Here is a 72,089-nt window from a genome sequence, read left to right as displayed (position 1 = left end):
TCTAGTTTGATTATTTCCATTTGTCTTAATTGTAAAGAGGAAGTAGATACTTCATCGATATATTGCACTAAAGACAAAGAGGGAATGACTAGGTGAGTCGGAAGAACCACTTCTCTCCCATAAACTAAATTAAAGGGAGAAGTGTCGATTGAAGCTTTCTTCGTGATTCTATCAGCGCATAAGGCATTTACCAGCGCTTTGTGCCAATTCCTTTGGTTTTGGTCGACTATTCTTTTGATAATTCTGATTAGGTTCTTGTTTGTTGATTCAGCCAATCCATTACCTTGCAGATAGTAGTTGGCAGAATATTTTAGTTTGAACCCTCTTTTAAGCGCAAACTCAGTCATAGTATTTCCAGAAAAATATGAAGCGTTATCAAACATTAATGTTGTTGGCAATCCAAACCTAGTGATGATAAATTGATCTATGAATTCAATAATATTTTCAGAATGAACTGTCTTGAGAGGAACTGCTTCTACCCATTTGGTAAAATAATCAGTTGCCGTAAGGATATACTTATGCTGCTTAGAAGAGTGAGGAACGATCTCACCTATTATGTCCAAGCCCCATTGACTGAATGGTTGGTCGATGATGACTGGTTGTAGCGACATGGACGGTTTCCTTTGTTTTCCTGCAGCAGTCTGGCAGACTTGGCATTTCCTTACGTGATTGTATGAGTATTTGAACAGCGTGGGCCAATAATATCCTGCACGCAAGATTTTATGTGCAGTCGCATCTCCGGCATAGTGTCCGCCCGCTGGTCCATCGTGGAGTTCCTGCAAAACCTTTTCGGCGTCAGTTTTCTCAAGACACCTAAGAAGTACAAAATCGTAATTCCTTTTAAACAAGACATCATTTATGAGCTGGTATTGTTTAGCTTTTAATCTCAGAGCTCTTTTCTTGGTATGATCCAGACGTGATGGAGCATACACGTTCTTAAGAAAATAAATGGTGTCAGCATATGATGATTCTGCATCGTTTAGGCTTACCTCGTACGCTTGTACCTCTTCAGATGAGTTCTCCGGGATTTGCGATGCTCCGGCTAACATCTTGCAGAAGCCTTGACCTCTTACGATGTTTGTTGGTTTGATCTCAAGATCATATTCTTGTAAAGCGGTAATCCAATTAGCTCTCTTTTCGCCCACGTCTTTCTGCACCAAAAGGTTTCTTACCGTCGGAAACGGTACTACAACTTTAGTGTGAGCTTTAAGCAAGAAAGGTCTGAAATATTTGATCACTTTGAAAACAGCATATGCTTGTTTCTCTACGTCTGAGTAATTAATTTCAGCACCTTGTAAGTTTGAGCTGAAGAATGCGATTGGAGCTTCCGCTTTCTCTTGATTTGTTTGGGTCAAAATCGCGGCATAGGATTTCTCTGAGGCAAAAGTGTATAAGGTAAAAGATTCTGAAAAATTTGGGGTGGCCAAAGATGGAGCATTAATGATAGCTTGTTTGATTAAGTTGAACGCTTCGTGCTCATCTAGACCCCATTTGAAACTTGAATTCTTTTTTATCATATTTTGTAAGGGAGAAATAATACGTGAAAAATCCGGGACAAATCTTTTGACAAAATTGATCTGTCCAAGGAAGGATTGCATGGCTTTCTTGTTATGGGGTATGGATATTTCGGAAATTTCCTTGATTCTGTCGGGTTCTATATGAATACCAGATTTCGACATTATGAATCCGAGCAATTTCCTTTCGCTTAACGCAAAGAAAGATTTCTTTGGGTTGAGCGAAATCCCATACCTCAAGCATCTTTGAAAGATTTGCTTCAAATCTTTGAGGTGGTTGTTTCGTTTTTTGGAGTACACTGTTATATCATCCAAGTAAATCACTACTGATTTATTGACTAACCCTTTAAACGCGATGTCCATGGCTCTTTGGAAGGTAGCTCCGGCATTGATCAGCCCAAATGGCATCTTCCGATATGCATAAGTGCCCCATTTGGTTCGGAACGTAGTCTTTAACTGATCATCGGGATGCACCAGTACTTGATTGTATCCTGAAAATCCATCCAGGAATGACATTAATTCTGAGCCTGCTACCGCCTGTAATATTTGCTCCATAGGTGGGAGGGGAAAGTTATCTTTCTGACAGGCTTTGTTGAGATTTCGGAAATCGATACAGATTCTAATGTCTCCGTTTTTCTTCCTAACGGGCACCATATTGGATACCCATTTAGAATGCCTTACGGGGAAAATTATTCTGGCTCTCAACAACTTATTAAGCTCAGTTTTTATCTGATTTTCGAGGTTAGGGTGTATTTTTCTGAGCTTCTGCTGGACAGGTTTCTCATTGTCAATCATAGGGATAACATGTTGAATGATAGAAGTGTTGTATGTTTTTAGCTCATCGTAATTCCAGGCAAAAACGTTTTTGTATTGTCTCAGAAGACGGATATATGCTGATTTCTCTTCAGGGGCTAGGCCGTGACCTAGGTTAACGTTTTGTGGCTTCTGATCGGTCCCTAGGTTTACTAATTCATAGTTCAGGGTAGAACTGCAAAGTTTAGCATTGGCGGACCTTTTAAACCGACTTTTCAAATCATATAAATCTTCTAGCTTGACCACTGATTTCGGTATAGCATTGTCGGAGCCATTTTGTTGTATTTGATGATCATGATGGTCTTCGTCGATTATCTGATTTGAGTAGGATCCTTCAGAAGTAAGGAAATTTACGATGTCAGGATCGTCGTTGAACACTCTCCAATTGGTGATATTGTCAGGGATGGATGGTTTAAAGATTAATTCTATTGAAAACCTATCAGGACTAAAATCTTCAGAAGGGATAAGTCTAGAGGCTACGTTAGCTAACAGGTCTGCGCTTGCGTTTTGAATTCTTGGAATTGACGAGATGTTGAATGCTACGAAATGTGCAGTGAGATCTTGAACTAATGATTGATAATGCTTTAAATGACTTGACAGGCAATGTATGGTGTTACGTACCTGTTTTACGACGATCTCTGAATCTCCAAAGACTTGAAGATACTTAACGTTTAATCCGATTGCTTTGTATAGGCCTTGAACCAAGGCTTCGTACTCCGTTGTGTTGTTCGTGCAATCGAACTCAAGTCTGCATGTGAGCATAGTCTTATTCCCGTCTGGGTTAATCAGAACGCATCCTGCTCCTGCCCCCTCATTGGATTTTGATCCGTCAAAATATAATTTCCAAAATAAAGATGTATTTACAGAATTATCTAAAAAACTAAAACATTTTGAGTCATCAGTTTGGGAGAAATTTTCAACTTGGGATAAAACTGAATTCTCTAGGTATGGTGAAATATGAGCATTGAAATTACCTAGGAAAGAATCTATTGCGTAATTGCCTACAATGCTGCTATTGTACGTTATGGCCTCATTTTCTCCTTCTAGTTCTGTCACTATGTATTTTTGGTGCAATTCTCGTTCAACCTTTATCTGATTTGGTTTACCATTGTATGGTAACCACATGTGCGACCAATCGGTTGAAAAATATCCGTGGAGCTTTTCCGACCAATCCCTGCTAAGAATCAAACCATAGAACTCAGGGATATCAGCTACTAGAATGTCGATAACCTGACACACTTTTGGGTTAGACGACAATCTTATGGTCACCTGATTGAGTTCACCAATCACTTCGACTTGGGATCGATCAAGTTGAACTATACGTACTGCGGATTTTTGAGGTTGCACATTCAATTTGGCACATATTGACCTGGGTAAAATATTTGTTGAAGCACCAGAATCGACCAAGCAATTGTGCACGTTTTTGTTGAAGATTTCATATGTGAGAAGAAAAGGAGGAGTATGGGATCTTGATCTTCCTCCAATCAAGGCGATGTCATTTGGATCAATTTTATTGATCGTGTTGGTTGGAGGCCTTCCCAGATTGTGGGAAGCTACAGCTGTAGGTAAAGATGTAGTAGGCACAACATGTAATTCTTTCATCATTATTTTCTGCTGGTGTTTCAATTTACTCAATTCATACAGAGTGATATTAGCCCTAGTCTTCTTCATGTCATCAATGATGTTATACTCCATTTCATCCGACACTATTAGTGTTCTTGATGGAGGTGTTTGATCAGATTGGACTGGGCTAATCTGGGTCGCTTTAGCAGTTGTCTTTTTTGTTGCGACCTTTTCTTTTGTTGCAGGGCTTGCGCCCTTTTGTTTTGGGGTAGTTAGGGGAGGATCAAGTTGATTTCTGCTTCTCGTGCTAACAGGAAATGCTTCTTGATCCTCTTCTTGTGGGAGGATGAAGTCCCACATTCCTTGTAGTTCTACGACCTCTTCCTCGTCGGTCTGCCCTTCAGTGGTATTCTCTTCTTCTTCGTCTTCTTCAGATTCAACGTTTGAGACAACACTAGGTGGTCTTACCTCCATGGGAGGATTTCTTTTAAAAGTCCTAAAGGGCTTTTTCGAAGAAGTCTCTGCTACTTGTTTCTTAATATCAATCATCTCATTTGACATGGCTTTCAGCACTTTTTGTAATCCTTCCAAATCGAAAGGATCTTTCGTTTGCTTCTTCTTGATGTCTTCTTTGAAATAGATCTTCTTAGATTTGCGTTCTTCTATAGCGGATCTCTTTTCTAGGGCTACCACACGTTTTTCCACTGCTAACGCTTCTGTCAAGTTGTCAACTAAGGTGGTCTTGTTTGCCCTATCTACGAAGATAGCCAAGTTTGGAGGTAAAGCCGTGATGTACCATTCACATCTTACTTCCTCGCTGGGTTGTGAGGCAGCGGGGATTTTGTTGAGGATCTTATTGAACCGTAAGTTAAAATCTTTAATGGGTTCTCTAGCCTCAGCCTTAAGATTAGATAGGTCATTGATCAATGTCGCCGTGGATCTGTCATCACCAAACTTGGTGAGGAACTGACTTTGAAAAATGTCCCAGCTTGTGATGGATCCGGAAGGTAACGAAAAGTACCATGACCCGGCTGTTCCTTGCATTGTATAAGGGAAAATCCGGACAACAGCGTCTTCGTTAGTGACTCCGTTAAGATTAACAGAAAGCATGAAATTATTGATATGTTCCTCGGCTAGCATTCCTGCTTCCGGATTGAATTTAGGCAGCCATTTCTCAGGATGGGCCGGTATAGGGCTCAGGGGTGGAGGCATTAAAACCGCCCCAGGATTGTTCCATGGAGACTGAGCCATCGTTGAGCTGCTAGTTAATGGAAGTGCAGAAGACGATCTCTGATGCTGAGAAGATGAAGATATTAAGATCTTTGATGTTTGAATAGGAAGGTTTGTATAAGATGGGTGAGTGAGTTGGAATGAAAGAGTGGGTGGTTGACTTCGCGGTGAGGGAGTTGATATGGACGAAGTGGATGAAGGAGTCTGACTGTCAGACTCTGGTGGTGTTTTCCTTGCTCTTTTCCTGGTGGGGAGAGGGAGTTCACTTGGTTGTATGCCAAATTTTTCACTCTTTGATCTGGTAAGGGGATGAGCAGGGTTGTACTGCGAAGTCACGCTGCTTTTAGATTTATCAGACTTCTGGTTAAAAATAGAGAATCCCTGGAGTTTACGAATCAAAGTTCGAATTTCAGGGGGATCAATGATAGATTGGTCTGATATGTTCGAATATGTAGCAGTGGTAGGTACTCGAGCGACTTCAAATTCCGGGTTTAACCGTGTTGGAGAAGTCGAGGGAGTTGATGAGGGTGTATTACTCTCAGAATGGTATTTTGATATTTCTTTAGGTGCCATTCATAGTTCGTGCCCTCCTTCTAGCGCCAAATATGTTGAGGGCCCTGAAATCGGGTCAACAACAAGGGGGATACCCACCCAGTCGGAAACCTGGTTGGCGGCTCCGTGCCCATTTGGTGTAGCGGGTCCGACTGGGGATAACGGGACCAGCTTCCTGTTCTAAGGGGGGTGTGTGTGTGTAGAGTTTGGTGATGTGTGTGTGTGTAAGATTTGATAATGAAAATATGGAATTATTTCTAAGCTAATCTAGTTCTAAACTCTGAGACTAAACTTTATACTACTTTAATCTATCAAGAACAACACATCTAATCTACGCTAACCCGGGATAGAACTTTTTCCATTATGCGATCTAGAAAGATTTCACACAATAACTGGTAATGAAGATTATTCAGCGATTATGAGAATATAAATCAATTAAGATGAACCATCCTGCAAAAAAAGTTAAACAAAACGGTTGTGAACAGCATATCGCATAATCAGTTATTCATGTATTAAGCATAAATCAATGACTCCACCGTACAGAAGTGCCAAATGGTAGTCCACTCATTCATACGTTAACATATAAACAACATCAGCTGTATATTACTCTAAGAATGCAAGCAGAAACTCGTCAATAGATAAAAGTACCATTTATGACTGACTTTATACTCACAGACCTGAAGCAATAATGATCTATTTCTACTTACTTCTAATGCCTACTAAGAGTACAGTAGTGCAACATCAGTAGCAGGTATTAAAATGCAAACATAAATCAATCTTGATCCGTCCATTCATCAAAAACCCCCTCCGAGGGTGCAGAAGTGCATGTTCTGAGGACAAGTTTTTTGACAAATTTCCGGACCCTTCTCCAATGCAACGAGAAGGGTTAAATACTACTAACCGGCTAATTTTAATTACACAAATTTAGGGAACGGCTTCAAATGACCGCCCTTTTACTAAAACAAATTTATTTCTAAAAACTGAATCTAATTTCTAACCATTTCCGTATCTGCTCCTTAGTGCTGTAAGCGATGAGCTGTTCGCCGTGAAAGAGTCGGCTGCTTGTCCTTTCCTTTTGTTCAAGCTTGAAAATTAGAAATAACAAGAGCTGGCACCTCTTCCTGACAAACTAGAATATATTTTTGAAAGTGTTCTTCTGGAGGAGTGTCTTCACGGCGTTTATACTTAGTACAACTCAGATTTCTTTCAAACTGATTGTGTTGTTGCTATTTCGGTTTCCGGCCGTGTGAATGACTCAATGAGCTGGGGATTTTGTTGCCTGAATGATTTTCTCAATTGAAACTTGTTTCCATTCTTTGTTCCAGGCTTTTCTGAGACGTCTTTCCCCTTAAGCGTTTTTCTTTTTGCTTTACCCAATTTGGGACTCAGGATCTTTCATAAACGCTTTGCTTTTGTGCGCGTTTGACTCTGAGTCCTAGATAGTCTATTTCCATCAGCATTTTTTGAGTGATACTCTGGGATCCGCGGTCCTGCTGTATGCGGTATCCATCTGCGACGTCATCTCCTCTCTGTTCTTCTAGTTCTGGCGCTTTTCTTTAGATGTTTCCTGCATATAGATTTATATCAGTTGCTGACTTATAGTTCACGTAAATGAAAAGAGACAGAAGAAAAGATTGACATGAAAGCAATTAAGTTCTAATGAATGCATAATCATGTCACCCATTATGACTTGACTCTTCGAAAAACGCAACATAATCATCTTTGGATACACAGGCGTACAATCATTAATTTCCCGTAAGGTGCGCGCCTAACTTGAGGTTCCCAGATCATGCCGAGGAATGCCTGCGACGATTGGCTTCTGCGATTTGCATCGCAGCATCGAAGATCGCAAGGTAAATAGGTGGCATCGCAGCGATTGATAGTCTCATTTGTCGCACACCATAGACCGCAGGTCGCAGCTTTGCATGGTCGCAGATCGCATATCGCAATATCGCAAGATCGCAAGGTTTTTCGCTTTGTCACTTTGTGTTGCTTATGCGACATTGCGATGTGCGACATCGCATATCGGCCGTCGGCTGCTCTTTAGGTTTTCCCCTTTCGAGCGCCTTTAATGCACGCGATGCGATGAGTTCTCGCGTCGCTCTTCTTTGGTGTGCTTATGCGCTTTGGGAAAGCTCTCCTTTTTCCTTTGCGACGTGATATAGCTCTTAGGGAGTCAATACAAAAGATTTTTTCAAACAAAAATATTTTTTTGGATTTTTTTTGGTTAAGGGTCCCCCTTTGCTTGATGTTATTACTAATATCAAACAAAGAGGGGGGTTGTTGGTGACCACAACACAATGATGCAGGAATGCGTTATACGCAGAGAGCCACAAAGCCAAATGGACAAGCGTAAAGCCAGAGAGCCAGAGGGTCAGACGTAGAGCCACAGGGAGCAGGGAAAATGCAGAGGCAGAAGAATGATTGCACAAAGAGGAACGGATGGAAGCCACAACGTCGGAGGATTCCTCACAAAAGCCAGAGAGCGCAATTGACAAGGGATTCGTGCAGAGGCCGAGAGATAACACAGAGAGGGAGAGTTATACTCAGTAGAAGCTCAGAGAAGCTCGAAAGGCTCAGAGATGCTTGAATGTTGAGTGTAAGCCCAGAGGAGGCAATCTGCGGAGTCGGGGTGACTCAGAAGCTTGGAATTTCTTGGAGGTCAAGCGAAACTAGAAGCTCCTAAGAGCCAAGAGCCAGAGCCAGAGCCAGAGTCGAGAGCCAGAGCCAGAGCCAAGAGAACAACAAAGAGATCAAATGATCCAGTTGTTGCTGGTGTCTGATGTGTGCTGAAGACAGAAGGAGGAGTTCCAAAGACAGTAAGAGAATTCTGAGGGAGTTGGTGCAAGCTAGAGCTCAAGATAGCTCAAAGCGCTGATTAAAGGAATCTAGTCCGGAGAAGCCTAGATTTGTCTGCAAAGTATGGACAGCCAGCCGGATAAAATGGTATTCTAAACCCATAGGTTCAGTTGTAAACCAATTGAGTTGAGTGTGGAGCTTGTAAAAAAATTTATGCCATAATCCCAGAGAGCCTAGTTGAGTTCACTGGAACTCACATAGATGTAGCCCAAGAGGTTTGGGTGAACTCCATATTAAACTTGTTGTCTTATGTGTTTGCTTAATTTCTGCATTGCATTTACTGTTGTTTGAGTTTTATTTCAGCATAAGCAAATAAACTTAAAGCACATAAACAGTTTAAAAACAAACACAAGCATACACTTATTTTCAAGCACTTTTTAATTCCGCAATTGGTTAATCATAAAGTCTTGGAAATATATAAGCTTTGGAGTGGGAGAGGTTCTTGTAAGCTTGACAAGAAGCCTTTAGTGCCCCATTTCAGATTAATTTCCCTGCTCATTGATCAGATGAGAGATACTTCCCATGAGTCCCAGACTGCATGGGTAGGATGCCTCGACAGGAAAACTAATCATCCTATTCACAGGAGAACGAATCATCCTGTCAGTGGATGCCACGGAGAACTAATCATCCTAGTGCACAAGAGAACTAATCATCCCGTTCCACAGTTGCCACGGAGAACAAATCATCCTGGCCCACAGGAGAACTAATCATCTTGTTCCATAGTCACCACGGAGAACAAATCATCTTGGCCCATAGGAGAACTAATCATCATGTTCCACAGTTGCCACGGGAGAACTAATCATCCCGACCCACAGAAGAACTAATCATCTTGTTCCACAGTTGCCACGGGAGAACTAATCATCCCAGCCCACAAAAGAATTAATCATCCTGTTCATAGCACACCACTGGGGGAGGGTGAGTCACCCTGTGGTCATATGTTGCTCCAGTAAGTACCCCAAGCCCCCAGAGCTCCCAGAGCTCAATGCATGCAACACGCAGGACCCTTATAAGAAGGTCTCTCAACGACTCCAAGTCATTCGGGAAAGTCACAGATTTGACCTTTCCCCGGGGCTTTGACAAAATGTCTGCGACTTGTACATCAGTCTCAATGCGATGGAGCATCCTCGCTCATCGACTTACCATATCACAGATAAGGCAGTATCTGATGTCTATATGCTAGAGTAATCATCGAATATGGGATTCCTCAATAATCGAATCCCCCCTCTAGTTGTCACAGAGAATCACAGTGGTATTCATCATGTGTACAAATAGCTCACTTAAGAGCTTCTGCAACCATGCAGCTTCACACAAGATCATACTCGTAGCTATGTATTCGGTCTTGGTGGTGCTTATAGCAACTGACTTCTGCTTCCTGCTCATCCATGATATCAAAGTAGAATCGAAAGAGAACCAACACTGAGAAGTGCTCTAGTGATCCTCCACACTGCCTACCCAGTCAACATTCGAATAATCATGCAGTTTCATATTTCCAACAGTGTATCTCAATCCATGAGAGATTGTGCCCCAAAGATATCTTAGAAGATTCTTGGCACCAATCCAGTGAGACTCAACCAAATATGAGCTCACCATGCTAACTGCAAAACATATGTCCGGACGGAAGTTCACCAAGAACATCAACGCGAATGAGTTTATGAAACTCAGAGGCATTTCCCAAATATGGTCCGACATCACTACCATATAACTTCTAAAAGTTAAGATCCTCGAGGTAGTCACGCGCTTGTAGTTTATCATTCCACATCCGGAATCCAACTCCCTCTTACTTCTGCAAATGAGAGGGTCTGCACCTGTCAGAAATAGGTCATCCTCATAAGGTGTCGTATGAGAGGTCTATCATCCACGACCTTCGAGTAATGGTTTGGATCGGTTTCATTCCTAGTGAATCTCAACTTCATCAGACAACTATCAATCCTCTCATACTACGCCCGGGGTGTTTTGCTTCAAGCCATAGAGGGCTTTCTTCCACCTGTATACATGAGATTCCCGATCATGAATCTCAAACTCCTCGGGTTGTTCCAAACCTGTGGACCTACTGCATGAGGGGAATGGTCCCCTTATAAGATTTTCCCTCAGTACATCTCAGACATGTACCTTCATGCTCTACTTGAATTCAGACATCCCTATCACCATTTGACTCACATCAAGTAGGGCCCCATAGGTAGACCTCCAGTGTTATAGATGTGATATGACAATTGACATGATCCCTAATGGACCATCCTGCAACTTGATACAAATTGCTAACCCTGAACCCATGAGAAAAGGCATCTTTGAAAATTATATTTTTTAACACGTACCTTTCCATCGATGAATGCCACCCTGAAACCTTTGACTTCCATTTCCGAGATGGACACCAGGTTCTTGCGATTAGGTACATAAAAGAGATTTTGTAAATGAATCGAGTTACCCTTATTCAATTGAGAGTTAACATTCCCTACACCCTTTCTGGGATAGGTGGCATCGGCTCCAAGTATAATGCCACGATTGTGTCCATCTTTACCAAATTAGAGAGTGCACCCATCTATCCGATGAAGTGCCTTGAAGCACTACAATCTATAAGCCAGATTCCCAAAGAATCTAAAGGAGAGGGCCAATACAAGATAACGCTTCTTTATCTTATCAGAAACAACATTTGATTCTTCATACCTGGGGTTCCTTGCTTTCTATGAAGAGTCGGCCATTTCCTTGATGACCTGCATTACCTATCATTCCTTTGATAGTTGAAGATGTCCCTAGAATGATTGTTATCATCATCAAGTGATGTGTCCCTACCATTTGGATGCTCCTTCGCATAATGGCCGAACTAGTTATCTGCCTTTCCTTCCACCCTGAGATCCGGTCTTCCAATGAAGTGATCTTTAGGTAGGCCATATTCCACTGCGCCATTCCGATAATATTCTTTGCTTTGACTTCACCCTTGGTGAATTTGAAGAGGGATGAGGAATCCATTGATCGTTTTGTCCTTTCCCAACTGTCTTCGGTGATTGCTCTTTCACTCTTGTTTGGGCATTGTTTTCACCTCAGCTCTGATACCATGTTAATTTTAGGTATGTTCTATGCTTAGAGCAATTTATTTCAATTTTCACAGTTAGCTTCATATTTTTTCCAGTTTAGCAATCACATCAGCATTAAAGTAAACTGCAGATAGAACATAAACATAAATCGCAGAAGACAAGCCAAGACAAGAGGACACAAGATGTGGCGCTAGCCAGGGACAAACCCCAATGTGGGGAACCCTTGATCAATTCTTCTTATATGTTCCTCAATAGTTCAGCACAGAGAGAGAGAGAGAGAGTACATTTACAACAGAAGTCAACACTTTGAATTATCTAGATAAGAGCATAGATCATCTCTAAGAAGATGATACATGAGATCAGTTGAAGATATGCTGCTTCAACTAATTCTCCAAGGTGACTCCTTCACCTATCGTTGTACTGCATTTCGTCATCATGCTGCACCTCACCGCCCTGCACCACGCTGCACCCATCATCACTATGTTGTATCTCATCACGCTTCATTAATCATGATTGTACCCATCATTGTACTGCATTATGTGCCATTGCTGCACCATGTTGCCATCCTGACTTATGTGTTGGTTGCACCTTGCTTGCTTGTTGTCCCTAGCATGCTTGTTGTTGCATGCTAATTGTCCCTTGCATGCTAGCTGTAACATTGCATGCTTGGTGTATTTGCTGCTAAGTACCATACAATTGTCCCAATGTTAGTTATTTGTCCCTTGCATGCTGCTCTCCTTCAAAGATAGATGCTCTGGCTGTTTCAGCAGTTCTGGCAGTTCTGGTTGTTCCCGGTAGTTCTGGCAGTTCCAGTTGTTCTCGGCAGTTCCGGTTGTTTCTGGCTTTTCCGGCAGTCCCGACATTTCCGGCTTTTCTTGCAGTTCCAACTTTTTTGGCATTTCCATCTTTTCCGGCAGTTCTGGAAGTTCCGACTTTTCCAGTTTTTCTGGCAATTCCAACTGTTTTGGCTTTTCCGGCAATTCCGGCTTTCCGGCTTCTGGATCAGGGCAATGTTATTCCTTAGGATCTCTCTTCCTACTAAAACCCAAAGACAAGAAGAGAGAAGAAGAGATCCCAAGTGTGTTGAAATGACTTAAAGGCCACCTCTATTTATACTAAAACGTTGAGCACATGTGGGGTTTATTTGGTTGCTAACCGATCTTGACAAATTGTCTTATAACGCAAATAAATTCATAACTCCATGAATACTTATCGGAATCGGATGATCTTTAGATCAATCCTACATCCTCTCGATGAAAGGGATCCAAGAAAAATATCAATTGCCATAAATAAGATGACCCTCATGGAGTTTGGCCCTAGTTGCCAATTTTAACAATATCAATTATAAACACTCTAGAACATTCCTTAGGTTAGAATTTTATTTTATTTTTGGGGTAAACAGTGGTCTCAACTTATAGGTTTAAATAATACTATAATCCTCAATATAGCTTTGAGGGAATATTTTATTTTATTTTTGGGGTAAACAGTGGTCTCAACTTATAGGTCCTTATAATACTATAATCCTCAATACATTTTTGAGGGAATATTCTAATAATTCATTATGTTAGGGGATGAGCTCAATACATATCCAACAATAATTAGAAAAACAACAGTTCTGTCAAAATGATAAATTGGCAAAGAAATTCAAGCTTTTTCTTATAATCTGGTACAAAAGTTAGCAATCCTTGAAGAATTCTAGTATTAAGCCCATCAAGTTTTTCTCACTAAATTTTTTGTTCTTTTATCATTTTTTTCCTGGGAAAATAGAGTTCGTAATTTCTATTAAAAAGATATAATAGAGATTACATGCTGTTGATGCCAAGGCATATGCAGTAGTGTGGCTTTACCACTGTTCAAAAATTTACATAAAGAAAGTCACAGAGGATACGATGGGTCTGTATCCGACAAAATTGTACCAGTATCTCACTATAAAAACCATAAATAGTGCAGAGTTGAGGTATATATCCCTCATACAGAGTAATATCTATATATCACCTATCAGAACTGTGCTGTTATATACAAAAATTTGCCATGAAGATCAAAAAGTTTCAGTTGGGGAGGATGTCCCCTTGTTGCAGGCCATCAATATATGGACGATGGTAGTATCTGTGCATCCCCTCTGGACTGAATTCTTCAATCAACCAGTCGCCTAAAGGACGATCCGCCGCTTCTTTCAAGAGTCGGTCAGCAGTTGCATTTCTTTCCCTGTAGATATGAGAAACAGTGATCCGGTCAAAATGTGTTTTTAAAAAAACAATTTCTTCCAAGATGTGTTTCAATGAATATGTATGACAGATAGATTTATTATTTGCCCAGTCAATCACAATCTTTGAGTCTCCAAAGATTTGTATTTGTCGACAGTTTTTGGATAGAGCAAAAAAAAGGAGATGTCTCAGAGTGATAAGCTCAGCATGATTATTGGTACCCGGACCGAGTCCCAATCTTAGGTGGAAATAATGTGTTTCTGTAAGATGCAAAATTATACCCCCTCCACAACCATGAGCCGGAGCTGCCCCGTCGAAATATGCCCAAGGCATATCCCTGTTAATGATTTCGGGCATGACATTCCTTGGTGGGTTGATTTTGTTTTCAAAAGGAATTTCTGAGTATGCCGCGCAAATGGATGGCGGGAGTAGCTGCCAATTTATCCTGCCATCCTCAAAGATAATGTTATTGCGGGTGTTCCAAATAAACCAGGACACCACAAGCGGTAGATTCCTGGCCTTTTCCGTAGCCACCGCAGTCCACCAATGTTCCCAGGCAGTGGGTATATCTGCAGCGTGCCATGCCGTGGTAATGTTGAGAGCCTGTTTGACCTGCTGCCATATCTCCAAAGTGACTGCACAGGTGAGGAATAGATGGGGCGATGATTCCTCCTCCTTTCTGCAGAGAACGCACCAGGTAGGTCCAGCAAAGGCCCGTTTTTTAAGAATAGCGCCTGTAGGAAGCTTGTCTGCTAATATGTTCCACATTAGAAGTCTGGCCCTTGGCTGTGCTTGCAGATGCCATATATCTTTCCACCAGTTTTTATGTATATCAGGTTTCTTGGCCTCGATGATTTTTAAGTAGCCGAGCTTAGGTGCATATATGCCAGATTTTGCCGGTGCCCATATTAGTTCATCTTCATTATCATGAAGCTTGATGTGAGTTTCAGAAAGTGCCTGTATGTATCTTTGCCAATGTTCAGTCCATTCTTCTGTTAGGTGCCACTGTTGATCCGTGACCCATGCCTGTGTGAATATGGTTGTTCGAAGAGGGTCACCAATCTGAGCCAGATATTTAATGCCTCCATTATTAAGATGTCGAATTAGACCTTCCGGCAGGAGGTGTGCATTACCTGAACCAGGCCAAGGATCTAGGCCTATACGAACCTGTGCCCCATTGCCTATTCTCCATAAAAGATTATCTCGGATGAGAGGCATGGCTTTTAGTGTGGCCCTCCAGATCGCGGATATGCCTTGGTTATTCCAGGTGGGTCTGCGAAGCCATTCGATGATGTTGGAAGGCCAAATATATTTTTGGTGTATTACTTCTGCCCATAGACTGTCCATTTTAAGGAGAGACCAGCCCTGTTTCGCTGTTAAGGCTTGTGCGAATTCAGATAGGGATTTTAGCCCCCACCCACCCCATCTCTTAGGCATGGAAACGAGAGACCATCGTGTCCAAGCAAAAATCTTTCCCTTTTTATTGCCATTCCATAGGAACCTGTTGCAGATTTGTTGAATTTTTTGTAGGATGCCTTTAGGGATCCATGTGAGGGACATCCAGTAGACTGGGGTGGCCTCAAGAACTGATTTGATCAACAGTAATCTACCAGCTTTTGATAGTAGTCGATGCTGCCAACAGATGATTCTCCTTTCAATTTTAGTAATTAGCCAGGTCCAGTGTTCAGATTTGTATCCATCCGGCCTTAATCTGAATCCAAGATATTTGATTCCTTCCAGTAAGTTGTTTTCCAAGAAAGGGAAGTATTGGATTGCCAGCTGAGTTTCCTGTTGAGTGCATCTCATCATTGATCTTGTGGATTTGTCCCTGTTGATTTCCATGCCCGTGGCCTTACAGAAAAGTAGCAGAATATCATTTAATGCAATAATGTCTCGGACACTACCATTGAGGAAAATAAGAATATCGTCAACAAACAGTAGATGGGTAAGAGAGAACTGGTCAGTGATTTTGAGACCACTGAGATCACCATTCCTTTTTGCATCCTCGATGAGCCTACTCAGGCCCTCCATAACAATAAGAAATAATAGAGGGGAGAGTGGGCAGCCTTGCCTGATTCCCCTGTTGATGTAAAAACGGGCCGAGGCTGCACCATTTATAAGAATGGCAAAGGAGACAGAAGAAACACAGCCCATAATCCAGTTAATGAACAGAAGGGGGAAACCCAGATGAGTGAGAATCATCTTAAGATAGAGCCAGTTAACCTTATCAAAAGCCTTTGCAAGATCGATCTTAAGTGACACACCTTTGAGGTTTTTAACCTTAATGGAGTGTAAGGCTTCCTGGGCGGTGCCTATGGCCTCTTGAATGTGGCGATTTTGGAGGAAGGCAAATTGTTCAGCAGATATGTGCGAGGATAGGATAGGTTTAATGCGATTGGCTATGATTTTTGCTATGATTTTGTAGAGGCAATTACAGAGGGAGATGGGGCGAAAGTCATTGAAGGATGTGGGGTCATCGGATTTGGGAATCAGGGCGATGAAGGTCTGGTTCATAGGAGGGTGGATGTGCCCCGAGATCCTGCTCTCTTCCACAACTTCCAAAAGGTCACCACCCAGCAGATCATAAAAAGCCAGGTAGAACTCCACTGGCCAACCATCCGGCCCCGGGCTCTTGTCTTTCTTAAACCATTTGAGTGTACTTTCCAGCTCTTGTATAGTGACCGGATTATTGAGCTCTTCAATATCTTCCTGTTCAACAAACCGAGGGAACTTTTCTGCTAGTCTGATGATGTCCGGTAGATTTACAACATTCGGCGCCGTGAATAGATGCTTGAAATGTGTTACTCCCAAGCTAGCAAGCTGCTGGTGTGTGGTAGCCCATCCATCTGGTTCCCTTGGTAGTCGCCAAATGGTATTTGATGCCTTTCTGCCATTGGCGAGGTTGTGAAAGTATTTTGTATTGCTATCCCCAGCTTTGAGCCAAATGGCTCTGCTCTTGAGTCTCCATAGCTCCTCCTTTTCCTTTAAGATCTTTGCTTTTTGTTCTAAGAGTTGGTTTAGCTGTGCTTTGGAAGTATCTGATTGATAGCCAGTGCCTCTCTCATCGATCAATAGAGCAATCTGAGCTTCAGTATCCTTCAGAGTCTGTTCGTCTCTGTTCCTCTTTGTTCTCGCCCAGGTCTCAGTCATTGTTTTGAGCATCTTAAGTCTATCACAAAAGTCCATAGCTTTCCTCTGTTCCCTCAGTGGGGGCTGTGATGACCAGAAATCCGTGACCATCTTGATGTAATCCGGCTCTTGGAGAAAGCCAGCAAAGAACTTAAAGGGAGAACGCGGCTTAGATTTGTTGTCACTGATCTGAAGAAGTATCGGGTGGTGATCCGATAGCCCCCCAGAGCTGACCCATTGTCTGTATAAGGGGATCTGCTGTATCAGATCTTCGTGCATCATATATCTGTCCAGCCGCCGCCCCAGTGCGGCCTCTCCTGTGCGCTGATTGTGCCAAGTAGGAAGCTTCTTGTTCATGGGGATATCCACGAGGTGGTGTGCACCTAAGAGCATATGCATTTGATCCGTGATAGGATCACACTGAGCATGGTGACCCCAGGATTCTCCAACCCCCAATGAGAAATTGAAGTCGCCCCCAATCACTGTATTCTGAGTAATATGATTGCCATTTAGGAAGTCTTGCCAAAATGGAAGTCTATTCTGATTGGGCCCATAGATATTGATAAATCTGATAGGAATGCCCAGATCACCCATGATAATATCCATGCCTAAGAACCCTCGTCCCCCCCAGACAGAGAGTGTCCTGCTTTTCCTCGGGTTTATTCCAATGAGCAGTCCGCCAGATCGACCACACGCATCCAAACCATGGAAAACCCATCCAGGAAGCATAGCTTGTAGGCATCTCACCGCCACCTCGGAAGTACACAGAGTTTCTTGTAGAAGAATGATATCACATCTAGCTTCATGTAGGAGTCTTTTCAGAGCCAGGCGTTTTTTGGGGTTGGCTAGTCCCCTGCAGTTGTAGGAGAGCCAGATCATGGGGCACCGCAGGTCATGGGCTCAATTGCTCTAAGTGCCCGTTCAATAGTAGACTGTCGCCCCATGGCAACATCCGCAACAGCATGTAGCTTTGCTGAAGAAATTTGAGAAGGTCGGCCTCGCTTTTGTTTACGGTGCCGACCAGGGGATGATCCCAGGCCTAGAGTTCGAGACCTTGCACGGGGTCTCAGATGATAATGGTGGGAGCCGGATCCTACCGGAGAGGATGGTGAGTCAGGACAATCCAATAACTGGTTATGAGAGGGAGGAGTGGTAGAAAAAGTGGGAGGGGGTGGAGCAATGGTGCAAAGGATGGAGGGGAGGGAGACAAACTCAGAGTGGGATGCATGCAAAGTGGATGTTACAAAAGATTGCATAACATTAGAGAAAGAATGTGAAGAAATGGGGGTGGAATCATTACCCGAATGAGTAGGTGCAGCCACCGCCGGTTTTGGAGCAGCCTCAGCAGTCTTTGAGCGAGTACGCGGCGGTCCTGGTGTAGCCGATGCTTTCCGTCTTGCGTTTTTTTTTGCGCTGTCCCCAACCTTCTTTGATGGAGTCTCCTGTGGAGCTTGCTCGCCATCCGTTTGTATATTATCTCCTGCATTTTGTTCCACAGTGGTCTGCTGACGAGGTCCTTTGGTGTCCTCAGTTGTCCCCCCCACAATCAGTGGACAATCCTTGTAAAGATGGCCAATTTTATGGCACCTACGACATCGGAATGGAACGCCTTCATAATCAAGTGGCTGCTTGCGCGAGACATGATTGTGGTGCAGAGTGATTTTTTCCTCTAATCCTGGCCTGGTGTCCAAGTGGACTAGAATTCGAGCCATTGACCTGGTGCCCGATTTCTCATATGATCTGTCGTGCTCCAGATAAGTACCAAGAGTGTCCCCGATTCTTTTAAAAGTGTACTGGTTCCAAAATTGCCATGGTAGACCAGGAAGGCGCACCCAGATGGGTCCAGCTCCCATTTGTTCTCGTTCCGGGTCGAAAAGAGGATCCCACCTCTTGAGCATGACTGGTGCGAGCTCAATGTGCCAGTATTGGGTGAGGACCCACTGTGTGTATTCGGGCCGGAGGAAATGTAGAGCGAACCAGCCCCTCGTGAGGACCATAACATCCGGAAGTTCTTTAAAAAATGATCCCCAAATTTCCTCTACCCAGAGCTTGAGTCTCTCCGCAGTGTATGTTCGGCCACGGACTCTCCCAACCAGAACCTTTCGTGCAGCATCCATCACGTCCGGTAGCGGTGCTTCAGGCCCGAAGATTATGTTGAAATCCGAGTCAATAGCCCGGAGGCATCTGCCTTTGGTCACCTTCTCGGATCGTTTTCCAAAGGGGAACTCCTTAAGCAGTTTACGGCATGGGTCGGAGGAGCTATGTTGAGCTGAAGCCGCGGAACGAACCGGTAGTGGCGGAGTAGTGAAACAACCCGAACGTATCGGAGTACGGGGGGTCGAGGTGCTGGTTCCGGGGAGCAGGGATACGGAGGGGCGGATGGAGGGCTGATGGGCCTGCGGCATAAATGAAACAGAGGGTGAATGGGAGCTAGATGGGGGCGGAGGCGGAGGGGGCGGAGGTAGTGCAGGGCGGAACTGGTACTGGAGAGGAGCGTCGAGAAAGGGCGAGCTCTGGAAGCATGAACCCAATAGCTGTGCCGTCGCTGGGGAGAGAGGCGGGCAGTCGAGAGGCGAAGAGTCCGCAGGAGGGAAGGCAGGAGATTTGTTTTTCCCTGTGTTCGCCAGGTGCGGCTGCTGTGACGAAGCACCTGTCTCGAAAGCCAGAGCAACACTCCGCGGGATCATTTGTGGTCTCTTTGTGTGAGCCCATATGTCCTGGTGAGGCGTGGGGTCCGCCTCATAGTCAACCAATTCTTCGTTTTCCATGATAACTGTCGGTGAGAAAGCCTGAACGGGATTCGAAATGGGGACCGGTCTGCGGAAAGTAAGGAGGGGTCAGAGCGGCAGGTAGAACCCAGGAGGGGACCGCAGAGTAAAACAAATACGCCGGTGACCCCGATGCCCCTGTCGCGGTTCAAGCCGTGAAAGCGCCCGTGATCTGTTGACCCAAACAGTAAGCCGCCATGGATGGGAGTTCAGTCGCAAACCCTAGGTTAGGGTTCCACCATTTTCGATCGCCGGAGCAACTATCAAGTCTTCTTTTATCATGAGAACTTTAAATGGACAAATCTAAACATTTTAATTTTTTTACTCTTTATAACAACTATCATTAGAATCAGGTTATGAAATTGTTGATGAAATTGCATTTTTAAATGTATAAATAAATTCAATACCCTGAAAACCCCTGTTACACCTGAAATATACAATCTCAAATGCAATTCCAACAAATATTTTAAACTTTTGGCGTAACTTTAAACAAAACTCGTCAGAAGAATATTTGTAAAAAGATTAAAAAAGAAACATGTTTAGAGTCTAGACCACTGCCTTTTAAATCATAAACAAATCTTGGCAATTATTTTTAATTTCAAATCCATTTTTCTCAATCTTTTATGCTAATACATCGACAGATAGAGTTACAATTTGGGTTAGGTATTAAGCTTCTCTGTGTTGGCGTCAAAATCAAATAAAAATATACTTCTCCATCCTCAATTTGTAGAGAGGAAAAAGAAAATCCAAAAAGACCTTTGTTCAACAAATTGGACAAAAATCTACCATGTAATATACATTGATCTATTCGGCATGTCATTTATCACATATAAATAAGTTATATTCCACTTCAAGTTTAAACTAACGGATTTTTACTATTCACCCTCTCTTTTGATTTTGGATTGGATTTACATGTGAGACATGGTTTAGAACATGACACATCCCACAACACACAGTTCTCATAGGCCGTTAGTACAGACCCCAAGCCATAATGAACACCTCAACCTCATTAGCACAGAGTTACGATTGAGCAATGAGCCCATGCTGCTAAGAAATCAAAATAAAATCAGATTCTCAAATCTACCCATGGCTGACAGAACAGGCCGCATTATTCCTCTTGTTCCTCAGCACCTGCATCATCCATCTCTTCGTCATTTACCTCATCTGCTTCAGCATTTTCTTCTTCTTCCTCAGGCTTTTCTGGTGGAGGTGGCAAAGTATTCCTCACTGTTTCAAGAAGTTCATCAACAACTGAGCTTGGCATTCTCTCTTCACAGTCTTCTACTATCTGATTCATAAAGAATTAGAATCGAATTACGAAATCATAATATCCGACTACCCCAAAATTCAAATATCTTAAAACCTGATCACTAAATTGATATAACAGACGATGGATAAGAACACCACCAGATGGACTTCAACAGCTGTTGAAGGCCTGAGATTCAGAACTTGAAGCCTTTCTGCTTTCGTAAGTGAAAACTTTTCAACTTTCAGCAAAAAGTCTTGCACACTCTCCAGAGTTTGGTTGCATGCTGCAGATTGTACCAGGTAGTCAAAAACCTGTATTAAAAGGAAAAACACAATAATGGTGGTTATCTTTCATTATATACCTTAACAACCCAAGGAACGTAAAAACATTAGAATGAATTTATATAAATAACTGCCGAGTTCAAGATTACAAAAAATTAATTACCTTGCATTCGGAGTGAGTTGCAGAGCCAAATGAGCCGAGGGGATTTTGGGTAGCTCCCCTGGACCTTAATAGCTCAATCAATTCAAAATTTGATAATAGCCCTGAATTAGCATCCTTTCTGACATAAGTAAATAGAAAGCAAATTAGGTACACGTCGTGCATTCTGGCAAATAAAATATAATATGATGGCTTAGCATGTACTCTTTGAAGGGATGACAAATGCATCCATTTAAGTAAAATAAATAACGATGTTCTGCGCGAATGTGCGTATTTGTTTTTCAAATGCATCCATTTAAGTAAAATAAATAACGATGTTCTGCGCGAATGTGCGTATTTGGTTTTTTTAATAGATTTATTTTAAATCTGTTTCTACTAAGAGCCAAGAGGATCAAATCTTTTTTCACTTTAAAAGAGGTTTGTGCCTCAAGGGATTTATCCCTCTCGGCGCTTGGTAGATATGGATTTAAGATGGATCTAGGCTGGTTGGGATCCCATTGGTGTTCTTTTAAATAGACTTTATTCCACATGAACACCATGGGTTTTCATAAACCTGGAGCTCAAAAACGATCTGTAACTTATTATTTTTAGTTAAACCACCCAGGGTAAATTGACTTACCTCAATTTTATTTTCCTTATTAATTTATTTTTTTCATTTGATTTATTTTATTTATCTTTATGTAATTTGAATTTTATTTTTCCACTTTATTTTATTTTTATTTTTATGTAATTTGACAGAGTAAAGATGTTTACAGGACAGGACATTACAACATCTTTTCCACACCCACTTTGCAATTCATAAAAAAAATTAAGGCAACTTTTCTTGTTGAAACTAATTTACTTAGGTAGTCATTTGAACAGAAAATCTTACATTTTCATAACGTACGGAGATGCAATCCTTAATAGACTGCAAAAGGAATTATGATGAACAGAAATTACAATATCAGAAGGCGGGGAGTTGATGGCATCCCCAGTATGAATGAAATCTCCAGCTGTTATTCTCCTTTCCCACCTGAATGAGAACAACTAAATGTTAAAAGCAAAGTGATATATTTTAATTCACAAGTCACATCCTAACAACTGCATTTGCATGTCCAATCTTTCTACCTTTCAGGCCATCTTCCTTTTATATTCTGCACATCTAACACACCTTACTTCAAAATTTAAATATAGTTACGCATTTAACGTTTTCTACTTGAACATGGACAATGAGCTCTCCAATGTGAATATATGACATGAAAACTTCTGAGAGACCCACACTCATAGCTGGAACCATGCACCTGGGCTACTTGTATGTTTATTTGACATACTGCCACAAACCCGGAAAAGATGTACCTGCTCTTGCTACCTAGATAAGATAACAAGAGAGCTTCAGAGCAGTTAAGTCCCTGCCAACGTTGGCATGGGAAGCAGTAAAGAAATCAATGTCTCCACTAAAATTTGTATACATCATGAAAGTAAGTTTCGAATGTGAAGTAGATAGGTGTTGTATCAATCAGTTTGGGATCTGGTTGATGTTCTTGGAGAGGTTTGTGGAATTGAGCATGAATATTGGTACCTTTGTATAGAAAAATGTGTAACTAGGTTCGGTCTTTATAAGTATGAAATGTATTCTTGTAAATTATCAAATGAAAAGAAATTATTATTGGGGCATGGGTTTCATGTTCAAGTTCTTTTATTTTATAGGTCAAGCACCCATTGAGTGCTTCTAGGGTTTGTCTTAGGTCTAAGAGTCATTGTCATATATTGAAGACCCCAATGGGCACATTGTATCTTGTAAAGAAAAATTATTTTTGTCTTTAAAGTGTCGAAATTCCCTCCAAGATCAAGTTGGCCTAGACGTTGTCAAGTCGGCCTAAATGAAGAGCCACGTCTACCCTTGAAGAGGCCTATATAAAGAAAGGAATTCGTCCTCCAAAGAATCACTCATTCTATGCGAAGAAGAGGATGAAGAAGAGGTCGAAGGAAGTCTAAGTGTTTGGGCTAGTTCTCTCTCCCACGTGCAAAACAAAGCTAGGGTTTCTACGCAAGAGTCATCTCTAGCTCGATCTTGAAGGAGGAGAAGAAAGAAGTCAAGCGAAGGTCACTTAGGGTATATCTCTAGCCCTAAGTCTCAAGAAAAGGCAAGCGAAGGGAAGAAGAGGCTCTAAGAAGAAGATCGAAATCTTCTAGTGAGGTAGCAGCAGTGGTTGGGCAGTGAAAATTTCGGATCTGTAGTAGGAGATCGAAGTTCTTGTAGTAGGAGGCCGAGTTGATCTTAATCTTGGAGGGTATTTGTCTGAGTCACTAGGTCATGGTATTCGTCTATTGAAGGATCTATAAGAAGAGAAAAGATTTAAGGGTTTTCCCCTTTTGGCCCTAGCTTGCAGCCTTTATACTGTATCATTGTTCTTATTGTTTTTGTAGTTGTTTGATGTATCTAACATTATAATAACAAGGAACAAAGCTAATAAAGAAAGAGGAAACACAAATAGTTACCAAGTTAAAGAGAATTAACATATTCATTGCCTTTTTGAATTCTCGACATGGTTCCAGAGCTAAGGTTGGCAAAGGGCATCATGAAGGTCTCCTCTGTAATGAAGAAGTTCATCAAGAAGTGTTCCAAGATAGCAAGCCATCTCAAGGAAGGTATCAAGAAAGCATGGAATCTCTTATTTTCTTCAAAGAAGGTATCAATGAAGGAAAAGGATGAAGGTCTCTCCTTGGCTCTCTTCGGCACATTCCAAGATAAATACATTTGGGTAATTGATAGTGGTGCATCAAGACACATGACTAGCCATTCCAAACAATTGAAGACCTTATCAAAAGGAAAATCCACCTATTCAGTGGAACTTGGAGATAACAAGAGCTATCCCGTAAAGGGTATTGGATCGACATCCATAAAGCTGGAGAATGGAAGCAACATCCACCTCAACAACATTCTATTTGTTCCAAGTTTGCATAAGAACTTACTTTCCATTTCAAGCTTAGAAGATAAGGGTGATAGAGTAGCTTTCATTGATGGAAGGGTTGTTGTATGGAGTAAAGACTCAAGTATAGAACAAGCTAAAGTCATTGGCATTCGAGAAGGAAGACTCTACAGACTAATATCTCATGTGGCCCAAGCCCTAGTTCACATTGAAATTAGCCCGTGTGAACTCTGGCATAAAAGATTTGGTCATCTACATTTCAAGATCCTTCCAACTCTAAGCTCCATAGTAGATGGAATACCTGAATTGAAGGAAGATCATGAAGGAGTATGTAAGGGATGTGCATTGGGTAAGAACACCAAGAGACCATTTGGAAGCAGTGCTTCACGGTCAAAAGAAATCTTGGATCTCATTCACTTCGATGTATGTGGCCCTATGACTCCTAAATCACTTGGAGGTCATCTATATTATGTCACATTTATAGATGATCATTCAAGAAAAACCCAGGTTTACTTAATGAAAACCAAGGACGAAGTATTCACAAAATTTCAAGAATTCAAAGCTGAAGTGGAGAACCTTACAGAAAGAAGAATCAAGATACTAAGATTTGATAATGGAGGAGAATATACATCCAAAGATATTATAGCATTCTGTAAGGAGTATGGGATTAAGAGGAAGTTGATAGTCCCATTTAATCCCGAGCAAAATGAACTTGCAGAAAGGAAGAATAGATCCATTGAAGAAAGTGTAAAAGCAATGTTACATGATCAAGATCTACCTAAGTTTTTGTGGGGAGAAGCCACGAAGACAACTATTTATATTCAAAATAAAAGCCCCCACAAGTTCCTAGACAACAAAACTCCGAAGGAAGTGTTCACTGGAAATAAACCATATGTAGATCATCTCTGGATCTTTGGGTGTCCTGTATATATCCATATACCAAAGGACAAAAGAAAGAAGTTGGATCCATCAGGCATGAAGGGAACATTTGTTGGGTATAGCAACTCATCAAAAGCCTATAGGATCTACATAAAAGAAGGACATCACATAGAAGTCAGTCGTGATGTCATATTTGATGAAATCATAGCATTCAAGAAATCAAAGGAACTTTCCATAGACTTTGATGATGAAGAAATTCTAGTATTTGAGGAAGAAGTTGACAAGGGAGAAGAAGAATCACACCATGAAGAAGAAGGTCCTAGTGAGCCTGTTCAACCTGTGGTCATCCCTGAAACAAGGAAAAGACCTAATTGGTTGAAATCTACACTACTTGATGCAGAAGGTCATGGGGCAACAAAAGGATCATTTAGAGAAAGCAAGAAACCCAAGAGATATTTTGGGTATGTTGCATACATGACAAAACTAATAGAAGCAGAACCGTCCACTTTTGAAGAGGTTGTAAATAATCAGGAATGGAAAGATGCCATGAATGAAAAGTATCAATCTATAATGAAAAATGGAGTCTAGGAGATCGTACCTAGGCCTGAAGACAAATCTGTGGTTACTTCCAAGTGGATCTACAAGATCAAACATGCGGAAGATGGAAGTATAGATAAGTATAAAGCAAGATTTGTAGCTAGGGGCTTCTCTCAACTAGAAGGCATCGACTATGAAGAGACATTTGCTCCAACAACAAGATATACAACGATTCGACCATTAGTCTCTCTAGAAGCATCAATGGGATGGAACATCCACCAAATGGATGTCAAGACTGCTTTTCTAAATGGCACAATAGATGAAGAAGTCTATATAGAGCAACCCTTGGGATTCGAAGTTAAAGATAGGAAGGCATATGTTTGTAGATTGAAGAAAGCATTATATGGCCTCAAGCAAGCACCAAGGGCATGGTATGCTAGAATGGATGCATACCTGCAAAGAATAGGCTTCACAAAAAGTTTTGTTGATCTGAACCTTTATATTAAGGTTGTAGATGGAGAACCTATAATCATTCTTCTGTATGTAGATGATCTTCTCTTAACAGGTGTAGAAGGTCGAATTGAAGAATGTAAGAAGCAACTAGCAGCAGAATTTGACATGAAGGATCTTGGGCTGATGCATTACTATTTGGGACTAGAAGTCTGGCAAGGACTTGATGAAGTTTATTTGGGTCAAGGAAAGTACGTGATCAAGATGTTGAAGAGGTTTGACATGATGGATTGCAAACCTATGACCACTCCGATGATCACAAACTTGAAGAGACTAAGGAGTTCTGAATCAAGCCCTATGGATCCTTCCAAGTATAGGAAACTTATTGGCTCATTGATGTACTTGGTGAATACTCGACCAGACATATGCTTTGCAGTAAATGTTCTCAGTCAATTCCAAGTGGAGCCGAAGCATGATCATTGGGTAGAAGCAAAACATATTCTGAGATATCTGCGAGGAACCATCCACTACTATTTGAAGTATGATAGAAGGAATGATGTCCAACTGATTGGATATACAGATTCCGACTAGGGAGGCAATGAGCAAGATGGAAGGAGCACTACAGGAGGATGTTTCAGTTTGGGATCCTCCATGGTCTCATGGATGAGCAGAAAGCAAGACACAGTTGCTTTGAGTAGTGTTGAGGTTGAATATGTTGCAACCTGTGAAGTAAGCAGAGAAGTAGTATGGTTGAGGAAGCTGCTATTCGACTTGTTTGAAGGACCAATGAACCCTACAGTGATACTTTGTGATAACACCAGTTGTATACGTTTTTCTGAAGATCCAGTGTTTCATGGAAAGACAAAACATATAAACAACTAGTATCACTATATTCAAGAGCTAGTGCAAAATGGTGTGCTGAGCGACAGTACATCTCCATTGATGAGTAGGTAGCTGACATATTGACAAATTCACTTCCAAACAAGAAGCTTGTGTACTTGAGAGACAAGCTTGGTTTGTATGATGTATCCTCCCTGAGTGAGAGGGAGAAATAGACACTACATTCTTGTCTTCACTTGGGAAGAAAGAATGGAGGATTGGGTAACCATCTGGCATTCGATATTCTTTGAGAATGTGGTAGGGTATTCAAGACAAGAGTAGTCGTAGACTGATATTCTTTGAGGACTAGCTATCCAAGATAAGAATAGTCCAAAGGAAGGTCATACTCGATGAACACCCAGGTGGAATATGTACCTTGAGAGACAATGATGATGGTGTCTATAAATCATTGGTCTCGCCAGCATTGTGCTCTGATCTTGTGGAGAGATAGAGTTGTTAGTCAAGGCCTTGCTATGTGACAATGTAGGTTAAATATGATGCCAAACAGATGGGTTACCAATCTGACTCTTTTTATGAGATCTATTCAAATTGAGAATGACCATGCACCTCTTATGAATACCTCCCTAGTTAAGAGGTAGTGTTGAAAAATGTGTAACTAGGTTCAGTCTTCATAAGTATGAAAGGTATTATTGTAAATTATAAAATGAAAAGAAATTATTATTGGAGCATGGGTTTCATGCTCAAGTTCTCTTATTTTATAGGTCAAGCACCCATTGAGTGCTTCTAGGGTTTGTCCTAGATTTAAGAGTCATTGTCATATATTGAAGACCCCAATGGGCACATTGTATCTTGTAAAGAATTTTTTTTTTGTTTTTAAAGTGTCAAAATGCCCTCCAACACCAAGTTGGCCTAGAAGCTGTCAAGTCGGCCTAAATGAAGACCCACATCTACCCTTGAAGAGGCCTATATAAAGAGAGGAACTCGTCCTCCAAAGAATCACTCACTCATCACTCATTCTATGCAAATAAGAGGACAAAGAAGAGGTCGAAGGAAGTCGAAGTGTTTGGGCTAGTTCTCTCTCCCACGTGCAAGACGAATCTAGGCTCTCTACGCAAGAGTCATCTCTGGTTCGATCTTGGAAGGAGGAGAAGAAAGAAGTCAAGCAAAGGTCACTTAGGGTATATCTCTAGCCCCAAGTCTCAAGGAAAGGAAAGCGAAGGGAAGAAGAGGCTCTAAGAAGAAGATCGAAGTCTTCTAGTGGGGTAGCAGCAGTTGTCGAGCAGTCAGAATTTCGGATTTGCAGTAGGAGGTCGAAGTTCTTGTAGTAGGAGGCTGAGTTGATCTTGATCTTGTAGGGTATTTGTTAAAATTTGCAACTAGGGCCAAACTCCATGTGGGTCATCTTATTTATGGCAACTAATATTTTTCTTCGATTCCTCTCTTCGAGAGGTGTAGGATTGATCTAAAGATCATCCAATTCCGACATGCATTTATGGAGATATGAATTTATTTATATTATTTGACAATTTGTCAAGGTTGGCCAGCAACCAAATTACCCCCAGCTCAACCTCAACATTGCATTTAAATAGAGGAGACCTCAAGTCATTTGACACACACATCTCTTATGATCTCTCTCCACTCGTTTGGGTTTGGTGGAAAGAGAGGTCTTGAAGGAGACATAGCCGCAGTCACAAAGGAGCCCTAGCTGCAATCATGAAGGGAGACCTAACCGTAGTCTTGAAGGAGCTCTAGCCATAGTTGAAAAGGAAGCCCTAGTCGCAATCAAAGGTAGCCCTAATCGCAGTCAAAAGAAGGCTTAGCCATAGCAAGAGAGGCCTAAGACGCAGTCAAGGGAGGCCTAAAGACGCAGTCAAGAGAAGCCAGATCCACATCAATTGAGGAGCCCTAATACGCAGCCAAGAAGAGACTCTAATCCGCAACAAAAGCAAGATCTAGCCACAGTCATCTAAGGTCATCTAGCCACAATCAAGAGAGATTTAGATGCTATCAAGAAGAGGCCTTTCCACAAAAAGGAGGCCCTAATCCGTAGCTAGAGGGAGGCCCTAATCCATAGTTCAAGAAGAGGCCTAATACACAGCTAAGGAGAGACCCTAAGCCGCAGTAAAAGAAGACTCTTATACACAGGTAGAACAAGCCCTAATCCACAACTAAGAGAAGTCATAAGTCAGAGTAAAAGAAGCCCTAGAAGCAGCGTGGATGCTATAGGTACAACGTGGGAAAGAGAGGTTGTTTGTGTGACTGTTTAGGCTGTTTGGGTGACTATTTGGGTGCCGCAGTTGTATTAGAGAGATAGGTCTATGTGTTGGGCTTGAAACTGCCCCAAAGGAGTAGCGTGGAGGTTAGCATCCCATTGGAGGACAGCCGCAATCATAGGAGCAATTATGGCCAGTTTGATGGGCTGTTCGGTACTGTGGTTAGTGCCCTAACTAGTCCCAGAATTGCAACATTGTCGCAAGTTAAAGTGTTGACCTTCTTACAGTCAAAATATTGTTGCGTTAAGGGTGGTTGGACACTAGTTTGGAGACATTTTCTATATGCTAGGCCGCAGGCCATAGCACCATATGGCATAGTGAGGGCTGCTAAGGGCAGTCAAGGATGTGCCACAGTTTCATGGAAGGACTTATTCAAGTACCCTAATCAGAACAGTTATCTACTGCTGAATGAAATCAAATTTATGAGTTGTGTTTGCGTTGATTGTATTTACAGTTGCAAGCCAAAGTTGCCTAGGTTTGATCAAGCTACCTAGAGGTAGAATTCTGCCATGTGTGACCAGCAGTGACTTCTCCGGTCAAGGCCTCACTGATGTTGTCATAAAATATCAGATTTGTATATTTGTATTATCTCTCTCTCTCTCTGCTGAACTATTGAAGAATATAAGAAGAATTGATCAAGGGTTTACCCACATTCGGGTTTGTCCCTAGCTGGTGGCACATCTTGTGTCCTATTGTCTTGGCTTGTCTTTCACTGTTTATGCTTATGTTTTATCTGCATTTTACTATCATGTTGATGTGATTACTAATCTGGATATTGATATTGGGCTAATAAGAAAATTGAATTAAATTGCTCTAAGCATAGAACATACCAAAAATTAACATGGTAGCGAAGCTGAGGTGAAGACAAAGCCCAAGCAAGAGTGAAAGACCAATCGCCGAAGAAAGTTGGAAAGGACAAAAGGCTCAATGGGTTCCTCATCCCACTTCCCGGCTGAAGACAAGCTCTGTGAAAAGTCTAACTATCACGGATGGAAGGTGTCCCTTGATCTGACATTAGAAGAAACAAGAATGGTGGAGCAAGAAATGCCTTCTAATAGAGGCAACCCCTCTGCTTTCTCCGCTCATGCCAAAAGGAGAAATAATGTAGGGTCTAAAGGTCACTTCAATGGAAAGCTTGGATCTAAGGGTGGAAGGAAGGGCAGGTGCTTTGTTTGCAATAAGTTTGGCCACTATGCGAGGGAGTGTCCAAATAGAAGGGACATATCACATGATGATGATCACAATCATTCCAGGTGAAACCTCAACAACAATGATCGAAGGAATGATAGGTACAATGACAAATGAAAAGGGTATGTAGGTCATCAAGGAAATGGTTGACCCTCCAAGAAAGCAAGGAACTCTAGGTATGAAGAATCAAATGTTGTTTCTGATAAGCAAAAAGAGTATTATCTTATATTGGCCCTCTCCACTACCTATCCTCCGGACACTTTGGGAAATTGACTTATTGATAGTGGTGCTTCAAGGCACTTCATCGGATACAAGGAAACTCTTTGTAATCTGATAGAGAAGGAAACAAACTTGGAGATTATTCTTGGAGACGATGCCACCTATCCCGTAAAGGGTGTAGGAAATGTTACCATTAAATTAAATCAGGGTAACATGATTCATTTACAAGAAGTTTTATATGTACCTGATCTCAAGAAAAACCTGGTGTCCATTTCGGCAATGGAAGGCAAAGGTTACAAGGTGGCATTCATCGATGGAAAGGTACGTGTTTGGAAAAGAAATTTTAAAGATGCTTTTACTCTTGGGTTCAGGGTTGGCACTTTGTATTAAGTTGCAGGAAGTCCATTGGGGACCATGTCTTGCGACACATCTCTTCAATCTGAACTATGGCACCGGAGGTTTGCCCATCTTCATTGTAAGGCCCTACCTGATGTGAGACAGATGGTGACAGGGATGCCTGAATTCAAAGAAGAGCATGAAGGTATATGTCCAGGATGTACCGAGGGAAAACTTACAAGGGGACCATTCCCCTCCAGTTATAGCAAGACCATAGATGTGGAACAACCCGAGGGGTTTGAGGTTCATCCGGGATTCTCATGTATACAGGTTGAAGAAAGATCTTGGTTTGAAGCAAGTACCCCGAGCTTGGTGTAAGAGGAATGACAACTATTTGATGAAGCTGAGATTCACTAGGAGTGAAGCTGATCGAAACCTTTGCTTTAAGGTTGTGGATGATAGATCTCTCATACTGATGCTTTATATGGATGACCTCTTTCTGATAGATGCAAGCCCTCTCATTCACAAACATAAGAGGGAGTTGGATTCCGAATTTGAAATGAAGGACCCAAGACTGATGCACTACTTCCTAGGGTTGGAACTTGGAGGTCTGGCAAAAGCCAGGACAAATTTTCCTATCTCAAGGAAAATATGTTGTGAAAATATCAGGAAGACTTGGGATGGTGGACTGCAAGCCTGTGACTACCCTGATGGAGCTTAACTTTAAGAAGTTATCAGGTAGTGTTGCCGGACCTGAATTGGGTAATGCTTCTGAGTATCATCAACTCATAGGAGCATTGATGTTCTTGGTGAACTCTCGTCCAAATATATGTTTTGCAGTTAATATGTTGAGGAAATATATGGTTGAGCCTCATCACACACATTGGATTGGTGCCAAGAATCTTCTAAGATATCATTGGGGCACAATCACTCATGGACTGAGATACACTGTCGGAGATGTGAGGCTACTTGGTTATTCTGATGCTGATTGGGCAGGCAATGTGGTGGATCGCAAGAGCACTTCTGGGCGTTGTTTCTCTTTGGGTTTTGCTTCGATATCCTGGATGAGCAGGAAGCAGAAGTCGGTTGCTTTGAGCATCGCTGAGGCTGAATACATCGCTGTGAGTATGGCCTCCTGTGAAGCCATCTGGTTGAGAAAGATCTTCAGTGAGTTATTTGGACATGTGTTGGGTACCACCGTGATCCTCTATGACAACTAGAGTGGGATTCGATTGTGGAGAATCCCGTATTTCATGATTGCTCCAAGTACATAGACATTAGGTACCACTTTATCCGGGATATGGTACAACGAGGAGCAATAAGGCTCCATCACATTGGGACTGATGTGCAGGTCGCCGATATTCTGACGAAGCCCCTGGGAAAGGTCAAATTCTTGACTTTTCGAGAACAACTAGGAGTTGTGGAGAGACCCTCTCCTGAGGGTCCTGTATGATATGGATATTGAGCTCTAGGAGCTCCGGGGGGCATGGGATACTTCTTGGAGCGATGAGCAACCATAGGGTGAGTGGTTCAACCTTCCCCTAATGGTTTGCTATGTAGGCAGGATGAGTGGTTCATCCTTCTCCTACTGAGACACAATCATAGGGTGAGTGGTTCAGCCTTCCCCTAGTGATTTGTTGTGTACAAGGTGAGTGGTTCAGCCTTCCCCTAGGATACCCCATGGCGACATGTAGGCAGGATGAGTGGTTCATCCTTCTCCTGCTGAGACATCCTACCCATGCAGTCTGGGACTCATGGGAAGTACCTCTCATCTGGCCAATGAGTAGGGAAATGAGGATAGGGACCATAGTACTACCGATGGACGCATCGTGTACTACCGTACTCCCTATGCTAGGATGACCTATATTGATTTGGGATCAATGGAACTAACTTCAGGTCAGTAAGAGTGGTATGAGACACTCTCTTTATTTGGAACTGATTTCGGATCAATAAGAGTGGTATGAGACACTCTTTTTATTTGAAACTGATTTCGGATCAGTGAGAGTGGTATGAGACACTCTCTTATTTGGAACTGATTTCGGATCAATAAGAGTGGTATGAGACACTCTCTTTCATCTCGGACTAACTTCGGGTCAACAGAGAATGGTCTGATACATTCTCGATCACTTCTTCTTCATAGTTCAGTAGAGTAGAACAAAGCAGTGTAGGGCACTGCATTGATGGCAAAGATAGTACAGACTGGTAGATGGATTAGCAGATGGAGTTCTCCCTAGTTGAGAGGGAGTGTTAAAATTGGCAACTAGAGCCAAACTCCATGTGGGTCATCTTATTTATGGCAGGTGATATTTTTCTTGGATTCCTCTCTTCGATAGGTGTAGGATTGATCTAAATATCATCCATTTCCGACATGTATTTATGGAGATATGAATTTATTTATATTATTTGACAATTTGTCAAAGTCATCCAGCAACCAAATTACCCCCTGCTCAACCTCAACGTTGCATTTAAATAGAGGAGACCTCAAGTCATTTGACACACACATCTCTTATGATCTCTCTCCATTCGTTTGGGTTTGGTGGAAAGAGAGGTCGTGAAGGAGACATAGCTGCAATGACAAAGGAGCCTTAGCTGCAGTCATGAAGGGAGACCTAGCCGCAGTCTTGAAGGAGCTCTAGCCATAGTCGAAAAATAAGCCCTAGCTGCAATCAAAGGCAGCGCTAACCGCAGTCAAGAGAAGGCTTAGCCACAGCAAGAGAGAGGCCTAAGACGCAGTCAAGGTAGGCCTTAAGACACAGTCAAGGGAGGCCTAAAGATGCAGTCAAGAGAGGCCAGATCCACAACGATTGAGGTGCCCTAATATGCAGCCAAGAAGAGACTCTAATCTGCAGCAAAAGAAAGATCTAGCCACAGTCATCTAAGGTCATCTAGCCGCAGTCAAGAGAGATTTAGACGCTGTCAAGAAAAGGCCTTTCCACAACAAAGGAGGCCCTAATCCACAGTTCAAGAAGAGGCCTAATACGCAGCTAAGGAAAGACCCTACGCCTCAGTAAAAGAAGACTCTTATACACAGCTAGAAGGAGCCCTAATCCACAGCTAAGAGAAGTCATAAGTCAGAGCAAAAGAAGCCCTAGAAGCAGCGTGGATGCTATAGGTACAACGTGGGAAAGAGAGGTTGTTTGGGTGCCACAGCTGTGTTAGAGAGATAGGTCTATGTGTTGGGCTTGAAACTGCCCCAAAGGAGTAGCGTAGAGGGAAGCATCCCATTGGAGGACAGCCACAGACATAGGAGCAATTCTGGGCCAGTTTGATGGGCTGTTAGGAACTGTGGTTAGTGCCCTAACTAGTCCCAGAATTGCAGCATTGCAGCAAGTCAAAGTGTTGACCTTCTTATAGTCTAAATGTTGCTACGTTAAGGGTGGTTGGACACTAGTTTGGAGACGGTTGCTATGTGCTAGGCCGCAGGCCATAGCACCATAGTGAGGGCTGCTAAGGGCAGTCAAGGATGTGCCACAGTTTCATGGAAGGACTTATTCAAGTACCCTAATCAGAACAGCTATCTACTGCTGAATGAAATCAGATTTATGAGCAGTGTTTGGGTTGATTGTATTTACAGTTGCAAGCCAAAGTTGCCTAGGTTTGATCAAGCTACCTAGAGGTAGAATTCTGCCATGTGTGACCAGCAGTGACTTCTCCAGTCAAGGCCTCACTGATGTTGTCATAAAATATCAGATTTTTATATTTGTACTATCTCTCTCTCTGCTGAACTATTGAAGAATATACAAAGAATTGATCAAGGGTTTCCCCACATTGGGGTTTGTCCCTGGCTGGTGCCACATCTTGTGTCCTCTTGTCTTGGCTTGTCTTCTACTGTTTATGTTTATGTTCTATCTAGATTTTATTATCATGTTGATGTAATTGCTAATCTGGATATTGATATTGGGCTAATAAGAAAATTGAAGTAAATTGCTCTAAGCATAGAACATACCAAAAATTAATAGTATTTGTCTGAGCTAGGTCATGGTATTCATCAATTGAAGGATCTATAAGAAGAGAAGAGATTTAAGGGTTTTCCCCTCAAGAGGAGGGGTTTTGGCCCTAGATTGCAGCCTATATACTGTGTCACTGTTCTTATTGTTTTGGTAGCTGTTTGATGTATCTAACATTATAATAACAAGGAACAAAGCTAATGAAGAAAGAGGAAACACAAACAGTTATAAAGTTAAAGAGAATTAACATATTCATTGCCCTATTGAATTCTCAACACTTCAGAAGGTTCCATATATGAGTAACACCGGGCATAGGTTTGTGGGAGTAGAGGCTGGAGCTGTATTCTACAAGCCATCAGAAAGGGTAAAACTAAACGACATGTTTGTTGGAAGAAAGATTCAGTTAAGAGGGAAGAGAGAGGATAATAAAAATGCATAAATTCATTAATACAAATAATCAAAACTATGAAAGGAAAAAAAAACATATCACTAAAGAAAGAAGTCAACATTTTGTAAATTTCCCCAGCCCTAGGTGACTGCTGTCCTAATATTTTGTTCATTAAATAACTCAGAAATTAATTTTTGAATATTGCAACAACCACACAATAGCTGGACACAATAGGTAGCAGAAGTGTAAATCAATTATACATATACACAGATTTTTCCTTCAAATCATTCTATCATTCAACTAATCAAAGCTTACAAGGCAGCATCTGCAACTGTACAGTTGATAAATTCACCCCTAACCCAAAGTGTACAGCCTGCTGAAGATAGTAAAACTGAGAATACACAAAAACAACTGTTGTAAGGCCCTATTGTGCTGTTGTGCAGATCTGCTGGCTGTACAATACCACACATATCTGTGCAGTTGTGTGGATCTATTGTATAGCTGTACCATATATACTATTGTACGGTACTCTTCCTCCCAACTGATCTCTCTTTTTTATGTCACTGTCCCTATCCAACAAAACTTATGTCTGAACTTTCTATCTCGACCTATCATTATACTTTTAACTGAAACCTGAATCTCTTAGTGAGATGTACAATTGAGATTGATCCCAATCTAAGTCATTAATGCATGAAAATTGAAACACTTTATTAGACTTAAGAGCTAAATATATAAGATTTCTCACTTTTTCCTAAAGTGAATTTTAAATAGAGTTCTTGAAATATCTTGAACTACTGCCAGCACATTGACACTGAGCCTATGTGGAAGTTCCTGCCTGAGCTATAGTTTTCAACATTTCCTCTTAGCAAAGAAGGAATTTTGCAACAATCCAAGTTGATCTCTAAATGCTTCAAACTTTCTTTTTGCTAAGGGCTTGGTCAGAATATCAACTACATGTAGATCTGTGGGAATATACTAGAGCTCCACTGCTTCCTTCTTAATCTTGTCTCATATGAAGTAAAATCTGATGTCTATGTGCTTGAACCTCTTGTGAAATATTGGATGCTCGGACAGTTTGATGCAAGTCTGATTATCACAGTAAATGGTGTGGGATCCAATTCCTAATCTAACAACCCTACAAGTAACTTGCGATGTCATATGTCCCCACAACTAGCAATATTGGCCACCATGTATTCTGCCTCTGCCAAGCTAATCACAGAACTCTACTTCATGTTGAACCAAGATATGATAGCTGAACCCAAGCTAAAGTAGCACCCTAACAACTAGCAATACTGGCTACTATGTACTCTGCCTCTGCAGAGCTAATAGCCACAGAAGTCTACTTCATGTTGAACCAAGATATGATAGCTGAACCCAAGCTAAAGTAACACCCTAAGGTGCTATTCCTATCTGTGGCATTGTCTGCCCAATCTGAGTCTCTATTCTCCTGCAACTTCACTTCACCATCTCCAAGATATCTCAGACCAAACTCCATTGTCTGCTTCAAGTACCTAAGAGCACATGTTTTGCTGCTACCTGTTACCCATTATTTTGTTTTGTAAGCACAAGGGGTCATAAAGATGGGACTGTTATCCACAACCTTGTAGGGTAGTCCTAAAATGCCTACCTGCATATCTTGCATCCGGTCTGTCAGAGCATTGAGAAGAATCTAACCAAAAAGAAACAAAGAAACACAAAGCCTATGCCAAATCGGTGAGAAGAAGCTGCTCCTGAAGGTCCTTTTAGCCTGTCTGGAAGGAAGAAACCACAGAAGTTCATGTCTTCTGCAGTGCTAGGCAGTGTGAAGGATAAAGCTTCATTTCCAGTCACTGATCAGAGAGTTAGAAACATTAATATCGCTGAAATGTGTTCCATCATGGCTTGTTGAAATGAAATGTTTCAAGGCATGCACCTAGCAGCCGATGTTGCTGACATGGTTCTGATCGCATTTTACTCTGAATGCACTTGCAAAGAATATATTAAAATTACTCCAGGCTTCAGGCATAGTATGCCTTTCATCACAGTAAACACATCAGTTTTTCACCCAAGCTGAGATGCCCCATAATGATAAATCTATAGGAGACGTGTTCTTAAACACCTGGATATCAGAAATCGGTGGCAGCCTTTTGTGCAGCAGCTGCCATCCTATTTCGAAATTATGAATAGGAGGGTCAAGTTGGATAGAATTAAAAGAACAATGCTTGGATCCATACTTAAAAGATAAATTATTTTTGTATTATTTGTCAATGAGTTTCTTGCTCATTGAAAATAGGTTAAGCACATTTTGAAGTGTTTCTAGAGAGTCAAAGTCAAAATGTAATTATGAAAAGACCCTTTGAGGGCATGTTACATCATGTAAGTCATCATACAAGGTCAAGGAAATAACTCCAAGCATGGTCAAAACCTCTCCTAGCACCAATGAAGTCTACAAGCAGCAAAAATGATGAATAAATGTTGAAATATAATGCAACTACAAGTCAGCTTTAGGGACAGTCATGTCGGCTTCAAGGAGGAGGGACAGACCTCTATAAATAGAGGCTGTCCACTCCTCATTTGGACACACACTCACATCTCTGAAATCCGCAAGGAAGAAGAAGGCTTAAAGGACAAAGAAAAGCCTGAAAAGGTGAGAAAAGGGGCTGCTTTCTAGGGTTTCTGCAGCCACACATGCGAAGGAGTAAGGGACAGACTGCAGCCAGATCAGCAGCAAAAGTGCAGTGACATATCATTTATGGTTTGGGCTAGAAACTAGGCTAATAAAGGTCTCCTACTCCAGCATTGAAGGCAGCCTCACAAGCGAAGGAAGAAGAGGACTATTTCTAGGGCTAGAAACAGTCACACGTGTGAGGAGCAGGAAGGGCTTGACAGCAGTTTAGGGCAGCAGCATAAGAAGCCTAATTCAGATGTGCAGTTAGGTCTACAAGGTATCCCAAGGTCAGCAAAGAAGAGGAGCCCTAATATTCTAGGGTTTCCTAACCTAGAGGACAAAGTGCTGGAAGAAATGCCGAAAGATGTGCCGGAAGTGACAGTGCAGAAAGAGGAAGGATTTGACTCATGCTTGGAGGAGATCTTAGTCAAGGGTCTAGGGTTTGGCAGTTGTTCAAATAAGAAGCTTCAATAAGAGAAAACTTACAAAGGGTTTCCCTCTCAAGAGTGGAGAGGGTTTGTCCCTGGCAGAGAGCCAAATTTTGTGTTCTTGTTATTTTGTTTTGGTAGCAGTTTGATGAAGCACACACATATGCACTAATAAGAACAAGAAGAAGTATAAGCTAACTAAGAAAAAGTAAAAAGACTTCACAAATTGTTATCAAGTCTCGGAGAATCACAACACTACTTTGCCCTAGATTCTCTAACATTCACGTTGTCTAAAGACAGTGAATCCAAACTCTGTTGATGGTATTTGAGCTTTACCTTTGAGCTTTAAAGAATAGTTTATGTTAATGGAAATCATCAATCCCTTGGAGGTTTTCCTCAATATGAAAAAAGATGCTTGGCCTTGTACACATGGGAGGTCCTTGGATCCCGATCTTGCTCTATCCACCATCTCCAACGTAGACCAAACCTAGTCCAGCCAATTATATATTTATTTCCAGTGCTGCCATCATATGGAAGCACCAAGAGGCAAGCAGATCAAACAGCAAATCTGTGAAACCCTAGGAGGCCACTAGAGCTCAGTCAACTAGACCTTTGCAGTAACATCGCCTCAAATCATAAGACATTGGACACTGCACCAACAATGAGGGAACTTCCTCCAACTCTTGGCTACAAGCCTTAGCATCCAAATAACGAGACAAATCCCATCCCTCTTCGTGCTCTTCCAAATCATCCAATTGATCATCTATCAAGAGTTTCTTCCCTTTGACCTCAGACGTTATGAGAAAGAGCATCAGAGGATGTTACCCACCCACAAGAAAGACATCCCCTCCCCCTACTCCCCCTCACACACAAACGTTTGATGGTTCTTGGCCTTCAGTTCTCCACATTTTTTGCATGTTCTCCATCATCACTTTGTTTTACTACTTCATGATGTTAGGTCTTAAACTTTAGATCTTCCTCAACATAGGTAAATTTGCTTTTATTATGATTTTCAAGGAGCTACTTTTGCACTTCCATCTTGTATTTTCACTAATGTACTTCGCATTCCCATTGACCTATTTGTGGTCTTTTGTCAAACATTAATAAAATGATCTTACTTTGTCTTATCTTACCTTATGAGATGCTAGGGTTTATGCCAATGTGTAAACCCTTGAGAAGAACATGATGCTAAAAGAAATGATGGTTAGTCATGTAGAGCTAACACCTTCAATGATATTGCAACCTTGTTCTTGTGTGATGCATGGAGGCTAGGGCAAGATCATGGAGAGCCTAGCTGGACGAGTCTTGAGATTGGAGTGATGCCTTGCTTGGAATAAAACTTGTTTATTGTATCCTTGATGTTTCATGGAGGTATTGGTAGTTGTGTCAATGCAAGAGTTGAAGACCTAAGGTTTGGGAACTCAAACCCTAGGATGGACATCGTGACATGGAAGCTAGTACTAGAGTTGTCTTGCCATGCACTTGTTTAATACAACATGACTATGGTTTGTTAACCCCAGTGTTACCAGACTCGTCAAGCACTCGCGAGTCCAAGTTGGCTAGGTTGGCAAGCGATCAGATTCGAATTTGGGCGAGTCAAACTAGTTTCAACCAAGTTTGACTCATGGTCAACGCAATTTTGACTCACAACTCTACGATAACACGGGATTCCAACCTCAACTCGCGATTCATGCAATTTTTAGGTTAATAGGGTTTGCGCAATGGTTTTTTTTATCATTTCACTTGTTGTTGTGCCTGAAGTCTGGAGTCTAAGCAAATCGAGGAGGGAGTCTAGGGTTTAGGAGCCATGGATACATGAAGTTGTGATTATTATTAGTGGTATCTAACGTTCTCAAAAGTTGTGGATCTAGAGACACCATTACAATTGAAGAAGCCCCCCATCGCAACTAGCGATGCTTCCACTTTTGGTGGCACAATTCCACTTTGATACAGGTTCAATTCCGTTTCATTTATCTCAAAACGATGTTGATCTCCGAGCATCATGCCGAGTTCTTTCCTATTGTAGTCGCAACAACACCACCCAAAATTTTGGCCTAACACCAAATTTTTGGGTCCCCCCCCCCCATGATTTTAAAGATTCCAGTTAGGTTTGTACCTTTGAATTAGTAAAACCTTTCAATGTCTTAGCTGCCACCGAATCTTATGGGGGCTTATGCTCTCACGATGTATGTTGCATTTATCCACCTGGAATCATGTTGGTTTATGTTCTTCTGACTGCCCTAGGTTTTGAAGACTTTTCGTGACGTGCATGTTATACCTCGATTCACGCTCTCTAAGATGCAACTTTAACTTGATTCCTTGACATAGTAGCTGCATGATCATCATTAGGATTGTATTGCATAACAATGTCGCCTTCAATTATTGAGCCAATTCATATGCTTAAGAGTTATTAGGTTTAAGGAAGATGTTTGATAGCATATTCAATAAAGTCATTAAAAACATCCATATCACATGTAGTTGCAAAGTCATCCAAAAGCACCTCTTACAGTTTTACAACATCCCATTTTGCTATCTCGTGCTCACAATCCATTCTACATTTAAAGTTTTAGCATCTAAGATTGTGGGATTCTAAACATTCCTTAGAATGCATACAAAACTCAATGTTAAGGTGTTTCTCATGTCTGGGGACAACCAGAATCCAGATTGATATTTTGATAAATAGAGAGGGAGCTATTGTGATTTCAAATCTGAACCCCAAAACCCTAGTCAGATTTAACCATTCCTAATGGAATGCTCCACCAGTTCTTTATATCTATCACTAGTTTGGTAGAGAAAGCTTCTAGATGGTCATTCTTATAGAGTACGCAAGCTAGAAAGGTGACACATGTGGCATTAAATACTAAATCGAGCCCTATCCATGTACATCCTTTCACTCTTAATGAGGAATGGCAATCTTGAGGGAGCCTTTAGCCATGCAAGAGATGAAATTTGATTATTCTCATTCTCTATGTCATCTAGAACATCATGCAAAGGTTGGAAACACGTTTTTACTGAAAATGAACATCCAAAGGTTGTAGTAGTCTTCCCTAGGTGACACGACCTCCACAATATTGTATCTTGTTAACATTAAACAAGAGTAATTATGCTGAGAATCACTAACTTCAATAATTTTATGGTGGAAAACTACTTTTGAATGGGTTAGTTGTCATCTACATCGGAGTTGGACCAAGAATATAATGCCCTTTTGATTGGTGAACGTTGTGCCATTATTACAATGTTGCTTGTCAAATTATTTCGTTCGAAATAGGCTATTGCATGCCCAAGTCTCATCGCTACCATTATTTGCTAAGAATATACTAGTCGTTCTGTTGAATATAACTTTTGTGAAGCACCATAATCTCTGGTGTCATGTGCACGAAACAGTGTATATTTATATGTTTAAATGGTTTTGTCTGAAGGCATGCAATGTAGAATCGCTTCAGATATTTGTATATTACAAGGACATTGCAAAAAACGTTGCTTCATTCTAAATTCAATCATTTTGGCACATGTAATGGACAGGAAGAGTGTAATAGACGATCAACAAGGATCCAGTTCTTCATGGCATCAAGCTCATAACTGGTCACAGGACATAAGTGCCCTTTATCAAATTGACAGCTTTCAGCATTAGGGTATATGGTCAAAGTGGAATGAGCAATATTAAGTCATAGTACGCCAATTCATGGAATGGATAGAGCTTTTTGCACACCTTTCCCATTGCAAATCTCCATTCAAAGTGGCACTTGAAGTTATTGTAATTGAGGAAAGTGATTAGCAATTAGACTAGGCACTCTTCCTTTCAAGTCGCAATTTGCACATGATACTGTAGATCAAATTTGCAACTAAAATTGTTGTCTCAAATTGCAACCTGCAACTAGACTCTCTATGGTGCATGTGATAGATACGGGTGTGCGATTCCAAGTTGCGACTTCTCCCCATAGACTATCATTACCTTTAACTTAGGCACTTCATCGATTTATTTGCCCTCATCATGCCTCATATGTATATTCCTGCTTATTTTCTTTCTGCCCAATCTTACCTTATGGCATTTCACTTGGTTGAATCCTTGTGCAAGTACTTGAATTCCTTCTCTGCTCTAAGGAGTTGACTCCTAAACATGGTCAAAGGGAGTTTTCAAATGAGGGGAAACTCCTATGGCGGGATGGCCAAGCACTTTTGAAAGGGCAAGGAGGATCCTAATTACTCGACTTGGGAAAATAATCTCCTATGAAGAAACAACAATTGCAATCAACTGTGGTGACATATGATAGATAGTTGAGAGCTTGGCATACTTGTAGCAATCTTCTTGAAGTGCAGAAATCATCGACTATATATGAGGAAATGCGAAAAGCAAGGCATACTCCAAATTGGAATTCCCACAGGTCATTGGTTGCATTTCCAACTCCCATTGCAACTAGGAGCCAAGCTTGCAACTGTCACTAGTAGCTCCTCACATCTTCAGTGAAACTACCTCTTCAAAATTGTGACTTGCGCTTGTGATGAACCATTGATCGTATATTGCATTACTAATATCCACCCAAAGATGTGACTTTCCTTATAGACTGGGCTTGCGACTTAGTCTAGGTCGCAAATCGCACATTCAACCCTTAGCACTGAAACTGCTACTTGTAACGTGCTCTCAGAAGTGAAAATGTGACCTGCACTAAAGTTGCAAGTTGCAACTTAGCCTAGGTCGCAAATCACACTTATGCCTTTAGCCACATTGCCACTCAAGGATGCGATTTATCCTGCATTTTGAAACTACGACCTGCCCAAAATTCTCAATACATCTTGGGTTTTTCAGATGATTTAGTAGTGTGTTTTCCTCACGCTACTTGAAACATTTTTTGTGTCTAATATGTAAATGTCTTGTTAAATTTTAGGTATGTTCTATGATTAGAGCAAATTTACTTCAATTTTCCATATTAGCTCAATATCAATTCCAGATTAGCAATCACATTTAGCATGATAGTAAAATGCAGATAGAACATAAACATAAATCGCAGAAGACAAGCCAAGACAAGAGGACACAAGATGTGGCGCCAGCCAGGGACAAACCCCAACGTGGGGAACCCTTGGTCAATTCTTCTTATATTCTTCAATAGTTCAGCAGAGAGAGAGATAATACATATACATCAAAAGTCAACACTTTGACTTGACAAGATCAGACATCAGAGATCTTCACCATGAAGATGACATAATAGATCTAATGACAAGGACTGCAGATCTGAACTCAGGTGAAGGCACACTTATCAGATTTCATCCTTCAACCAATTCTCCAAGGTGATTCCATCACCATGTTGCATTCATCATCCCTATGTTGCACCCATGATCACTATGTTGCACTTCATTACACTATGCCGCACCCATCATACTACATCCATCATGTTGCATCCATCATCACTATGCTGCACTTCATTACACTATGCTGCACTCATCACTGCACTTCATCACTATGTTGCACTGATCACTGTGCTGCACTCATCACTGTGTTGCACTTCATCACTGTGTTGCACTCTGTGTTGCACTTCATCACTATGCTGCACTCATCACTGTGTTGCACTTCATCACTATCTTGTACTCATCACTGTGTTGCACTCATCACACTTCTTTTATCATGTTGCCACAAATGCCACGCTGACCTTCCAGTCCTTGAAATATTAATAAGGCTTCTTCTGATCTGCGGATAGTAGCCTTCCCATTTCACTGTGACTAGGGCAGATTGTGACAGCAAATCAGGTCACCTTCTAGTCTGTGATTAGGGCCTCTTCTAGGCCTCCTTATAGTTGCGTATAGGGCTACTAAAGTGCCTTCACAACTTCATCTAAATCTCCCTTTGAGACCTACAGCTGATAGTCTTCTAGGACAGCGGAATAGTGTCATTACTGGACCTGTGTTAAGGGCTTTAGAACAGCGGCATAATACATTTGTTTGGACAGCGGCTAGGGCTTGTTAAGGCCTCTCCTTGCTGCATACAAAACCTTAATGACTGTGACCTAGGACAACCTATTAGGACTAATACTTTGCTACTCCTTTAGGGTTGAGATTAGGATGTTAAATCCTCTCCTAGGACTGCGTAGGAGAACCTCCTTTATGGCAACATAGGTGCTTCTCTTCAATGAGATAATCCTCCTCCACGATAGTGTCCATAGGGCCGGCTTCATTAACTGTAATATAGGGTAGCGTAGGCACTCCTAGAAGACTTTTTCTCCTCCTTGTCTAGGGCTTCTCCCTGACTGTAATTAGGGCATCATTAGGCCAGCGTATATCCTAGAGCACTCCCTCTAGGTCTCTCCTTCATCAAAACCCAAAACAGAATGAAGAGAGATCACAAGAGTGTGTGTTAAAATGACTTGAAGGCCACCTCTATTTATATTAAAACGTTGAGGACAAGTGGGGGCAATTTGGTTGTTGCTAGTCGACGTTGACAAATTGTCACGTAACACAAATAAATTCATATCTCCATGAATACATGTAGGAATCAGATGATCTTTAGATCAATCCTACACCTCTCAACGAGAGAAATCCAAGAAAAATATCAACTGCCATAAATAAGTAGACCCACATGGAGTTTGGCCCTAGCTGCCAATTTTAACATGCCCAAGTGCAGAGTTCCACGTATTGTTTAAGATAATGCATCATGGACTCTAATATGTTATGTTGATGAAGTGTCCATTGATGCCAGCACACAAAATTGTTGACATCAATGTGGTTCATTTAAAGGCTAGCAACCATGTTGAAGTGGATACATATGTCAACTACTGTTAGGTCCCTACAATACTAGTGATTACCCCATTACTATTGTAGTTGTATCTCTTATTAATATTGTTTTGCCCCTATTGTCCCCATATTGTTATTACTGTGCCCCATAGAATCCCTCTATTGTTATTTTTGTGCCTTTATATTATTATTGTTAGGTCGGCTAGGTTATATTGTGACTCCTTAGACTCCTATATATAGAAATGAGATTTTGTCATTTGAATAATCAAGGAATCATTCATTTGTGTAATGTAAAGGAGGTTTCCCCCTCAAAGAGGCTGAATTCTAAGGCGTTGATCTATCTTTTCTATCTTTTTATGAGCTGGTTTCATAACATTTGGTATCAGAGCTTTGGATTATAGGGTTTCGCTGCTCCAAATAGGTCATCGTGGAATTTTCGCTATAACTTTTTTTCTGCGACGTTTCAGAAGTGAAAAAAAAAACCATTTGAGATGAAATCGGACTGAACCTCGGGTCCGAATTTCAGAGATTTTTGCGCTATATTTGCGGAGATATGATCTGAATAAGTTGGTCTTTTTGCAAACTCCTGAATTACATTCCAAACAGGTGACCTGGGGAAAATCGTCATAACTTTCTCTCTGAGCATCGGATTGAAATTTCGTAAGAAGGTACAGAAAGAGGACGGAGTGTAATTTCTTGTATAAAATTTTCAGAGCCAAAGGTCGAAACAGGGACACGTGTCATGTTGTACAAGTTCGCTCTACTGAACTAGTCTATATTCTGGTCATTGTGAGAGATTTGGTATAACTCTTCCTTGGAGAATCCAATTTGGATCAGACTGGTGGCATTGGAAAGAGGACACAGAGGGCTACTGCAGATCACAATTTCAGAATTGGATGATCTAAAATTACAGAGATACATCAGAGGCAATATCGAGCTCCTACAAAGTGAAAAAAGGTGTGTAGATTTTTTTAAATTTTGTTTAAGCTTGGTTTGAAAAATTATTTTGAAGGAATTCAAAGGGCATAGTAGAGCATTATTATCGGTAACTGATGCCCCGAGGAAAGAAAATGCAAACACCTAGTAAACAACCTGAAAGCTCTAGCATGACTCATGAAGAAGAAGAAGAAATGCTACATGATATATCAAAATTACAAGACCAAGTGCAACAAATGTCACTCTCACAAAAGCTAACAGAAACTAAGATAAATGGCGTGGAATCTAAGATAAAGGGCGTGGAAACTAAGATGAATGGCGTGGAAGCTAAGATGGACGATTTGAAGAAAGATTTGAAGACAGACATGGCAGATTTAAAGACAGACATGGTAGATTTGAAGACAGATTTGACAAATTTTCTACAAGAAATACTTACTAATGGTGAAAGGGTAGTAAAGGAAACTCATGATGCGAACAAAAGAAATGTTAATCATGATTTCATAGACTCTAATGTTGGATCGAAGACGCACCATATTCCAAAAATCGATATGAAGAAGTTTGATGGCAAGGATCCCACAACATGGATATTACAGATGGAGCAATTTTTCGATCTCAATAATGTGCAAAACACACAAAAGGTACGTATTGCAACTTTATATTTGGAACCAAATCAGTTTGTATGGTATCAATGGCTTTGCTCTCGTAAACAAATTATCACTTGGGCAATTTTTACAGAAGAATTGACAACACATTATGAGGATACAAAAAGCAACACTTTTTTTAGCCAATTGATAAGTCTCAAACAAAAGGGTTCAATAATGGAGCACATTGAGGAGTTCCAAAAATTGAACATAAGGGTAAAAAATATTCCAGAGGAGCATAGGATTGATGTGTTCATAGGGACTTTAAAGGATAATATCCAACATGATGTTCGCCTTTGGGAACCTGATTCATTAGAGAAGGCATTCAGGTTAGCAAGAAAAATGGAAAGCAAAATTATGGCAACTAGGAAGCATACCACTCACAACTATAAAGATGGAAGTGTTGTTGCCCCTAGTCTTCCACAACCTATAAGGTTGACACCACAACAATTGGAAGAAAAAAGAGCAAAAGGGCTTTGTTACAGTTGTGATAGCAAATACACTAAAGGTCATAAGTGTGCTGAGAAGAAATTATTCTACATAGATTGTGAAGAGGAAGAAGAAAAGGAGCAAGAAAGGTCAAAAGAAGAGGATATACTCCAGGAACAAAGCCTAGATAAAGAAGAAATGAATTCGACCATATCTTGTAATGCATTGGCGGGAATTACCACTCCTCAAACCATCAAGATAGAAGGACAAATCAAGAAGAAAAAGGTAATAGTGTTGATTGATTCAGGAAGTACCCACAATTTTATTCATTGTAAGGTAGCAAAAGAATTGAATTGCTTCCTATATCCAGCACCAGAGTGTCAAGTGATGGTTGCAAATGGAGGAACAATAAATTGCTCTGGAAAGTGCCATAATATCAAGCTATCCATGGGAGAATATGTATTGACTAGCCCAATGCTTTCCATTCCAATGGGAGGTGTTGATGTTGTACTAGGAGTCCAATGGCTACAATCCTTGGGTACAATAGCTTTTAATTTTCAAGAACTTTTCATGAAATTTTCTGCGGAAGGAAAGGAAGTTGAATTAAGGGGTATTGCAGGGAAACCGGGAAAGATAATCAGCTCTAACGGTATGACAAAGCTTCTAAAAAAGGAACAAAGAGGTGTAATTGCACAATTATGTTCACTAGATGTTTCCACATTGAAATCATCTATTTCTCCAGATCTCCAAAAAGCCTTGGACAATCATTCCAAGGTATTTGAGACTCCCAAAGGTCTCCCACCTATTCGTGATCATGATCATGCTATTCATCTGATTCCAGGAAGTGTTCCTCCAAACATCAGGCCGTACAGATATCCCTATGCCCAAAAGAGTGAAATTGAACGTATGGTTGCAGAAATGCTAGAGGCTGGTATAATTCAACCTAGTCAAAGTTCTTTCTCTGCTCCAGTAGTATTGGTGCACAAGAAGGATGGATCATGGCGCATGTGTCCGGATTATAGGGAGCTCAACAAGCTCACTATTAAAGATAAGTTTCCCATTCCTGTCATTGATGAATTACTGGATGAATTGCATGGATCAATTTACTTCACCAAGTTGGATCTTCGTTCAGGATATCATCAAATCAGAATGAAGACTGAAGACATTCTGAAAACAGCATTTAGAACTCATGAGGGTCATTATGAATTTTTGGTCATGCCTTTTGGCCTTACCAATGCACCTTCTACATTTCAAGGTTTGATGAATTACATTTTCAAACCCTTCCTTAGAAAATTTGTGTTAGTATTTTTTGATGATATACTAATCTACAGCAAGTCTTGGAAGGATCATGTTGAACATGTTGACAGGGTGCTACAACTATTGGAGGAGAAACAATTATATGCAAAAAGATCCAAATGTTTCTTTGGAGTACAAGAGGTGGAATATCTGGGTCATATTGTATCTCATGAAGGAGTTAAGGTAGACCCTAGCAAAATTAAAGCCATTAAGGAATGGAAAATCCCCACATCCATAAAGCATCTGCGAGGATTTCTTGGGTTGACAGGGTATTATCGCAAGTTTGTTAAGAATTATGGGAGAATAGCAGCACCTCTAACAACATTATTGAAGAAAGATGCATTTTCATGGACTCCAGAAGCAACAAAGGCCTTCGAACATCTTAAAGAGGCAATGTGCCAAGCACTGGTCTTAGCTACACCGGACTTCACAAAAACCTTTATTGTGGAATGTGATGCTTCAGGAAATGGAATTGGTGTTGTTTTAATGCAAGATGAAAGACCCATTGCTTTTGAAAGTCGTCCAATCAAGGGAAAGTTTTTACACAAAGCTATTTATGAGAAGGAAATGTTGGCAATACTACATGCACTTAAGAAATGGCGACCCTACCTAATGGGAAGACACTTCAAGGTAAAAACGGATCATGATAGCCTTAAATACTTTTTAGAACAAAGATTATCCTCTGAAGAGCAACAAAAGTGGGTCACAAAGATGTTGGGTTATGACTTTGAAATCATCTACAAAAAAGGGAAGCAAAATGTGGTGGCAGATGCACTCTCAAGAAAGGATGAGGATGTGGAAGCATTGTTGTGCGCCATTTCTATTATCCAACCAGATTGGATAAACGAAGCAAGGGAGGAATGGAAGAATGATGAAGAAGTGTGGGCACTTATTCGAAAGTTACAACAAGATTCCAGTACATCTGATACATTTAGCTGGCAAAATGATTCGTTATGGTACAAAGATCGCTTATACCTCTGTAAGAATTCCCAACTCAAACAAAAGATTCTTATGGAATTGCACACTTCTCCCTTAGGAGGGCACTCAGGATTTTTAAAAACTTACCACAGGGTTAAGAAGGAATTTTTTTGGGATGGCCTTAAATCAGATATTCAAAAGTTTGTGGCAGAATGTTTGGTTTGCCAACAAAATAAAGTTGAAACAATTAAGACCCCGGGTCTATTACAACCTTTATCCATTCCAAGCCAACGTTGGGAGGAGGTTTCAATGGATTTTATCACAGGTTTACCCAAGTCTGAGGGAAAGAGTGTCATCATGGTGGTAGTTGACAGACTTACCAAGTATGCACACTTTTGTGCATTATCACATCCATTTAAAGCCAGTACAGTTTCTACTGCATTTATGGAAACAATTCAAAAGCTACATGGAAACCCAAAGATTATTGTAAGTGACAGAGATCCCATTTTCACTGGAAATTTTTGGACAGAATTATTTTCTTGTCTTGGTACTCAGTTAGCTCATAGCTCATCTTATCATCCTCAATCTGATGGGCAAACTGAGATAGTAAACAAATGTTTGGAAGGATATCTTCGTTGCTTTGTATCTGATAAACAGACACAATGGGTCAAATGGTTGCCTCTGGCTGAATGGTGGTATAACACTTCCTTCCATACAGCAACAAAAATGACCCCATTTATGGCACTTTATGGATATCAGCCACCATCCATCACATCATATTTAAGAGAAAATTCTAAGGTTCAAGCAGTGGAACATCACATCGAGCATCAACAACAAGTCCTCCAACTCTTAAAGGATAACCTCGTGTTGGCACAGAATAGAATGAAACAACAGGCAGATCAACATCGCAGCAAAGAAGTTTTGATGTAGGTGATTGGGTATTCCTACGGCTACAACCATATAAACAAATGTCCCTCAAGCAAGCTAAGAAGGATAATAAATTATCACCAAAGTATTATGGTCCGTACAAGGTGTTGCAAAAGATTGGTACTATGGCATACAAATTGGAGCTCTCTGCAGCTTCTCGAGTGCACCTAGTTTTCCATGTTTCATGTTTAAAGAAGGTTATAGGCGACAAGCTCCCAGTTCAAACAATATTGCCAGAACTTGATGAGGAAGGAAAAATTATATTGGAACCGGAAGCAGTCACAGAAACAAGAACTCGACAGCTACGAAATCGATCAATTTCGGAGTATCTCATCAAGTGGAAGAACTTATCCGCTGAAGATTTCACATGGGAGGATGAAAATTTTATACAGAAACATCCAGAACTACTCAAGCGTTGAAGACAACACTTTTTTGAAGGAGAGGGGCATGTTAGGTCCCTACAATACTAGTGATTACCCCATTACTATTGTAGTTGTATCCCTTATTAATATTGTTGTTCCCCTATTGTCCCCATATTGTTATTATTGTGCCCCATAGAATCCCTCTATTGTTATTTTTGTGTCTTTATATTATTATTGTTAGGTCGACTGGGTTATATTGTGACTCCTTAGACTCCTATATATAAAAAGGAGGTTTTGTCATTTGAATCATCAAGGAATCATTCATTTGTGTAATGTAAAGGAAGTTACCTCCTCGAAGAGGCTGAATTCTAAGGCGTTGATCTATCTTTTCTATCTTTTTGTGAGCAGGTTTCATAACAACTACTGTCAGCAATATAAATGTCATATACCAAGAATGAAATTGATAGGGCAAAAGGAGAGGAAGGCAGGTTATCAATACTGCAAGAAATTGCAATTGTATTTTGATAATTCTTGAAGTTATCAAGCCTATTACTCACAAGCGCATTATAGAAAAGGAGCTTGAAGGATTTGGAATTAGGTTGAACAAGGAACCTCCTAATTTGACATTTAGGATGAAGGACAGAGGGCGAAATAAATTTCACATCTAAACCTTGAGATTGTTAAGGCCATCAGCGGAGAATAGAAGATTCATAATGCCGATATTTCTCTTCGCTATGATGCAACTGCAAATGACCTTGTAGATGTGATCGAAGGCAATCGCATATATATGCCTTACATTTATGATTGTTCACAAGATTAACCAAATAACTCTCGAGGAATTGGATATTTTGGATGAATCGCCTCACTACTGTCCAGTTAGTGCCCACCTAGAATGGAATTTGGATGGCCTATTGGAGAAGATATGGGAGGATTTAAATTTGACCTGAATATATACAAAACCCAAGGGAGTGAATCCAGACTACGAAGATCTTGTTATCTAAAGCTTGAACTTTCGAGAGGTTCCACAAGGATATGTTGAAGCAATTTAAATATGCATTGGTATAGGGTTCTAGCGCAAAACACAAACCGCAAAGAGTTGGGAAGGATCATGAATTAGAGGATGAGGATGGTCTCAAAGACCTTGCCTGTGTTTGTTTTAAAGAAGGACATGATTGTTGGCAAGGGACTTCTTCCAAAACACAGGTTAGGGAAGCTCAAAATGATCATGCACGAGCTATACATACCTTGATAATATTGTAGTGTAGAAAAGGACTATATAGGGGTCCAGATTAACATCTTGCTTTCAGTTAATATTTTATTTCTTTAGTATTGTTCTTTGATTGCAAAATATATGACCATGTGACTTGCTTGCAAGTAAAAGGAGGGAACAAGATTGTTGACCTATGAAAAGGAAGATAGGATCAAGTTGAGAGCAATAAGCTCTGATATTGTCAATGCAAGAGCAAATTGTCTTACAATGCATCTTTTCCAAGCTAAGAAACCTGTGGACCATTGATGTCAGCTAGGGGGTTTCCCATAAAGACTATGCAACTAGGGTTTTGACAAGCAAGCGAACTGGCACCATAAAAGCTTCTAGGACCATATAGCTTCCTAAGGCACTATGTCAACCAAGTTGTGGTGTGTTGATATCATCCCCAAAGACTAATCTACTTGATGGCAGATGCAGTAGCCAGAAAATAAACATTTAACACAGCAAATGAACATCACCACCTTGTTCATCAGCTCATGCAAGTCTCCATGTCTTTGCAACAACATTGGCAACAAGCACTCTAGGGTTTCCAATAACCATCTCTACTCTCCTCATGACTTCTCTTCTATCATAATGTAAATGTTTCTTATCATAATGCTAACAATTATGCAAAGATCGATTGAGCATGTAATAGCCATTAGACATGAGAGAGTCGTGAGGGTAGGCAAAAGGTCATGGACCATGGTAGGTGAAGAATCACCTCATTTCTATAAATATACCCTCATGCCTTATTTGTAGGGGACTTTAACACTTGAGCTAGGCTAGCTTTAGATGGTTGTTTGGTGCTTGGAAAGCTAGAGGCACTCAACTCTTGGCAGCTAGTAGGGAGAGTTGTGGTGAGATTAGGGTTTTTCTTTGAAAATGGTACAAGCAGCCCATGTTCCACTATTGGGTTTTGATGGTTTGCACTACATGTACTTGTATTTGCAGCAACATTAACGACTATCTAGTATTGGTTCCCATGCATTCCCATGGTGGTTATAACGACTATCTAGTATTTCCATTATGTGTGCTTGAATGTGGGTGATATGTCTATGAACTAATTCATTGCCATTACATGTGCGTTTTATTTCGAATCTCTGCTCTTGTATTCCACACTATGCTAGTAACTTATTGTAAATTGGTTTGCAATTAACCTCTAGCACATTCCTATTCATGTATGTGCTGATTTGGGGTAGCATCGGATGTGCTCTAGCCACGAAAATTGGTGGAGGGGCTAAAGCACATGAGATCTCCAAGACCCAGAAATAGTTTGGGTAGAATCTAACCAGTTTGGGAGATATTAAAATAATTAATATTTTTAATGGAGTTCCTAAGTCTAAACTTAGGAAAAATAAAATATTAATGTGAATTAATATAAAACTGGGTTAGAATGGTCCAAAAGTCATGGATCAAGCCAAATCTAATCTTAGCCATTGATTAGAGATTTAATCTCGGTTGTTGATGGACCAACGAGAAAAGTATAAGAAGAAGCTTGAGGGTCAGTTGGAGAACACACCGAGAGAGATCAAGAACTCGATTTTCTGGGGCAGGGTTTGCTGAGGAAATTGAGTGAAGTGATCTGAGTTGCAGCTGAGGGCAGTGAATACATAGCAGAGAGGCAGAGTTAGTACATGGAGGATCAGCGCAAAAGCCAGAGGAGGCTGACGCAGAGGCAACCAGATGCCACACAGAGGCAGCCAGGAGCTGCGGAGAGCTAGAGAGGGCCAGTGTGTGAGCCGCTCCAGAGGCTGACACAGAGCCCCGAGAGGCTGACGCTGGGACAGAAAGGCTAACGCAGGCCCTAGAGGCAGCGCTAGGAGATTTTCGTGGGACAGATTGGAGCTGGAGAGCTGGATAGGGTGACGCATAGTAACAGGAGCTACAGTGTCATTGTGGGATCATTCATTCGGTAATTTAGCTGGAATATCTGTCTCCGACTTAGAAGTACTACTACTGAGGGCATTCTCTGTTGGGTGAGCCATTTCTAGCACCCTTGTTGTATTATGAAACTGCATAATAATAAAACCCTCTCAATAGCTACACTAGTTTTCCCGCATTGGGTTTTTCCGGGGACATTAGTCCAAAAACAATGATGTCACTTGTGTGCTTGTTTCTTTAAGTTGATGATCTGTATGTGTTGATATTGTACTTGTATTTATTTTCAGTATTTACATGGTAAATAACTTGTTAAGTAATTGAACAAGTAGGAAGAAATAAATCAGATAGTACAGGAAGAATTTCTAATGGATAGACTTAGAAATTCCAACATGGTATCAGAGCGTGGTTGCAGATCACAGGATAACTAAAGGCATCAGCCGAGCAGAGCAGCAGCAGTAGAAATAGTTGTCTCGAGTGACAAAAGTTGTTCCTAGCAAAAAGCAGCAAGGAAGGGGTGACGCAGAGAGCCTGCGTCATCAGTTCGAGCCAGGAGGAGGATCAATGTTGAGGCAGAGAGGAGCAAACCTGACCTACGCAGTGCCCAGTCATCTTTCTCAGTCAAGAAGGATCGACGTTGTGGCCAGGAGGTGCAGATTGTGCCGGTGTTGGGATTGCGCAGAGCCTAGAGGCTCTAACCTTCAGATTGTTGGGGCATAGGAGGCTGTGGGTAAGTTGTGGAGCGAAGCTGGTGGGGTACTGTGGTCAGAACAATACCTAACAGGGCAAGACCAAGGAGGAGGGTGTTGTTGTCGAGGATTTCTAGCAAGAAATCTTGATCAGTGGTGCAGTTGCACAAACAATCAGAGTGGGGCATCTCGACATTGGCAGAGGGATTTCCAGAAGGGAAATTGAGGCTCAGAGGGAGTCAAACCGAGAACTTCCAGACAGGAAGTTGAGAGACTCAGCAGGAGTCGATCAGAGGACTTCCAGGAGGGAAGTAGAGAGACTCGAAAGAGTCGAAAGAGGAGCAGCGAAATGGCAGTGAATGGGCTAAGAGATCAGGATAGACTGGACGGAGCTTCCAACTTCGTAGTCTAGAAGGCCAGGATCTTGTCCATTCTAGACAGGTATCGCATCAAGCACTTCGCCTTGAAAACGATAGCGATCCCAGTTGACCCGACTGAAAATGAGAAGTACAAAGAGGCAATGGCCAGGGCTAAGTGCATCATTCTTGACAGGGTCAAGGATCATGTGGTACCACATATTGCCGAGAAGGGCACGACAAGTGAGATGTGGGATGCTCTGAAGAAGTTGTATCAGCATACTTCTGTGCAGAGGAAGATGCTTCTAGAAAATCAGTTGCGATCATACCAGATGCAGAGGGGCGAGTAGATAGATATCTTCCTCGGGAGATTGACAGAGATCCGGGATCAGCTGACTTCCATAGGGGCCACGCCGGATGAGGAGATGTTGATGAGGACCGCATTGAACACAGTCTCAGAGGATTGGGAGGTATTTGTCCAGAGCTTACTGTGGGCAGCTCTTCGTCAAGAAGAGATCAGACGGCTGACCAAGGCGGGAAGCAGCGGCAAGCAAGTCAGAATCAAGAAGGAGGAAGAGAAGGATGTTGCCCTAGCATCTGCGGGAAAGAAGGAGAAACGAAAGAAGAAGGACCTCTCCAAGGTCAAATGCTTCCACTATGGGGAACTGGGTCACTATGCGAACCAGTGTCCAAGGAAGAAGAGCAAGGGAGAGGCTTCTGAGACCAAGGCAGCACCAGTGAGGGCGGAGAAAGAAGTGGAGACTGATGACGACTGTGCCATGAGTGCTCATGCGCCACTTGAGAGGAAGTGGGGAGACATCGAGTTGTAGTCAGACGGACTACAGACAATGAGGGGAAGGATCCTCGAGGTACCCAACCTCTTGGATTATACCTGGCTACGGGAGCCCCGAAGAGGAGCAGCAGGATTGGCAGATGTCGGTAGAAACAGATGTAGATGGAGCGACAGAGAGTGCTACAGTGCAGGAGTCTCGGGACAGCGTGAGGCATGGAGTTGTTGCAGCAGCGCATAGTTCAGTAGAGGGAGCACTTGTCAGCGACAAAGAGAGCTTCAGCATCGGGAGTGTTTCTAGCCTGACGGAGATGTCAGAGTTGGGAGGATCAGTTACTTACTTCTCAGTAACTGAGTTGCATTGAAGCAGTTAGCAGTGGCAGTGCTATGGGCAGCACGATGCAGCATGATGAGAGGGGATGCAGTGCAAATGCAGCAGTGGCAGTGCTATGGGCAGCACGATGCAGCATGGATGCAGAGAGAGTTGTCATATGGATGCAGCAGTGGCAGTGGCAGGGCCATGGGTAGCAGTACACGATGCAACAGTGCTGAGGATGTTGGGCAGGGAGACCTAGCATCAACACAAGGACCGATGCTGGATGATCGGGGTGATACTCACTGAGGAGTATTACTAGAGCATAGTCCTCGCTCAGAGGAAGTGTTGATTTGGGGTAGCATCGGATGTGCTCTAGCCACGAAAATTGGTGGAGAGGCTAAAGCACATGAGATCTCCAAGACCCAAAAATGGTTTGGGAAGAATCTAACCAATTTGGGAGATATTAAAATAATTAATATTTTTAATGGACTTCCTAAGTTTAATAAAATATTAATGTGAATTAATATAAAATTGGGTTAGAATGGTCCAAAAGTCATGGATCAAGCCAAATCTAATCTTAGCTGTTGATTAGAGATTTAATCTCGGTTGTTGATGGACCAACGAGAAAAGTATAAGAAGAGGCTTGAGGCTCAGTGGGAGAACACACTGAAAGAGATCAAGAACTTGATTTTTTGGGGCAGGGTTCGCTGAGGAAATTGAGTGAAGTGATCTAAGTTGCAGATGAGGGGCAGTGAATACACAGCAGAGAGGCAGAGTTAGTACCTGGAGGATCAGCGCTGAAGGTGGGAGACGTTGACGCAGAGCCAGCTAGAGGCCACGCAGAGGCAGCCAGGAGCTACGCAGAGCTAGAGAGGGCCAGCGTGTGAGACGCAGAGGCTCTAGAGGCTGACGCAGAGCCCCGAGAGGCTGACGCTAGGCCAGATAGGATGACGCAGGCCCTAGAGGCAGCGCTGGGAGATTTTCGTGGGACAGATTGGAGCTGGAGAGCTGGATAGGGTGACACAATCCCTATCAGGGTGACGCAGTCCCTATCAGGATGACGCATAGCAGCAGGAGCTGCAGTGTTGCTGCGGAATCGTTCATTCGGTGATTTACCCGAAATATATGTCTCCGACTGGGAGGTACTACTGCCGAGGGCATTCCCTGTTGGGTGATCCATTTCTGGCACCCTAGTTGTATTTTGAAACTGCATAATAATAAAACCCTCTAAATAGTTGCACTGGTTTTCCTGCATTGGGTTTTTCCAGGGACATTAGTCCAAAAACAACGGTGTCACTTGTGTGCTTGTTTCTTTCAGTTGATGATCTGTATGTGTTGATACTGTACTTGTATTTATTTTCAGTATTTACATGGTAAATAACTTGTTAAGTAACTGAACAAGTAGGAAGAAATAAATCAGATAGTACAGGAAGAATTTCTAACGGATAGACTCAAAAATTCCAATAGTATGTCTGAGATGGTTTTAGCTCACTAATCCTTCTTGTGGCATGCTCCTTATTTTTTTGTTGTTACATTCTTGTATCCTGTTCTGCGGGTTCTCAATCTTGGGTTGACCTCGTTCCCATTGTCTAGGCATTTCTTTCTTGCCCTCACTCTAACATCTCCACATTTGACAGCTAAGAGAAAAACATTCATGGTGGCAGTCAGGCCCACATATTGGATGGGACTCCTATCCCAAACGTTGTGAGGTCTAATTGGGAATTCACACCGGGAAATGCCTTAGCTATTGGCGGGACATTTTTCCCGTCAACATTTCCCTAATTCGTCAATATACGTCACAATGGGTCTTTCATACTGGGCGTCAAGACTATTTCCTCCAAGGTCGTCACCTAATGAATCAATGAACCTCTCATTCCAGGTGAGAACAACCGCGTAAAAGGCGGTGGTTCAATGTTCAAGAGCCACCCTCTTGTCTAGATCAAGATCCATAGCCTCGGAGACTAGGAAACATCTTTATTGGACTCTCAATCACCATTTCGATCAATCAGTTATAATAAAGGAGTCTGGATCAATATAATTACAAATTATGTATATCAGTTATGTATATGGACCGAGCCTTTTCTTGGATATAAAACTACGTCAGACATAAAAATACATTGAAAAAATGTACAAATTTCCCCCAAACCTCAAATCTTTACCTGCTGGATGTCAAATTTGACGAAAAAACAACCAAATTAACGAATTTGAGATCACAGAAAGGGATTTCATTTAAGTTTTCAGATTTCTAGCATATTTTTCGATCACTTTAATTTTAAATTTGTATTTTCTTTCACAAGAGCCACAAATTAAACAAAAGCCATGACTCCAAATATTATCGAAAGCCACAAATTAAACACAAGTCCAAAACAAAAATAATGCCAAGAGAGAGGGACTTTGCTTGGGCTTACTACGACAAGATTCCTAGAGACCCCAGGCTCCTCTATAAATTTTGTAAAGGGAAATGTAGTGGAGGCATTTATAGATTCAAGTACCACCTTGCACAGATACCCGACCATGATATAGGTATCTACAAAAATGTTGACCAAGATGTCAAACACCAAGCAATCTTGGCCCTTGATATGTTGAATGAGCAAAACGCCAAGAAAGCAAAGCAAAGTGTAGAAGTAAGAACTCTTGGAGCTGGTCATTCTTCTTCCAATACCCCCTTGTCACCTCCCTTTGTTGAATCCTCAATGTCGGGCCCAAGTTTCCCACACATGCCTCAAAGTCCAAGTCAAACTCAAGGCCAAATGAATCCTCCTACATTCAACACTGGAGGTGGAAACATAGACACTTTTTTTGCTCCCCGTACAACCTGGTTCCCAACCTACCTTGTGTTGGAAAATCAGAAATGCAATAAAGGTTTTCTCGATATTGATAATTACTTGTGATGTTACTTGTTATTATGATTCTTTATATCTTCTTTCTTTAGTTCATCAAGCAATTACACAAAGCAGCAGCACATAAAACAATGAACACAAGATGTAGGCACATGCCAGGACAAAACCCCTCTCGAGGGGAAAACCCAGTCAAAGTAATTATTCCTTTCAATAGTATTCTTTGAGACTCTTCACCCTAGACCTTGACCAGACCTTCCCTCCACACCAAGTCAACCTCCAAAAGATTGATCTTTTTCCAGTAACTTCGATTATGCAGCAGCTCACGGCTTCTAGGAGCAGTCCAACTTGGGAGACTTTGTTCTCCCAATCCAAAACACGAAATAGAGAGAGACCACCATCAAAATTTCGATTTTCCTTGACTCCTTAAAATCCCCCAAACTCACATTCACTTCGGCTTCCCAACAACACACTTTCCCAGCTTCCTACTTTGCACTTCTGCCCAGCAAACAAATTTTCGCATTTCTGCCTAGAAGAGAGAGAATGAGAAGTGATGCACCAAATGAATTTATTGTCCTTCCTTTTATAGGCTTCTTGTGGGGTCGAATGGGTCCTTAGGCCGATTTGATCTTCTCTTAGGCCAACATGGTGTGGAGGTTACATAATTCATATTTGACTCAATACTTAATTGATTTACATGATTCAAAAGCCAAGAAGGGCCTCTTTAAATGTACAATAATTCTATAGACGCAGAATAAATCTTAGAAGTCCTCAATGGGGAATTTGACCTAAAACATGGTGACCCAAGCATGAAACCCATGCTTTAATAAGTCACAATAATAATAACAAAAGTTCTTTTCTTTATTCTTTTGACAAGTACATTACATAATGACTCAAGTACATTATTGAAGACCAAACATAGTTACTTTTTCCAACAACTTGGATGCCACTGGTTGGGAAAAAAATGTCCATAGTCAAACAAGGAAGGCCATTGCTAACTTTTGGTACTATTCCAACATACCTTTCCACTGTGCTAGAAATCCTTATTGGCATGCTATGATTGTAGTTGTTATTGCAGGTCCAGGGTTCAAAGCCCCTTCATGTGAAAGCCTTCTGGCAAATTTGTTGTTAGAGAGTGTTGAAGATGTCATGTTTGTGCTATCTGAGTTTCATTCATCATGGGTAGAAACAAGGTGCACCATCATGAGTGATGGATGGAAAGATCGGAGGAATAAAACTTTCATAAATTTCCTTGTATCTTGTCCAGTAGGCACAATGTTTCTCAAATCAGTGGATGCCTCAGACAAGGTTAAGACTACCCAACTTATTTGTGATGGAGGAAATCGTTCAATAAGTGGGATAAGAACATGTACAAATTGTCATCAACAATGCAACTATTTATATGGTTGTTGGTAGACTTTTTGAGCTTAGGCACCCCACTATTTTCTGCACCTCTTGTGTTGCCCAGTGCATAGATTTAATGCTTGAGGGCATTGGTAAACTTCCTTGGATACATGAGGCTGTGGAGAAGGAAAAATCCATAACCAAATACCTGTACAATCACACTATCATCCTAAACACCATGAGAAAGTACACTGAAGGTAAAAAAATTGTTCAACTTCCAGTGACCAAATTTGCAACAAATTTCATATCTTTGCAATCTGTGGTTGAGCAAAAGATAAATCTAAGTGGATGGCATCTAAACATTTCAAGGCCCTCGAAGGCATTGAAATTGTTGCACTTGTGTTTAATGACGGTTTCTGGAAAGATGTCAAAGAGATTATTGTTGTGACAGAGTCTCTTGTCAAAGTTCTCAAGTACTTCAAGTCTTTTAACTTTTTCATTTTTAAAATTTCATTTCAAGCTTCATTTCATTTTCAAAGTTTCATATTTCATTGAATTTGAAAGTTTGAACTTTCAGGATGGTTGATGGTGACAAACCCACTATGGGTTACATTTATGAGGCGATGGATCTCATAAAGGAGGCCATCAAAAGAAGATATGGGGATGAGGAGGCCAAGTATATGCCTCTTTAGGACATTATTGATGTACGTTGGGATAGGCAATTGCATTCCCCCTTACATGTTGCTAGGTACTTCTTAAACCTATAGTATTTTTATGATAAAAACAAATTTAATGAGGATGGGGAGGTTGGCAGAGGACTTATGACATGCATTCAAAGGTGCTTCCCTAATCAAGAAGTTCAAAGCCACATCTTTGCCCAACTATAAGATTATAGAGCATCAACCAAATTATTTTCCTATACTAGTGTCGTACGAGAAAGGACTAAGATGTTGCCAGGTACCCTTTGAGGCTTGAAGGCTTCATGAATTCATTAAATTTGTTTAATTTGTCTATTAAAAACTTCAATGTTTTATTAAATAATAAATTTTGTTGTCTTTTTAGTATTTATCTTTGATCTGTACTTACTACTCATGAACCCTTGCCACTTGCTAGGTCTTTGGTGGCAAAACTTTGGTAGTGATACACCAAATTTGAAGAGATTTGCCATTCAAATCTTAAACCAATCATACAGTGCTTTAGGTTGTGAGTGCAATTGGAGCATATTTGAGAAAATACATCCTAAGAAGCACGACAAAAACACTTAAATGACCTTGTATTTGTCCATTACAATCTCCAACTTCGCAACGAGCAAATACTAGGTGAGAGTCAAGACACTAAGCCTTGATGAACAAAAGGCTTGCCTTAGTCATGCGTAATTGCATTTGAATTTGAAGGTTTCATAATTTGATTTGCACTTTAAAGTTCAAACTTTAATTCACATTTCCATGTTTCATGATAATGACAGGTTTGGATCATTCACCAATCAACCTTGAAGAGATAGATTTGCATACTACAAATGCAGCAAATTATGTCCAATCAGAGGAGACTCCTCTTTTAAGCCTAGAGGACTTGGAGAATTTTGAGAGTCAAGGAGGCAAAGGAGTGGGAGGAATCACTTCTAATTCTCACTCTTAAAGTCTTAGTTACTGTTTTTTCACTGATTAGTATGCAGTGTTTTGTAAAGTTTTAGAAACAGATGCTTCTAGTTCTATGTAGTCACTAGTTAGGGGTCAAGACTCAGTACTTTGTATTATGTTTGGACTCATAATATATATGAGATACTTATTCATTCATGATATTTCATACATTTATTGATATTATGCATTCTTTGGACATGGCTTTATTGAATATCAATGAAAAATGTTTTTTTTTTCAATGTGTGTATATATTTATTAATTGTATTCAAAGATTTTTTCTCAATCTGATTTAAACTCTTCGCTCTTTTGCCTCACCAATTTATTGCCGATTCGGAATCTGGTAACATTGGTTAACCCCAAGAAAGACAAGATTGCTAGTGTGGAGAGCTTGTGCGATACGAGCTTTCTGAGTGGCCAAGGAGGACTTGTCGATGAAACACTACCAAATAATATATTGAGCATCGCAAAAAATATCAAGTCCCAGATTGTCAAATTCAGAGACATTCCTCAGCCATCCATAGGGGACAAATCCTGCTTGCTCAACATTAATTTGCTAAAAATAACTATTACTCACACATTATAAATCCCAGACAGAAACAGAGCAGGTATTCCGACAAAGCTTCTTCATTCAGAGCTTAGCAAAAATATCCAAACTTGGGATTCTTCATGGAAAGGCGGATGAAAACGGTAGATCTGATCCTCCGTGTCTTCCAGGATGAACCATTGACCATGTATCATATGTGTTCCAGCTTTTGAGGAATCATCTAGAATAGTATTCCTTTCTCCGTAAATATCGTTAAATGAAGAAATATTGCGAATCCCCCGAACTTCCTCCAATAATAGATATAAGAGAAGTTATACAATTCTCTTCCTCCTTTATCCCCTTATCACATTCATCAACTGAAATACAAGAACACAAACTAGGAATACAACTGAATAGTTTTGCCGCCTGTGTAGGTATAAGAGGTAAATGCATGTTTTGATTTTTCTGAAGTATAACTTGGGATTTGTCATTCAGATTTTTTTTTTCAGAGGAAAAAAATCAGCATAGTATTATTCAGATGTCATATTATTTTGCTTGATTTTTTAGATGTTCTTTCGGAACTCAGAAATATTTTGTACTGATATCATTCTTTTTTCTAGATCGAAACTTTGTCCATAGCCAGGGTTCTTACGTAAGAGAACATTCACAGATCACTCTATTTAACATCCTTCTCGGCATTTCGACCCCGACACTACCTTATAGATGTTAGCTAAGGTCGGACCTAGGGTTGAAAGGTTCGATTCACGGAGTCTCGCACAACATACGGAGACAAGAATTTTGGCATGTGAAGGGGGCAATGCCTTGTGGGATTTAAAAATATGATTTTCAAGCACAGATTTCATTAAATGTTTTTTTGGGAGGTGTGTTTGCGTTTTCTTCCATTCCAACATTCCATCCAGTACTCATTTTCAGTTAAAATCAGAAAAAGGCATAAAATCAGGTGAAAACCAACTAACTTCTTTGAAAAAATGATGAAAGTGGTACCTTGGAAAATTAAATGAGCACTTGCAGAAATCCACTTGGCCCCTAAAAAATCGAAATTGGAGAAACCGAGCTGGTCTTATCCTTCCCCTGGCCTGTCATCAAAATAAATCCGACCAAAATTCCATCAATGTTTTGGCTGTGTCATATTTCTCTGAAATGAAATTAATACATAATCCCAGGCAGTATAGCTATTTTCTTAGTTTAATTATTGAATTTTGAAAAGTATGAACTAATTGTCACATTTAAACAAAAGTTGCACTCTAGATACTCTTGCTTGGTTTAATTATAATTAAATTAGAGTAAAAAAACAATGAAAACATGTATGAATGGAGGAACTAAGTCGACCTTATACATTATGACATCGGATTTAATTTGATTGACATTTTTGTAACATATGCCTTTACACATAATATTTAAAATACTTATTTTCCCTATAGCAAGTATTTTGCACAATATATTTAGAATACCTATCAAGCTTCACAAATCTCACTAGACAAAATTTGTTTTCTCGTAATTTCATGATTTACTCAAAATAGTTAATGTAAATGTAATTTTAGAATTTTATATATTTAATGTATAATTAAGAAATGAAAAGAATAATCAAATCATTATTTCTTTTAACTTATTAAATATAAAACGATGACCAACGAAACACGCTGCTGAATTTTTCTCTGATATTCCCCTCAATTCATATGTTACTTTCGAAGATACATACGTTACATATTTCACTTTTTCAGAGAGCATACAAAGGGATTTGGAATATAATAACATACAACCCACGTTTAGTTGAAAGTAGAAATTTCAAATGTCAATATGTTGATGATTTTGAATGTGTAGAAAGGAAGAGACCAACAAAGACACTCAAACAATCACCAGCTTACAGCGGTTGAAGTCATCATATGCAGGGGCAGTTATAATGAATCATATTTTAAAAACATTTTGATTTTCTGTTTTTCTGCGCTGCAATCAACAAGGATTTTTGGTTTGTGGGTACAATTTGCATGCAGCAAAGGCGAGGAAATGTGACAAATCACATTTAATGGAGATGTGACAAATCACATTTAATTGCAGGTCTGTCAACTCCAATCTACGATGGAACTATGATTACAGAATAAAGCTTCAACCCAATTAACCAATCAAAAATTAAAATAATAAAAAACAAAATTATTTTTTTCTATAATGTTAACATTATAACATGAGGTATAATTTATGGTCAGCGCTAGAACTAATTGGATGTCAACGCATTTCCAAATGCATATATCCACTCCCGGTGCAGGGATAATAACTGTTACCTTTAGCAAAAGATGTCATTTTTATTACCAAAGTTGTGAAGTTTTTAAATTGTAAAATACTTTTATACCTCTTTAATTCAAAATTATTTATTTATAACTATAATAAACTTTTATATCAAAATTATGTTAAAATAATAAATATTTAAAAAAAATTATACTAGGCTTACTTTGCCTAACTAAGATAAACTATAAGCAGATATAAAAATATAAATCTATCCCTATTTCACATATGAATTGTATATATTAAAATTGTAAGCAAATATAAAAATATAAATCCATCCCTAATTCACATATAAAATTGTATATTTCTATCAATTGTATATTTACATTATTATTTAACTCATACTTATCATTAAAATCAAATTTATTTTATATAAAATTGCATTATTTAAGTTTGTATTACTAAATTATAATATTCATCTCATTAAACTTACTTACACCAAAGAAATGAACATGAAGAAATTATTAAAAATTTAAGACACTACCAAAAATTAGTTATATTAAATTGACAAAGCAACATGTACACCAAAGAAATTAACTTGAAGAAATTATAAAAAATTTAAAACATTATTAGAAATTGGTTATATTAAGTTGACAATTTTTTATGTAGGAATAATGAAATAATGAAAATATTATATCAAGTAAAAGATAAAAATTTATGTCCTAGTGTTCAAAAGTTATGTCATGGTGTTTTATTCTTACTAAAAACAATTCAAAAGAAAACCTACCAAGATTCTCTTTCATTTTTTAAATAACGAAGACCCATGTATATATACAATTGTGCATTACATTTATTTAATTTTATGGTTTTATTAAAAAGATCTATCCAAGTTTTTTAACCAGTATTAAATAATACAATTGTGTTTGATAATGTGAGCTATGGTTCTTATCGGTTGACACTAAGTCGTGTGTGAATTGATCGAGGGTATATATGATAGACCTTGCGGATTCATGCAGGGGTCTTATCAAATTTTGTATTTTTTATTAATATTAAAATAAAATAATATTAAAAAAAAATACATAAATAAAAATATCTTTTAAATAATGGAGGGTACACTATAATAATTATAGTATACATCTCATGTCATTAGAGTACACATTGATATAATTAGAATTGTACAAATTGTACACATGTCATTTTTACATGTTTTCTTCAAATTTAAATTTTTTAAATTCTTTTTTTGTCTACAATTAAAAAATAAAGCCCATAAAAATTGTCTATTCAATACTTTACACTAATGAGAAAATAGAATTTTTGGATTTAAAAATTTTTAAATATAATTTTAATTTTGGGAAAAATCATCGTAATATGATAGTTTTTCTAAAAACTTTATAAAACTTTAGAAATATTTTTATAAAATAAAAAGTCAAAGCATTTTTTTTTTTATGTAAAGTGATTAAAAACCATTTGTGTTTAAGGTACATATTAATTAATATATAATGTTACTTTTCAGATTATTTATATTTATTGTACATAGTAATTAGTGATATAGTATATAGTAATTAATGATAAAGTACACAAAAGTCAATTCTTGTCATCATTATACAATAGGAGAGGAGACATTTCAACCCATCGTATTTGAGATAAATAGAAATAAATTTTATTCAAAAATAATAAATTTAATTTCATAATGTTAAACTTTTGATAGATTTTAAATTTTTTTAGTCAATGAAAAATTGAATACCAATGGCAAGTATAATAAGTAAAGAAGAATTAATAAAAATAAAACTTTGCGAACCAAAACTAAGGTTTGTTTGATTATTGCCTCTCGTTAAATAGTTTCAGTGGTTTGTCTTTTAGATAACATATCGATCTGCTAGGCGAGAAAGGGCTACAAAGGAGGGCAATTGTTCTCTTAATGGAAACACAATTATTTAACATTATCATTCTTTAATGTTAGCTATTAGTCCATTGGATGGCCACTAATCATAAATGGTCATAATAATAATAATTTAATTTTAAAATTATAGTTAAGAATTTAATTGATTATAATAATTATTTTATTTTATTTTATGTCTAAGTTAAATATTAGGGGTGGCCGGAGGTGGAGAGGGATTCTATGGCTTTATGGAGGACAAAGTGATCAGGTAGACATGGGGTTTTGGTCATATGACAAATAATCAAGGAGAGATATGTGGTCTCTACCAAGGGCTTTTGTTAGCCAAAGAACACGAGGTGGACACACTTACATTCATGGGAGATTCTCTCATAATCTCGCATCATTTGGTTAAAAGCTCCCTCCCAAACGAGAAATCTATGGAAAACGTCATGAAAAGAATAAGGAAATTGCGGAACATATCCCATCCAAAGCATATCATCCATGCCCTAAAAGACTTCAGCAGAGAAACATACAAGTATGCTAACAAGGGGTGTAAATTGAAGATAGGTGAATTAAACGTTAATAGTCAAATCGGGTATGTTATAATTCCCTAAAAACGGATGAAGTATATTAAAAAAACAATTAAATTGGTTGATACAAGAAAATATAAAAATGGAAAATTGGGGAGCCCAAGTGACTTCGTGGTAACCCCGAGGAAACACATGCATGCAGACAAGTCGTCATGAAAGATTTCGTAATCGATTAGTAGTGTTATGTGTTGTAATTTTTGTGTTTTGTTGGGGTTTTTTAGTAGGGTATTCACCTACAAAACCTCTCTTTTTGTTGCTCATATATATTATCCTCATGAAAATTGTGTATTTCTAATGGAAAGGATAAAACATTGGAAAATTATGATGAATTGACTCTGTAATGCCTGATGTATTTTTTGTGAACTATGCACAGAATTATACAATACAAATAATCTTTTTAGAAAAAAAAAAAAAGGTAAATACTCAATTGATGTATAATGAATTCATATAGTTGTTGTGTGGTGGAGATCGCAATGTATTAAACATGCAGAGATGATTATTATGTATTAAATTTTGTTAAGTTAGTAGGTTGACTAAGCACATTTTGAATAATGCTCTTGATTCTATTTATATTTATTTCAAAAGGTGATAATAATTCAAAATTTAAGAGTTGTTATTGAACTTCACTAGTGAAAATGATGGGGAGAAAGGAGAAGGAACATCAACATAGTAGTGGAAGGAGAGTTTTACAAAACCTTATGTGTAGGAGTTCAAAAAGATGGACTTCAATAGATAACGTAGTGGCGTGAGTAGAGACACAGAAGCAATGAATTTAGGAAATTGGAAAGTTTATGGTGGAGACAAAGAAGACCCAATGGTTGAATATTGAAAACGATCATAACCTGGTGTGAAATTTATGTCATAATTATGACGATGAAAACAATTCCATTAATTTTTGGTGGGAAAGGGAGTACACCTAGAAGAAAAAGAAATACATAATGAGCAAAGCTTATAATTGTTAATTGAGGAAATAGAGAATGAGGGTATTAATCACCAAGCACTAGATCTAGGTGTTGCAAATTAAAATATAATTGCAAGTTGATTGGAGAAGTTGTAGTCACCTAGAAGGCAAGCTCAACATGCTCTTCAATGAGATAATGTACCAACATGATTATATTGAAGAAGAGAAGGTTGTTCCTCCTTTATTAACCAATGTGAGGGTTTATTATTGAAGAAGAGAAAGATGTTTCTCCTCTATTAATCAATGTGGAGGTCAAACACTTGGTTATTATAGATTATTGACGTTTCTTCAATTCTTATTGCTTTAGTCTCTATCTTATATGTACATATGTATTTACTAGGATGTGTATATCAATAAATGGCTCAAGTGATTGGTAATTTTATTGTAAGTAGCTATTTAGTATTGTAGAGAATAACATATGAACTTTATATGTTGTTGGAATTTATCGAGAAAGAGCATGAATGGATTTTTTTTTAATTCATCTCAACACTAAGTAATGCTTATGAATTTTGCAAAATAGTATGTTAGTAAGTGGACAAATTCAACCTCATTTCAGTGGAAAGTTTTCCCTTAAATACAAAAAGAATTGCTAGAAGTTGTAGTTCCATATAATTGATGGGAACTTTGGTCCCAAAGGTTTTGACACATTATAGAATGAACCAAATCACTAGAATTTTTAAAAAATGGAGTAGATCGAGACAAAACTTTACCTCATTGAAACAAAAATAGACTCATTAAAAAAATTGAGTTTGCCCATTTATTAACTCACTCCTTTTCTAATTATGTGTTGCAACCCACCTCATGCGTGATTATGTAAAATAGTTGTTTTCCAAAAAATAATTTAGTCAAGAATTCAAAATTGAGAAATTTAAGTGGAAACTCTTTTTACTAATTCCCCTAACTTTGATCAAATGTGCAAACTAAGTTGAACTTTTTTCTATGTTATTAAACCATCTAGGTACTTTTCATACAACTTTGCTAGAGAGAAAGTTGTGCATTAAATATTATAATCAAATATGTACTATATGTGCCTTGGAACAATTATGGATCACAACTGAGCCTTTTCAACTTGCAATGCACTTAGTAGAGTACATATGAAAAGTTATATCATATTGTATGGCGAATCCATGTTCTTTGTCACATTCACCACAACCTACCCCTAATTTGTGAAGTGTCATTGATATTTCTTTAGCAAATCCTCCATGTGGCATCTTTAAGAAATCAACATGCATATCACTATACTTGTGCAACTCTAGATTCTTTAGCAACATTGATGGAATCTCACATCTTGCTCATTCGGCATGACCATTATTTCTACTAATCAAACTTCACCAAGTCTACTCTTGTGTTTCCAATGATTGAAACTTCTCTAAAAATCATTAGAATTTGTTACCCTTTTGGCCAAATTCACAACCATCTCATTAATGATGGGTTGTGCACTTACTTGTATAAATATGTAAGCATTCCATTTTAAATTATTACATATATTTGTAGTGATCATCATTAAATATTATTAAACTTTTTCATATTTGCCTTCATGGTTTGAGCCACAATAATCATTGGCATCACTTTGATCCCTGTTATTCTCCATGGTTCGTTATTTATATTATATAGAGATGTATAGTTGAGCCAACATTTAGGGGAACAATTTGTGTTGTTATCTTTCAACCTCATTGTCTTTTTGTTTCCTTGCCTTGACGACATGTGCATATGCATCACACTTGATTCACATAAATAGCATAATATCTTTTTGAATTTCTTGTTAAATTACTTATGCAACACTAACGATTCCTCTAGGTTGAGTTATTGCTCACTATTAACTCATCGATCATTGTAGCTAGGTTGGTTATAGTACTCATTATGACTTATGGCATGGATATAATCAATATTCCCAAAAATTGAACGTATTATGTGGTTGGGATGACCAATCCCACCTTATATCTCAATTATTCATATTAAATATTTAAAAGGACTCTATTTTGCTTTGTACATTAGTGATTAACATTGGAGAACCATACCCTTAACAAATTTGGGGAAAAAATGTAGCTAATGTCATTAGAACCAATTTAGCTTTGACAGTTTGACCCTTTGCCACCATTGAGGAGTCCAAGTAAATTGACATAATATTTGTAAGGTTTGCTTTTGCAAATCTCTTTCTTATGTAACATACATCACAATAAGGAGTGAATATCTATGTAGACACACTTAGAGTACCATAGGCATCTCATTGATCCTAACCCCCAAGAATTCCCTTTTATATGCACAATATAGCTAGAAATGTTGGGGGATAATTCCACTTTCTCTACTACATCAAATGTCAGTGCACATAACACGATCAATTAAACTCTCCAATGCACAAAAGAAATATTTTCTTAGTTTGTGTATCTATCCAAGAAGGTATTTCCCCAAAAAATACCTAATTTAGTTATCCACAAAGGAAGGTTGATTCGATGGATGCAACCCTTTCGAGATTGGCATCAACCATAATATTCCACTATTGAAAGGAAAATTTGATGTCAAAGCACTAAATAAAATTTTTAAGTGTCTTGCATTATATTTGACATGGATAAATAAAGTTTGTAACCATAAAAAATGTCAATGATTACCAAAGCTTGACGGACATCACAACCAATAGTGCAAAGAGCGTGGGAAGCCCATCATTACATGGGTTGACTTTATGAAGGTAGCACATGGTAAGTATTATCCATTAAGGCACAAAAAGGACAAATAATCATGACAATGAGGAACACTGAACACATATAACTCTTTTAGTAGAAGTTAAGGCTTCTCCTACATATAATGGTAACAAGGGTACATAGATCACTTCGCCTACTCTCAAATCCTTCAACATTGTTGTCTAAAATTTCATAGAGACTCAACTTTGTCAAGAACAACTAAATTAGAGGGAAAAGGATAGAAAATGTTCCATAGGCACACATTAGTTTATTAAAAACCTCTTTAATTTATTATTGATGATGGAAGTCAAAAGAATTTGACTTCGAAGGCCACGAGATAATAAGTTAAGGTGGCAACTCAATCTCACCTGTAACCTTACAACATCAATGGATCCAATTAAAGAAGGAGATTCATGTATTAATAGTGCACATTTCAATAAACAATTGCTCAGGGGAAGACAAGGTAATGTGTAATGCCAAACCTTTCGAGATATGTAAAAGTTGATAACTCAAATTTCCACCCTTGAAATTATGTGAAGAATATCCCATATTGTAAAGATAAAACCAATATTGAATGTCCCTTTAATTTTAGCTAAAAATTGTTGGAAACTAATCATTAGCAGATGGAAACTCTTTATGTTGGTTGTCTAGTCAACAAGTGCATGGAGACCAGCATGCCCAAGCAAAAATTTGATATTATACAACCTTAGCAATAACAATAGTTGTAATAACTTTTGGAAGAATCCATAAATGTCTTTAAAAACCTCCATATAGTTTTACTCCAATTACAGGTTATGCACAACATTGACCTTGTTTCTTAGGCATCATTTTTCAATGAACCATTGTATAGCTAGTCCTTACTTGAGAATGTTGAGATTCAACACTAGATACTTTGCACGAGCACCTCCAATCTCATCCATTCGAATGAAAAATAAATTATGGTGCATGTGCATTAAGTACCATGCCCTTAATAAGATCACAAGGAAGAACTGATATCCAAATCCCATGATTGAAGATTTTCTCAGTGCTAAGACTTAACCTTGATTTAGTCGAGGTTTACAACACATGGTATTTTTCCATTGAATTCTTATAATGAAGTTTATTTAAAGGCTCGATGTGTCCCATAATAAGGTCCCTCAAGTGGCATGATTTACCAAAATAATGGAGATATCTTTCAAGCCAACTTTCTCAATTTAGGGTTTATAGGGTAAATTGTTTGTCAACTTCACATGTTTTGATTTATTTCTCTCATTAAGGATTTTAATACAGTATTAGCGATGCACCTCTTTCTCATTGTATTAACAAAACAATTCATAGTGCAATATATAGGTATTATGTAGCATTACTCAACCATGATCCACTAGACTGTATTGGAATACAAGTATAAAACCATGGTATAAAAACTCATCCACAGTGGACTTAAAAATAATGTGTCAAAAACAAACCTAGACCACATGATTATGTCAAGATGCATGATCTAGCTAAATGCAAACGATACAACATTCT

The 72,089-nt window shown here is 39.7% G+C and overlaps 1 protein-coding gene and 1 pseudogene across 3 annotated transcripts; one reads left to right on the top strand and one right to left on the bottom strand.

The window, feature by feature from the left end:
* Nucleotides 1-20,431: 20,431 nt before the first annotated feature.
* Nucleotides 20,432-63,445, bottom strand: LOC149223591 (uncharacterized). 3 transcript variants are annotated; one of them, XM_089383360.1, is made up of 5 exons: nucleotides 63,246-63,445; nucleotides 22,223-22,363; nucleotides 21,355-21,418; nucleotides 21,069-21,221; nucleotides 20,432-20,949 (listed from the first exon to the last, which is right to left on the bottom strand). In XM_089383360.1, exons 2-5 carry the CDS (start codon nucleotides 22,228-22,230, stop codon nucleotides 20,770-20,772), a joined length of 405 nt encoding a protein of 134 aa, XP_089239486.1. In that variant the 5' UTR covers nucleotides 22,231-22,363; nucleotides 63,246-63,445; the 3' UTR covers nucleotides 20,432-20,769. The 3 variants fall into 3 exon arrangements, with proteins under 3 accessions (XP_089239486.1, XP_089239484.1, XP_089239485.1); XM_089383358.1 differs by having other exon boundaries at nucleotides 21,355-21,472; nucleotides 22,291-22,363; nucleotides 63,246-63,444; XM_089383359.1 differs by having other exon boundaries at nucleotides 21,355-21,472; nucleotides 63,246-63,440.
* LOC149223592 (developmentally-regulated G protein 3 pseudogene) lies at nucleotides 24,027-51,881 on the top strand (annotated as a pseudogene).
* Nucleotides 63,446-72,089: the final 8,644 nt, after the last annotated feature.

This window comes from Pinus tabuliformis, chromosome Q, assembly GCF_031772625.1.
Source record: "Pinus tabuliformis cultivar Carrire ecotype Pingquan chromosome Q, CPIR1, whole genome shotgun sequence".
Taxonomy (NCBI): domain Eukaryota; kingdom Viridiplantae; phylum Streptophyta; class Pinopsida; order Pinales; family Pinaceae; genus Pinus; species Pinus tabuliformis.
The sequence above is the reverse complement of the archived record's forward strand: the minus strand, read 5'-3'. Positions and strand labels throughout refer to the sequence as shown.

Bases quoted from the DNA above. Each gene is read 5' to 3' on its own strand.
- LOC149223591 (XM_089383358.1), bottom strand. From the start codon at position 22,319: ATGCCATCAACTCCCCGCCTTCTGATATT. The intron at 21,473-22,290 runs GTAATTTCTGTT...TACTTATGTCAG, and splicing joins ACTCCCCGCCTTCTGATATT to AAAGGATGCTAATTCAGGGC. The intron at 21,222-21,354 runs GTAATTAATTTT...CTTTTAATACAG, and splicing joins CAACTCACTCCGAATGCAAG to GTTTTTGACTACCTGGTACA.